At 38.3% G+C, this 64,306-nt stretch overlaps 1 protein-coding gene across 12 annotated transcripts; it reads left to right on the top strand.

The window, feature by feature from the left end:
* Positions 1-10,223: 10,223 nt before the first annotated feature.
* On the top strand, positions 10,224-38,311 carry ZNF510 (zinc finger protein 510). 12 transcript variants are annotated; one of them, XM_045086137.1, is made up of 6 exons: positions 10,226-10,320; positions 11,812-12,091; positions 12,907-12,965; positions 29,627-29,753; positions 30,245-30,340; positions 33,306-38,311. In XM_045086137.1, the coding sequence occupies exons 3-6, from the start codon at positions 12,951-12,953 to the stop codon at positions 35,003-35,005; spliced, it is 1,938 nt and encodes a 645-aa protein (XP_044942072.1). In that variant the 5' UTR covers positions 10,226-10,320; positions 11,812-12,091; positions 12,907-12,950; the 3' UTR covers positions 35,006-38,311. The 12 variants fall into 12 exon arrangements, with proteins under 12 accessions (XP_044942075.1, XP_044942071.1, XP_044942072.1 ...); XM_045086132.1 differs by having other exon boundaries at positions 29,600-29,753; XM_045086139.1 differs by having other exon boundaries at positions 11,812-12,094.
* The last annotated feature ends 25,995 nt before the right edge of the window (positions 38,312-64,306 follow it).

Genomic DNA, 64,306 nt, shown 5'->3' with positions numbered 1-64,306 from the left:
CCTGAACTAATAGAGTGCCCAAGTAGTGGTGCAGGAAAACTGGTTATGGTCAGCAAGCACAGGAGGGATCTTAGCTCCAAGAAGACACAACAATCTTTAATGTGTATGTGCCTAACAACAGCGAATTAAAATACGTGAGGCAAAAACTGATAGTTATAGTTGGAGCCCTCTATCAGAAATGGACAGATCCAGCAGGCAAAAAACAAGTGTAGAAATAGTTGAACACAACAGCACCATAAATTAACTGATATAATTAACAACTATAGACTCTTTCATCTAACAATAGCAGAATACACATTCTTCTCAAGCTCACATAGAACATTCAGTAAGATAGACCACATTCTATATCTAAAACACATATTAACAAATTTAAAAGAATAGGGCCCCCTCGGTGGCTCAGTGGGTTAAGCCTCTGCCTTCAGCTCAGGTCATGGTCTCAGTCCCGAGATCGGGCTCCCTGCTCAGCAGGTACCTGCTACCCCCACCATGTACCCCCCCACCCGCCTACCTCTCTGCTTACTTGTGATCTCTCTGTCAAATAAATAAAATTTTTTTAAAAATTTAAAAGAATAAAAAGTACAAAATATATGCTCTGAAACCACAATGGAATGAAACTAGAAATAAATATAGAAAGATAGCTGGGAAATTCCCAAATACTTGGAGATTAAGCAATACATTTCTAAATAACATGTGAATCAAAGAACTCTCAAATTTTAAAATATTTTGAACTAAAAAATTACAACTTATCCATTTTGGAGGATGCAGTGAAAACACTGTTTAGAGAGAACTTTGTAGCCTTGTAGAAGAAAGTTCCAAAATCAATCATCTAAGATTCCATGCTAGAAAACCAGAAAAGAAAGAACAAATCCAAAGTAAACAAAAGAAAAGTATTAACTAGGGCAGAAATCAATGAAACTGAAAACAGAAGCCAATAGAGAAAAACAATGAAACCAAAAGCTGGTTCTTTTAAAAGATAAAACTGATTAACCTCCACTCCATCCAAAGGAAAAAACAGAAAACAAGTTACTAATATCAGAAATAAAAGGACATCACTACAGATCTGTGGACATTAAAAAGATAATATAGGAGGGGTGCCTGGGTGGCTCAGTGGGTTAAAGCCTCTGCCTTCGGCTCGGGTTATGATCCCAGGGTCCTGGGATCAAGCCCCACATCGGGTTCTCTGCTCAGCAGGGAGCCTGCTTCCCTCTCTCTCTCTCTCTCTGCCTGCCTCTCTGCCTACTTGTGATCTCTGTCAAATAAATAAATAAAATCTTAAAAAAAAAAAGATAATAAAGGAATACTATAAACAACTCTATGGCCACAAATGTGATAACCTAGGTGAAATGAACTAATTCCTCAAAAGACAGAATGTACCAAAACTCACACAAAAGAAAATAGACAATATGAGGCACCTGGGTGACTCAGTTAAGCATCTGTCTCAGCTCAGGTTATGATCTCAAAGTCTGGGGATCAAGCCCCACATTGGGCTTCCTGCTCAGCAGGGAGTGCACATCTCTCTCTTTCTCTGCCCCTCTTCTTTGCACATTATCTCTTTTTCAAACAAATAAAATCTTTTTTAAAAAAGAAAAGAAAGGCTCCTGGGTGGCTCAGTGGGTTAAGCCTCTGTTTTCAGCTCGGATCATGATCCTAGGGTCCTGGGATCAAGGCCCACATCGGGCTCTCTGCTCAGCAGGGAGCCTGCTTCCTCCTTTCTCTCTGCCTGCCTCTCTGCCTACTTGTGATCTCTCTCTCCCTGTCAAATAAATAAAATCTCTTAAAAAAATAAAAATTTAAAAAAAAAAGATCTGAATACAGCTATGTCTATTAAAGAAATTCAATAAAGAAATTAAATCAACATAATACTAGAAGTCTTACTAATACAATAAGACAAGAAAAGGAAATAAAACTTACTGACTGGAAAAAAAAAAGAAGAAAGCCATCTTTGTTCACAAATAATGTGAATGCCTATGTAGAAAATATGAAAGAATGAGCAACAAAACTCCTGGAACTAATAAGCAATTACAACAACGTTGCAGGCTACAAGGATATATACAAATGTCAATCATTTTCCTATATGCCAGCAAAAAACAAATGGAATTTGAAATTAAAAACATAACACTATTTACATCAGCACTGCCCCAAAATGAAAAACTTCATAAATATTCTAACCAAAAAAAAATGTACAAGATCTATATTAGGAAAACTACAAAACTCCGATGAAAGAAATAAAAGAATAACTAGACAAATGGAGAGGTATTTCATGTTTATGAATAGGAAGACTCAGTATTGCCAGGATGTCAGTTCTTCCCAATTTGATGTATAAATTCAATGGATTAAATGTAATCCCAATCAAAATACCAGAAATATTTTATGGATACAAGCAAACTGACTCTAAACTTCAATATAGAGAGGAAAAAGACCCAGACTAGCCAACATAATATTGAAAGAGAAAAACAAAGTCAGAGGACTGACACTACCAACTTCAAGACTTACTATGAAGCTACAGTAATCAAGATAATATGACAGAAAGAATGGTGAAAGAGAAGGATAACAGATCAATGGAACAGAATAGAAAGCCCAGAAATAGACCCACACAAATATAGTCAGATCTTTGGAAAAAAAAAAAAGTAACACAATGGAGAATGACAGATTTTCCAATAAATGGTGTTAAAACAATTGGATATCCACATACAAAAAAGAAGTATCAGCCTTTACAAATATTAACTTGAAATGGATCATAAACCTAAATGTAAAGTGCAAAGATAACATAAGAGAAAATCTAGATGATCTTGGGTTTGGCAATGACTTTTTAGGTATAATACCAAAGACATCATGATTCAAGAAATAATCAATAAACTGGACTTCATTAAAATTAAAACTTCCTGCTTTGCGGGCGCCTGGGTGGCTCAGTTGGCTAAGCAACTGCCTTCAGCTCAGGTCACGGTCCTGGAGTCCCAAGATTGAGTCCTGCATCAGGCTCCCAGCTCCATGGGGAGTCTGCTTCTCCCTCTGACCTTCTTGCCTCTCATGCTCTCTCTCACTGTCTCTCTCTCAAATAAATAAATAAAATCTTAAAAAAAAAAAAAAACAAAACTTCCTGCTTTGCAAAAGACACTGTCAAAAGGATGAGACAACAAGTCATACTAGGAGAAAAAATTTACAAGAGACATATCTGATAAAGGACTGCTATCTAAAATATACAAAGCACCGCCAATTGCTAGGACTCACAGCAATTCAGGAATGTGACAGGACCCAAAATCAATGAACAGTAATCAGTTTCATTCCCATACACTAACGATGTAACTGAAGAGAGAAATTAAGGGATCAATTCCATTGACAATGGCACCAAAAACTCTAAGATACCTAGGAATAAACCTAGCCAGAGACGTAAAGGATCTGTACTCTAGAAACTACAGAACACTTATGAAAGAAACTGAGGAAGACCCATAGAGATGGAAAAACATTTCATGTCCTTGGACTGGAAGAACAAACATTGTGAAAATGTTCATGCTTCCCAGAGCAATCTACACATTCAATTCAATCTTTATCAAAATACCATAAACATTTTTCACAGAGCTGAAACAAACAATCCTAAAATTTGCATGGAACCAGAAAAGACCCTGAATTTCCAGGGGATTGTTGAAAAAGAAAACTAAAGCTGGGAGCATCACAATGCCTGACTTCAAGCTATATGACAAAGATGTGATCATCAAGGCAGCATGGTATGTAAAATAGACATAGAGATCAATGGAACAGAATAGAGACCCCAGAAGTGGACCCTCAACTCTATGGTTAACTTATCTTCAACAAAGCAGAAAAGAATATCCAATGGAAAAAAGACAGTCTCTTCAATAAATGATGCTGGGAAAAGTGAACAGCCACATACAGAAGAATAAGACTAGACCATTCTCTTACACCAGGCACAAAGATAAACTCAAAATGGATGAAAGACCTAAATGTGAGACAGGAATCCACCAAAATCCTGAGAACATAGGTCATAACCTCTTTGACATTGACTATAGCGACTTCTTTCAAGACATGTCTCTAAAGATAAGGGGAAACAAAGCAAAAATGAACTTTGGGGACTGCATCAAGATAAAAAGCTTCTGCACAGGAAAGAAAATAGTCAACAAAACGAAGAGGAAACCCACGAAATGGGAGAAGATATTTGCAAATGACTTACAGATAAAGGGCTGGTGTCCAAGATCTATAAAGAACTTCTCGGGTGCCTGGGTGGCTCAGTCGTTAAGAAGTGTTTGCTTTCAGCTCAGGTCATTATCCTGGGGTCCTGGGATCGAGCCCGCATCAGGCTCCCTGCTCAGCAGGAAGTTTGCTTCTCCCTCTCCCACTCTCCCTGCTTATGTTCCCTCCATACCTGTGTTTCTCTCTGTCAACTAAATAACAAAACAAAAACAAAAACAAAACAAAACTTCTCAAATGCAACACCCAAAAAACAAAGAATCCAGTCAAGAAATGGGCAGAAGACATAAACAGACATTTCTCCAAAGAAGACATAGAAATGGCTAACAGACACATGAATAAATGTTCAACATTACCAACCATTAGGGAAATACAAATCAAAACCACAATGAGATACCACCTTGCACCAGTTAGAATGGCAAAAATTAACAAGACAGGGAACAACAAGTGTTGGTGGGGATGTGGAGAAAGGGGAACCCTCTTACACTGTTGGTGGAAATGCAAGCTGGTAAAGACATTCTGGAAAACAGTATGGATGTTCCTCAAGACATTAAAAATACAGCTGCCCTATGACCCAGCAATTGCACTACTAGGTACTTACCCTGAAGATACAGATGTACTGAGAAGAGGGGCACCAGCACCCCGATGTTCATAGCAGCCGTGTCCATAATAACCAAATGGTGGAAGGAGACAAGATGTCCTTCAACACATGAAAGACACTGATCATTTATCTGTGGTTCATATATACAGTGGAATATTAGCCATTTGCATCAACATAAATGGAACTGGGGGGATTACGCCAAGTGAAAAAAGTCAGGCAGAGAAAGACAATTATCATATGTTTCCCTCATATGCGGAACATAAGGAATAGCATAGAGGACCACAGAGGAAGGGAGGGGAAACAGAGTGGGGAAAAAAATCAGAGAGGAAGACCAACCATGAGAGACTCTGGGCTCCAAGAACAAAACTGAGTGTTATAGAAAGGAGGGTTTGGGGGAAAGGGTAACGGGGTGGTGGGTATTAAGGGGGGCATGTGTGGTGATGAGCAGTGGGTGTTATATGCAACTAATAAATCATTGGACACTACATCAAATTCTAACAATGTACTAAATGTTGGCTAATTGAACATAATAATAAAATAAAATAAAATAAATATGTAAAAATTAAATATACAAACAACTGTTAAAATTTAACAGTAAGAAAACCAACAACTTGATGAAACAATGGGCAAAATATCTGAATAGACACCTCACAAAGAAAATATAGAGATGACAGGTATAAGAAAAGATACTCAAGAGATACCTGGATGGCTCAGTCAGTTAAGCGGCCAACTCTTCATTTTAGCTCAGGTCACAACCTCAGGGTCCTGGGGTTGAGCCCCATGTGGGTCTCAACAATCAGCAGGGAGTCTACTTAAAATTCTCTCTCCCTACCCCTCCCCCTGCTCACAGGCTCGTGCTCTCTCTCTCTCTCTCAAATAAATAAATAAATCTTAAAAAAACAAATATGCTCAACATCTTATGTTATTAGGGAGCTGCAAATTAAAACAACAATAAACACCACCCACATAACTATTAGAATGGCCTAATCCAAAACACTGACAACACCAAACTCTGGTGAGGATGTATAGCAACAGGAACTCTAATTGATTGCTGGTGAAATGCCAAATGGTTCAACCACTTTGGGAGATAATTTGGCAATTTCTTACAAACCATACACAATCATACCATTTGATCCAGCAATCATGCTCCTTGGTATTCACCCAAATGAGTTAAAAACTTAATTTCATGCAGAAGCTTGCACATGGTTGTTTATAACTGCTTTATTCACAATTTTCAATACTTGGAAATAAGCATGATGTCCTTCAGTAGGTGAATGAATAAATAAACTGTGCTATATTAAACAAGAGATTTGTTCAGTGGTAAAAAGAAATGAGCTGTCAAACCACGGAAAGACATGGAGGAACTTTAAATGGACCTTACTAAGTCAAAGAAGCCCATCTGAAAAAGCTTCATACTATAAGATTTCAAATACAATGACATTCTGAGAAAGGCAAAACTACAGAGACAGAAAAAAAATCATTGGTTACCACGACTTGGAAGGGAGGCAAGGATGAACAGAAAGAGCTCAGAGGATTTCTAAGGCAATGAAACTATTCTGTATGATGCTTTCATGGTGGATACATTTGTCAAAACCTATAGAATATATAATATCAAGAGTGAATTCTAATGTAACCAGTGAATTTGGGATGATAGTGATTTATCAGCATAGGTTCATCAAGTGTAATAAATGTACCACGCTCTGGTGCAGGATATTTCTAGTGGGGAAGGCTGTACATGTTTGGAGGCAGGAAGTATATAAGAACTCTATATTTTCCACAGAATTTTGCTGTGAACCTGTTTTACAAGATAAAGCCTATTTAAAGAAAAAAAAATAGAATACAGACCCAGTCTGAACGAGCTCCCAATGGCCAAAGATGGCACATATTCAGAAAATAAAAAATACAGTAATGGACTGTAGTGCAAAGAGTGAAATAAATCTCCACTTATAACATAATAATATAATAATTATATAATAATATAATCTTTTTATCCATATAGATAAAACAAATGATTGAATTAAAAAGTACATAGCAGAGAAGGGACAAATCTTCCTTGCAGAATTCCAATCAATAACTATAGAAGATATCATTGTAATTCAGCCAAATACTATCAGAACACACATGCAGGGACACCTGGGTGGCTCAGTCATTAAGCATCTGCCTTCAGCTCAGGTCCTGATTCCAGGGTCCTGGGATCCAGCCCTGTATCAGGCTCCCTGCTTGGCGGGAAGTCTGTTTCTGCCCCACCAAACCCCCCTGCTTGTGTTCCGTCTCTCTCTGTGTCTGACAAATAAATAAATAAAATCTTAAAAAAAAAAAAAGGACACACATGTAAATTGAAAATTAAGATTTTAATAGTCATTTTAAGAGATAGGCACAGATTACATGGAAATGATAAAGGGTTTCAGTAAAAGAATGTTAGAAATTATAGGATTTGAGCTTTAGTTAGTTCATTTTGCCTTGGTTCCAAAGCTGCTGAATTTGTTCAGGATTGGGTATTGTTTAAAAAAAAAAAAAGCAACAGTCACTTGTATCAGCTGAGAGGGGCATGTTTGGTATTTTGAGAGTCGCAGAGCTTTTGTCTTTACTCATGCAAAATAATGATCTTGTTTGTGTTACATCATAATGGTCACAAAATGACCTTGTCCGCTTGTGTTCAGTGAGATCATTTACATGCAGCAAGAAAACACCACTGTTTAGCTATGAGCACTAGGACAGCTTTTACTCACAGCCAAGCTCTAAGTGTCAGGCCAGCTCCCACACCTCACAGGCTGCTTTATGCTTTCTCAAACTAATGAGGGAAATTAAAAATCACCGTTAGAATACCAGAGTAATAACTGAATCAGGCAAAATCCACAGATGAATGCTAAACTGGTGAATGATACTTTAAAGAAAAACAGTATGTTTTATAGCCTCAAAGCACCCCTCTGCAAATATTTATTAGTAACTGTCGTGACGATGCATCTACATTGACAGCACTGGATTCAGGTGGGGTAGGGGAGGATGGATGTGTAGCCCATCTCAGCACACCAGGCCAGTATTTCTCAGGCGTGGAGCAAGGTTTCAGGCATGAGATAGGAGTGAAGAGGTAGGGTTTCCTAGAAAGGAGCGGAGAGGCCTTATATTTTTAAAACATTTGTATTCTTTAAGAATACAAATTCTTAAGTTTAAGAACTTAAGAACTTTAGAAATTTAAATTTTAAAACTCTAGAAATTGTCTTTTAATTGCATATACTTGAATAATGAAAGTTATTTTAATATTTTGTCTTTTAATTGCATATACTCGAATCACTATAAAAGTTATTGTAATATAAATTCCACGGATATGGCCGTGCTGTGTTCCAGCACCTACCTCACTGTTCTAACAAAATTATTCAATGTACTTCCACTGCTCAAACCCCAGCTCTAACACATACTACCTTCTCACTTTCTTTTCTTCTTGGACTTGAACTTTTCTTGCACCAGGATCAGTTTTTAAATATTTTAGCAATAGCATACATGTTAATATAGATACATTGCTATGCATTTTCAGTTTTCTTTTGACCATTACTAAAAGTTTTTATTGGCATAAAAGTTGGAATTGTTCATGTTTAACAAACAAAATATATAAATGTCAAAGAGAAAAAACATACATAGAAAACTTTTTTGGAATTCTGATTGGAACTTTAATTAATTATATTCTTTTCATCTAGAAAACTGGTATTTATTGAAGTTTCTTTTTTTTAATCGAAGTTTCTTAAGTGTCAACAGAATAAAGTTTTATACCTTGATTCACATAAGTTCCAATAATTTACTGGCAACATTAATCTTTCTTTTTTCTTGCTAATCAAAACTCTTTTTATCATTGCCATATAAAATAATTTATGTTACAAAATAACAACCAAGAAAAGTGTGTTTATATATGTATGTACATTTTGTATGTATAAACATATATACACAAAGACAGCCAAAATGTCTTAAGGTCCCCAATTTGGTTCCTAATTTCAGAAGTGTGCAAATGTAGGAGATGCGTAATTTGAATGATAATTGTTTTTTATTGAGTTGTGTGTACATTCAGGTATTACTTATGGAATATATAACAACTTACTTTTTCTTTCTTTTTTTCCCTTTTTCCTTTTTTTCTTTTTTTTCTTCTTTTCCCATTAGGTTAATGATAGGCTCGATTTCCTGGTCTTTGTTATACTTTACAGTTTTATTCACAAAAGCTGTTTACATGTTGTAAAATTAGTTGTATATTGGTACCCACAAAATGAGGGCCCAAGTCACAAATCTAAACCTAAGTCAGCCTGATCTAATGGTACCCTTCTCATTGTCAAAGACACCTAACATATGCCAATCACAATTCAGCTATAACTAGCTGACTGTACCTTTATAAGGAAACTTTTACTTAGCCTTGCAAGGAAATTTCTATTAATAAAATTTGCTCTTGTCCAAAATTCCTCAGAACTGAGAGTGCTCTACAGTTTCTTTTCTCTTGAGTAAAGGATATCAAACTTGTTACTGTTTTAGTTTTGTTATTTGACACATGTATTTTTTTCTTCTTTTGGCAGCTCTGAGTTAAAAGGCACACTTTTGGAAAAAAAAAAAAACAGTTCAAAATTTTCCCTTTATAAACTTTATATTACAAAACTTCCAAGTGATGGGGCACCTGGGTGGCTCAGCAGGTTAAAGCCTCTGCCTTTGGCCCAGGTCATGATCCCAGGGTCCTGGGATCAAGCTCCACATCGGGCTCTCTGCTCAGTGCAGAGCCTGCTTCTCTCTCTCTCTCTCTCTGCCTGCCTCTCTGCCTACTTGTGTTCTCTGTCAAATAAATAAATAAAATCTTAAAAAAAAAAAACAACTTCCAATTGCATAGAGAAGTAGAAACTAGTAAAAGGAGCATACGCATACACTAGAGCATATCCATATATACCCATATAGAGCATACCCATACCCATATACCCATATAGGTAGAAATCTTTAACATGTTGCTGTATTTGCTTTTTCTAGTTATTTTTTTTTCAATTACAAATACGTAATATAATGTTAAGTATTTTAATATACATCTCTAAAAGTAAGCTTCCCTGAATAACCCCAATGTTATTATCACAACTAACAAAACTAATAACTTCCCTTAATATTTCTAATATCCAATCCATACACAAATTTCCCCAGTTCCCAATTGTCTTCTGGTTTTCTCCTACCAGGATCTGATCCATGACCACCTACTGTATTTCACCTTACGCCAAAGTTTACCCCGTAACCTCTAGGGTTTGGTAGGACCTGGGCTCCAGCTATTAATACAGGCCGTTCATCTTATTACTCCCTCTTTACGGCCCCGTCCCCACCTCGGCCCCGACACACTCGAAATCCGCGAGGAGTCGCGGAGTTTCTCTGGGAAATGTAGTCCCCTATACCACCACTCCCCGAGCTGCATTCTAGGAACGGATATCCTGGACTTTCCCATGCGCATGTGCAACCAACCCCACTTCCCTGCTTCCGCCCTCTCAGGCCTTGAGGTGCGGCCGTTTTGCCCTCAGGTGAGAGAAGGTGGGCGCGGGTTCCTGGGCCTCCGCGCGCCCGGCGGGGGCGGGGTGGGTTTGTGGCCGGAGGAAGGGACTCGAACGTCTCGGGAACTCCCCGCTCTCCCCAAGGCCGGAGCCCCGCCTCTTATGCCGGAGCCAGAAGAGAACCTAGATCTGGCAAAGGCGGTTGAGGGCGGACCCCAGCCCCGCGGACTCCGGGGGCCCAGATGGGGCGAGTGCTGTAGGTGTTACCTGTGGACGGCCGGCCCTGGGAAGATCCCTTGCTGGCGGCGGGAGGGTAATGTGCTTTAAGGGTATTGGATATAGACCGTCCAACTGGCATACAGCGCGCACCGGTCTTGACCCTAAATTTAAGCCGGGAAGATCGGGTAATTTCCTCCTTAGTCACTTGGGCATAAGTCAAGTTCTCATCTGAAAATAAGAATATTAGTAAAAACTGCTTTGTGGCGTTGTTCAGAAAGAGATAAGTCATCGTCTATAAAGCATTGTAGCCAAGTGCTAGTGTGTAAGCTCTAATAGGTACAAGGTATAAGCCAACATGTAGTATTGGCTTACATCATATTTGGAAGACACTTTGTTTTTTTTATTTAGTATTTAACTTAATTTTTATAGCCACCCTACTTACAGGTATAACCATGTAATTTTATTTTTTTAATTTTATTTTAATTCAAATTAATTAACATATAGTGTATTGTTTTAGGGGTAGAGTTTAGTGATGCATTAATTGCATATTACACCCAGTGCTCATTACATCATGTGCACCCTTAATGTACACCACCAAGTTACCCCATGCCCCCATCCACCTCCCCTCTAGCAATACTTAGTTTTCCTATACTTAAGAGTCTCTTATGGTTTGTCTCTCTATTTTCCTCTTATGTTTACCTCCCTTCCCCTATGATCCTGTTTTGTTTCTTAAATTCTACATATGAGTGAAATCACGTGATAATTGTCTTTCTCTGACTTATTTCTCTTAACTATGATACTCTCTAGTTCCATCCATGTCGTTGCAAATGGCAAGATTTCATTCTTTTTGATGGCTGAGTAATTGATTGATTTTGTGTGTGTGTGTACACGACATGTTCTTTATCAATTCATCTGTTGATAGACATCTGGGCTCTTCCCTTAGTATCAACCATATAATTTTTTTAAAAATAGAAAAAAGCAAGAAGAAGGGAAGGAAGGAAGGAAGAAAGAAAGGACGGAGGGAAGGAAGGAGAGAAAGAGAGAAAAGAAAAGAAAGGAAAAGAAAGAGGAAGAGAAGGAGGGAGGAACTTTTGGAAATGGCTGGAGATGATTTGGATGGTCACAACCGAGGTGGAGTGCTACCAGTGTCTGGTGGGTAGAGACCAGAAATGCTGCTAGACATCCTACAATGCACAGCCCCCACGTGATAAAGAATTAATGCAGCCCAAAATGTCAGCACTGCTGAAGTTGAGAAACTTTGTTCTCCGTGAAAGTTTCAACTAAGAGGAATTTGTTTCCTAGGCCTAAATCTCCACGTCTGGAACAAAGTAACTCTTATGTGGCAGGCAGGAGAGGAGCTCTGGGGACAGGAATCCCACCTGGAAGAAGAGCTCATCCAACAGGAACCACCCTCACCAGAGCTTCAGAACATGCAGAAGAACCTAGAAAGGAGTGGGTCCTAATTTGCTCCACCAGAAACAGTTCTAATTTCCTTGTCCAGAAAGAGCCAGATTTGGTGATGTTACCACATACAGAAGCTATCACAGACTGTGTGAATGGAAACTGGACCAGCTTGCAGAAGGTGGTGAGCTGGGGTTGAAAGAGGTGAATGACTATCAGGCCCTACAGGAAAAGTCACAGCCAGAGCCAAGGAAATTCAGTCTCAGTCCTTCTTAAAGAGCCCCCCCCCATTTTCTTCATTTTTCCCTCTTTCTAGATTTCTAAGCCACTCTCATGTGTGTCCATCACAAGTGGCATCTAGAGATATGCTGAAGCTTCCTTTATCCTGAACATAAAGAATTATAAAATGACAGTATTGGAGGGGATGTCTATCTTTGACTCTTTTGAAATTAAAAAAAAAAAAGAAAAAAAGGAGCTTGAGATGTATGTCCCCTGGTCACCCAGGACAGAAGGAGGAGCAAAGCACAGTGCAGTTCATTCTGTCACACATAAGTCACTAGAAGTGTCTCATCAAAAGTCTTACCAAAAGAACAAAATGATTTTAAAATACTTTGTCAGTAAGCATCTTTTTTCCCCCCAGAGTTTTCTGTTGATTTTCTAACTCATAGTATAAATAATAGGATATTAATATTACCCTCTGTTTTAATTTTTTTGTGGATTAGTCAGAGGGAGATATACATTTTTTTAAATGAAAGAAATAATTTACAGTCACCAGTGAATTCAACAACAGAGTTACAATCACATGATCCTATCAGAGATGTATTATATATTCTGGGAGTGCTGTCTCTGTGTGGTGCTTCCTGCCCCTTCTCAAGGGTCAACAGAACATTTTTCCATAGGGTGGCCTTTACCCCAGTGGGTGTGGTGAGATTTTTTAGGAAACTGGCAAAAGCTCACCAGACCTCTCATAATTGCATTCTCTTTCCTTATCCCCAGCTTACCCATCACAGTTCTCTGTACTCTCCCAACAACAGCAGAAAATGAACACATCTCAGGTGAGTTATTTATATACACTTTTTTTATAATGGATTTTATAATTAACATAGTTAATTAACATAGAAATGGAAATGGATCAGAACTATTCAAGGAAGGTAGAGAAAAGCAGATGAGTAGTACAGCAGAGTTGACGTGGATAGATGGCAGTCCTAGGAAGTTACAGATTTTCCAAAGTGTAGTGTAGATTTCTTTCTGATAGCCATGGCAGAGAGTCGGGTATTTGTTTCAAGATTTGTGTTGATGAAAATCTTAAATCTTCCTCATGGAAAATGTCTTTGTTCATCTTCAGGTAGGTGATCGTGCAGATCTTTCTAAAAACAACCCAGAAATAATTGTAGAATGTTGTTCCCACTTTTCCCCCAGTGGAAGTAAGGGCACATAGCCAAAGCAGGGCTTTTGTTAATACAGTTGTCCATCTAAATAAAACAGAAGAAGTAGACCTTTTCCTGACTATTCTTGTAGTTCCAGAGATAGTATTTAAACTAAGTAGAGATCAGCATGAGTAGCTGGTACATTCATGTCCTGAAAATATCTCTATGTGAATATTTCTCTCAAATACATGTCTTGAACAAGTTCAACAGAGAACTTAAAGTTCTGTTCGGTAGCAAATGCTGCCAACAATTTACATTCACATTTCTGTCTACTGCTTGAGGCCTTGGTGTCTCTACTCATATGCCTGTGACCTGCATCACCAGTGACCTAACTACAGTCAAATCCAGTGGGTCTTGCCTCGTCCTTACCTCACAGATCTGTCTGCAGTGCCTGACTCTACGCCCACTCTGTCCATCTGGAAGGTTGCCTGTGTTGGTGTCTGTGATGGCTTCTGCTGCCATCCTTCCTGTTTGTTTCATGGAATCATCTCTCTTTTGCCCTTTTATGTGTCTCATCACAAGTTTCCCTTCCTTTTTTACTATTTTTCTAGCTGGTCTTTTTGACTCATTTCATCCCCACTCTGGTTTCAACAATGAAGTTTTTCCCAGTTTGCACAAATGTGGCTCTGCAGCCCACTGTGACCAGTAGCACTTTTTAAAATTTTTGTTAATTTTATCTTGTGTATTTTTTGAGAGAGAGAGCACATGAGCAGGGGTGGGAGGTAGAGTGAGAGGGAGAGAGAATCCCAAGCAGACTCCCAGCTGAGTGTGGGGCCCTATGCAGGGCTTCATCTCACAACCCCAAGATCATGACCTGAGGGCGCCTGGGTGGCTCAGTGGGTTAAGCCGCTGCCTTCTGCTCGGGTCATGATCTCAGGGTCCTGGGATCGAGGCCCACATTGGGCTCTCTGCTCAGCAGGGAGCCTGCTTCCTCCTCTCTCTCTGCCTGCCTGCCTCTCTGCCTGCTTGTGATCTCTCTCTCTGTCACATAAATAAATAAATAATCTTAAAAAAAAAAAAAAAGATCATGACCTGAGCCAAAATCAAGAGTTGGACACTTAGCCAACTGAGCCACTCAGGTGCTCAGTTTAGCACATTTTATGATGAGGGAAGCAATCTGTATCTGTGTTATCCCAAATGATGGCCACTACCCACATATGCCTGTTGAGAACTTGAAATGCAGCTAGTGTGACTGAGGACTGAATTTTTTAAAGATTTTATTTATTTATTTATTTGAGAGAGAGACAGTGAGAGAGAGCATGAGCAAGAAGAAGGTCAGAGGGAGAAGCAGACTCCCCATGAAGCTGAGAGCCCAATGCGGGACTCGATCCCAGGACTCCAGGATCATGACCTGAGCCAAAGGCAGTCGTCCAGCCAACTGAGCCACCCACGCATCCCAAGGACTGAATTTTTAATTTAAGTTTTAAATAGTTACAGGATGCTGGTGACTGCCATGTTGGACATAGTTGACTCAGCATCTCTATATAGGTATCTACAAGTTATCGCCAGCTCAACTGATTCAAAGTAAAAGTTAACATTTACAACCCCATTTACGGTCCTTCCCAAACTAATTGCCCTCATCTTTCTCTGTTAGATAATAATGTCCCAGTCAGCCAGACACCCAAGCCACAAAAGTGCAATACATCCCTGTCTCCTTATTCTCTACTCTCTCAACTTCTACCACATCTGGTGTGCAATCATGTCTTGCTACTTATTTGTTAAAGATAACAGCCATTTTATATGGTAAACCTAATGCACTTTAAATGCATTCCTCTACTTTATTTCTCCTACTGCTATCTCATGGTCTTGCACCAGAGCTATTGGAATATCTTCTTTACCAGCCTGCCCACTTCTCTCTTCACCTACTCAAGCATATCTTACACATGGGTAGTTCATCTACATCCTAGGGAAGTAATATCTCGAACATGTATAACTCATCTCAGTGGTTCCTCACCCCACACAATAAAATTCCCAGTTCCTCAGAATAACATTCAGGCTTTGGAGACATTACCCCTTCCTACTTATTTTATTTTTACCTTTATTGGTGCTCTGAGTTTTTTGGCAACTGTTTATTGAGCAGCCACGATGTCCCAAGTAAGTGACATGCACTTAACTTAAAAAAACTTGAAGTCTAAACAAGATAAGACATCTATACAAATAGTGGTCACAGTCCAGTGGGGAACATGACATTAAAAAATTTACTGTGTAACTTTATTGTACAGCAAAACCAAACCTCATTTAGTTTTTTAAAAATATCCTCCTATTCCTCACTACATCATATCATCTTCTCATTGTCTTCTAATTGACCTTTAGAACCACATCCTCATTCTATACACCTAATACTATGAATTGAATTATGTTCCCACCCACAAATTTATATGTTGAATCCCTCACCCCCAGTGTGAATATTTAGAAATACAATGTTTAAGAGGGAATAAAGTTAAGTGAAGTCATAAAGGTGGGATACTAATCTAATAGGGTTAATGGTCTTTTAAAAAAAGGAAGAGAGAGAGACAGAGATCAGATTCTCTGTCTCTCCATACACAAGCACCAGGCAAAGGCCATGTGAGGACACAGCAAGAAGTGGCCATCTATAAGCCAGGAAGAGAATGTCACCAGAACCCACTCATGCTGTTACTCTGATCGTGGCCTTTAGAACTATGAGGAAAAAAATGTCTACCATTTAAGCCACCCAGTCTATGGTATTTTGTTAAGGCAGCCTGTAAAACTAAACTAAAACTTCATTTATTTTTAATTGTGGTAAAATCCAGATAACATAAAGTTTATCATCTTAGCCATTTTTTTAACTGTACAGTTCAGTAATATTAAGTACATTCATATTGCTGTGCAGCCAATCTCCAGAACTCTTCATCTTACAGAACTAGAGCTCTATACCCATGAAACAACCATTCTTCATACCTCCCACCATTCAGTCTCTGGCAAATTCTACTTGCTATCTATTAATTTTCCTATTCATATATGTGGAACCATGTAGTATTTGTCTTTTTGTGACTGGCTTATTTCATTTAACATAAAGTCCTCAAAGTTCATGCATGTTGTAGCATGTATTGGAATTTCTTTCTTTTGTAAGGCTGAATAATAAGGCATTGTGTATATATACCACATTTTTTTTATCTCTTCATCAAGTGATAGACATTTTGGTTCCTTTCACCCTTTGGTGATAAAAAATACCTCTTCAAGACACTAGTAGTCTAAATGGATCTTTATACTCAGAAATGGAATTGCTAAGTCATGTGGTAATTCTATGTTTAATTTTTTGAGGAGCCACCATTCCATTCCATAGTAACTGCACCATTTTCCATTCCCACCAGCAGTGCACAGGGATTCTGGTCATTCCACATCCTCATCAACACTTGCTGTTTTCTGATAGTGACCGTTCTAATGAATGTGAGGTCTGGCTCTTTACTTTTTTTTTTTTTAAAGATTTTATTTATTTATTGGACAGTGAGAGAGGGAGCACAAGCAGGACGAGTGGGAGAGGGAGAAGCAGGCTTCCCGCTGAGCAGGGAGGCGAATATGGGTTCCATCCGGAACCCAGGGATCATAACCTGAGCCTGAAGGCAGACACTTAGCTACTGAGCCACCTAGGCGCTCCTGGCTTTTTTGCTTTTATGTGTCACGAGTTAGCTTTGGTTGCCTCTCTAGAAAACAATACTCTTTTCTTTCCCCTTGTCTCCCTCTGAGCTAATTTCCCTTTTCTGAATCTGTACAGCCCCAACTTTACTTCATACATTGCCAGAAGTCTCCTGATAATATATTTGTCTCTCCAGTTAGACCATTATCTTCAAGGTCAGGAACTGCCATAGGTTCATTTTCATAGGCTTCATTGTAAGCCGTCAGCTTCTGTAGTTGAGACTGCTCATTAAACTTTTAAAATAAAAGATTATTCCCTCTCTGTATGGAACTGGGCCACTGAAAGAATTGGGCTTTCTATTATCAGAAAAATACCTCATTTCTCACAAGGTAGAGCCCAAATGGTTACTATCTTTTGTCCTAGAAACCTGTGCATACTTGTTCTGCGCATGATAAAATGTCCTGTTCTTCTGAATGAAGGACTCTCCTAGAGGATGTTTTCCTGACACCCCTGTCTTGTGCTGTTTCTAAAATGTCAGTTAGCCTCCTCCTCTTTAAGACTGAGTCATCTCCATACTGTTTGTATGCTTGTAAGAAGGACTGAACTTCTTGTGGGCAAGTACAGTCCCTTTGGAGAAGATAATACATAGGAGGTGCTGGGAATGATGCGGAGATTTCTTCTTCATACTCTGGAAACAAGTTACAATTAAGGGAATTAGCTGATTAATTGATTGTTTGAGTTGAATCAGTATCAGGGTTTGTAATTCGTCACAGAAAGGGAAGATTGATGTTGTAGGCCTAGTTGGTCAAAGGTGGATAGTTGGGAAGGATTGTGTCAGTCCTGAAGAATAGGTGGGATTTTAACTGCTGTAGAGTAGAGGGAGGTTACTGCATTCTGAGGAAACAACATGAAGGCCTAAACAAAGCATCCAAGGTCCAATAAGAATCTTTGCATATTACACTTTGGAATTCCTCTTAGGGGATAATAAGAGAGATCAAGATAAATGTTGGAACCAGACTAGGTATATTAGTTTGCTAGAGCTGCCATAATAAAGTACCACAGACTGGGTTACTTACACAACAATTTATTTCCTCACAGTATGAAGGCTCAAAATCCAAAATCAGGGAATGGACAGGGTTGGTTCCTTCTGAGGGCTGTGAGGGAAGAATCTGTTCCAGGCCTCTTTTCTTTGCTTATGAAGGGCTTTTCCCCTGTGTCTTCACACCATCTTCCCTCTGTACATATCTGTGTCCAGATTTATTCTTAAAAGGACACTAATCAAATTGGGTTAGCGCCCACCCTAATAACCTTAATGTATGCATTTTGCATATAGCAAAAACTGTGTAACACTAGAAGTCCTTGGATGCCATAGTTAAGGGTTTGGTTTCATCTAAGTTCTGACATAGAACATGGGGAAGAAATTCATGGAATAAAAGGCATTTCATTTTTAATCTGGAAGTATGAACAGAATATGAAAAATATGAAAGGGGTAAAGTAAGAGTCAAGATGACTCTGGAGTTTTTTTTGGCACAAAGGCAGAATGATGATGATCCCTATTCCAGAAGTGTATGAGAGCTGAGATTGTGCACAATTTACTATAGTTCTGAGTCATCTGTGTGTGTTTGTTTGAGTAATCAACAACCTTCCTCCTTTTTGGTAATTTTAATAGCTTTTTAATTATTAAAGAGTTAATTGTTTTTCTGATTTATGACCTATATTTCCCTGTTTCATAATTTGTCTTTGGATAGAGTTTGTCTGCCAGACCGGGTTCTTTTCATTTTTACCGATGACATTTTGGGAAATTTTTAAGTTATGGAAAGATACAAAGGAGTAATGTAATAGATATTTCTTACCTTCCTAAATTATTAACTGTAAAATTTTGCTAATTTTCTCTTGTTTGCACTCTTTTTTTTTCTTTTTATTTATTTCTTTAACTGAGGTACAGTTTTAATACTAGTGAAGTGCATTCTTAAATATGAACTGGGTAGATTTTTTACATATATGCACATGTATTACCACTCAGATTAAGATGAAGAACATTTCGTCACCCTTGAAGTTTTCCTCCTTCCAATTTCCAGATAATAACTACTGCTCTGCCCTGCAGAGACAACTACTATTCTAACATCACATGTTAGGGAAAAAAAAAAAAGAATAACTTCATTTTTGAACATTATATAAATGGAATCATATAATCTGTATTCTTTTTCAGAGGAAAGGGAGGTCCAGTTTGTTTTTCTGTACATAACATTGTTGAGATCATTAGTCTTGCTATGTTTCACTACTTCCTTCTTTATATTGCTGAGCAGTATTTCATTATATGACGGTATGATGATTTATTTGTTTGTTCTCATGTTGGTGAGTTTTTCACTTGTATTTTCCCTTTTGGGGACTGCTATGAATAAAGCTGCTATGAACATTCCTGTGTGTCTCTTGGTATATCTTCATTTCTCTTGGTTATACCTTGAAGTAGAATGGCTGATTCATAGAATAAACAAATGTTCAGCTTTAATATATACAACAATTAGCTTGCTAAAGTGCTTGAACCAATTTATAATACTAGTGTTCTGGCTGTACTAAATTCTCACCAACACTTGCTACAGTCGGACTTTACATTCAGAGAGTGGTCTCTCTTTGAAACTGATAGTCTGCTTTCCTGTAATAAATACTAATTTCAGTACCATTATTTGTATTTTGGCCATGTAGATGTCCTTTTATGTAAAATACCTGCTCAGTTCTCTGTCTTTATTAGATTCCTTCCTTTTATATTATTGATTAGTCAGTTTTTTCTGTATTATCCATACAAGTTTTGGGGTTCTTTGGCTTGACTTTTTTTTTTAAGTAATGTCTTTTGATAAACCAGGTTCTTAAATTTAATAAAGGTCAATATCAGCATCTCTAATGACAGTTCTTTGTATGTCTCTTTGAAAGATTTTTCGTTCTTCAAGATCACACAGATATTCTCCTAATTCTTAGCAGATGCTTGATTATTTGAGCTTGATCCGCCTGAAAATGTTTTTGTGTGTGGTATAAGATAATTGTCGAGATTCTTATTTCCATGTGGATAATAAGTTGCACTAGCACTGTTTGTTGAAAAGACTGTCCTATGTCCACTAAATTGCAGCCGGGCCTCTGTTTTCAATCAAGTGACCATATATAAATGTAGGTCTACATTTAGACTGTATTCTCTTCCTTTGATCCAATTATTTGTCTTTTTCCTAGTACTTCACTGTCCTAATTACTATTGCATTACATTAAGTCATGAAATATGGAAGAGTAAGGTCTGAAAGTTTTACCTCTTTAAAAAATTTGACTAATTTAAATACTTTGTATTTTCATAGAAATTCCATCAGTTTCCACAGAAAATCTGGCTGGGTAGTTTTTCAGAGTAGAGGTGAAGTCTTTGACATGTTTCATTAGATTTATTCCTGTGTATTTGATTTATTTTTTTAAGTGTTTTTTAAGATTTTATTTATTGAGTGAGAGAGTGTGCATGCACGCGCACGCACACACACACATACATGCATGAGCTGGGGGAGGGGAAGAAGGAGAGGGAGAGAGAATCACAAGCAGACTCTGTGCTGAGCATGGAGCCTGACATGGGGCTCAATCTCACAACCCTGAGATCATGACCTGAGCCTAAATCAAGAGCTGGATGCCCAACCAACTGAGCCACCCAGGCCTCCCTATTTTGGTACTATTATAAATAATACTGTTTTTTACATTTGATTTTCTAATTTATTTTTACTTTATTAAAATACAGTGGATTTTTAATACTGATCTTATATCAAGCCATTTTGTTAAATTCACTTATTTGGGTAATTTATTTATAGATTCTTTTCAGTTTTGGGGGTTTTTTTTGTTTAAAAAAAAGATTTTTTAATTTATTTACTTATTTTAGAGGCAGAGAGAATGAGCAGGAGGAGCGGAGGAGGAGAGGGGGAGAGAGAGAATCTCAAGCAGACTCCATGCTGAGCCTGACTCAAGGCTCCATCTCACAACCATCAGTTGTGATCACAACCTGAGCCAAAACCAGCAGCCAAATACCACCCAGATGCCCCTGTAGATTCTTTTAGATTTTTTTAAATATGCACAATCATGTCTTTTGCAAATACAGACATTTTTACTTATTCCTTTCCAATCTTTATATCTTTAATTTGTTTTTAAGCCTTATTCTTGTCTTTCTAGTACAAAGTTGAATACAAGTGATGATAATAGAAATCCTTGTTTTATACCTCACCTGAAGAAGAAAATACTCTGTATTTCATCACTGAGTCTGGATTTAACTCTAGGATTTTTATACACATTGTTTATAGAATAAGGAAGTTCTATTTTTAGTTTCCTCAGAGCTGTTAATCATACATACATATTATACTTTGTGAAATGCTTTTTCTAAATCTAGTGAGATAATAATATAATTTTCTTCCTTAATTCTGTTAAAAGAATGAATTATATTGACTGATTTATCAGTGTTTAACTAATCTTGGAATCCTGAGAGAAGTCCCACCTGGCCATAAAATACTATCTTTTAATGTGTCTCTGGATGTAGTTTGTTAATATTTCAGTTAGTATTTTTAAATATGCATTAGTGGAGAGATAATTGGCCTTTCATGTAATGTCTTGGTCAGGTTTTAGCATCAATATTATGCTCTCATGAAATGAGTTGGGAAGTGAGTCCTCATTTTCTCTTCTCTGGAAAATCTTCCTCAAATGTTTGGGAAGATATACCAAGAAAGCAACCTGATCTTGGGATTTTCTTTGTAGCTGGTTTTTAATTATAAATTCAGCTTCTTTAATAGATATAAGAAAATCTGATTAATCCTGTTTTTAGTGTCCTTTTTTTAGTTTATGAAGATATAATTCATATGCCATACAATTCTTACATTTAAAGTATACAATTAAGTGTTGTATAGTCATCACCACACTCAATTTTTGAATATTTTTATCACCTAAAAAAACAAAACCCCCCAAAACTCTGTACCATTAGCTATCATCCCTCCCCCCACCCAATCCCAGCATACCCCACCAGGCCAGAAACAACCATTAACTTTGTCACTATAGATGTGCCTAGTCTGCACATTTCAAATAAATGAAACTGTATAATATGTGAGAAAATGAGGACTCATTTCCCAACTCATTTCATGAGAGCATAATATTGATGCCAAAACCTGACCAAGACATTACATGAAAAGTTCAGGCCAATTATCTCTCCACTAATGCATATTTAATGCATATTTGTGACTGTTTCTTTCACTTAGCATAGTTTTTTCAATGTTTCATTGTAAGGATATACCACATTATGTTTATCCATTCACCAACTGATGGACATTTTTGTTGTTTCTGTCTTTTAACTGTTATGAATAGTGCTTTATTAATGTTCAAGGCATATGTACACATATACAAAATACGTTTTTCCTCTCCAATTTTGATGTCTTTCTTTTTCTTGCCTATTTGCTTGGGCTAGAACTTCCAGTGTAATAAATAGAATTGGTTATAGCAGGCATCCTTGTCATTTTTTTTTAATTTTTGGAAGAAATCATCCTCTTAGCATTGTGTATGATATTAGCCATGGATTTATCATAAGTAATTATTTTTTCCAGAAAACTGGACCCCCAGCATGAGGTTCTTAAATTCACAACCCTCAGATAGGCTCATGCTCTACTGACTGAGTCAGCCAGGTGCCCCATAAGTGCTTTTTATTATGTTCAAGAAGTTCCCTTTTATTCCTAGTTTGTTGAGTGTTGTTGTTTTATCATGAAAGGGTATTAGATTTTGTCAGATGCTTTTTCTGTATCCACCAAGATGATCATATGGTTTATTTCCTTCATTCTATTACTGTAGTATGTTTCGTAGATTGATTTTTCATTTGGTGAGCCACCTTCACATTTCTGGGATAAATCCTACTTGGTCATGATGTATAAGCATTTTAAAAATGCTATTCTGTTCACTAGTATTTTGTTGAGTTTTGCATCTGTATTCATAAAGGATATTGATCATTAGTCCTCTTGTGATTTCTTTGGCTTTATTCAGAGTAACTCAGAATAAGTTGATAAGTGTTCCCTTTTATATTTTTCAGGAAGAGTTAGAGAAGGATTTGTAGTAATTCTTCTTAAACATTTGGTAGAATTTGTCAGTGTAGCCATCTGGTCCTAAGTTTTTCTTTATTGGGAGGTTTTTGATTACTAATTCAGTCCCCTTCTAGGGATCTGTTCAGATTTTCTATTTCTCTTTGAGTCAGCTTTAATAGTCTGAATGTTTCTAGGAATTTGTCCTTTTCCTCTAGGTTATCTAATTTGTTGGTGTACATAGTACTCAGTACATAGTACATATGTACATCGTACATAGTGCATAGTTGTTGTTTATAGTACTCTCTGATAGTCCTTTTTGTTTCTAAAATGTCAGTAGTAATGCCCCCCACCTTCATTTCTTATTTTAGTAAATTTGAGTGTTCTTTTTTCTTGGTCTACCTAAAGGTTCATCAATTCTTCTGATTGTTCAAAGAAACAGCTTTGTTTTATTGATCCTATTGTTTTTCTTTTCCTTATTTTGTTGTTTTCTGTTTGCTCTCATCTTTATTATTTCTTTTCTTCTGCTAGTTTTGGATTTAGTTCACACTTATTTTTTCTAGTTCCTTAAGGTGTACAATTAGATTATGGATTCGAGATTTTTTTTTAGTATTTTATTTGTTTATTTGACAGAGAGAGATCACATGTAGGCAGAGAGGCAGGCAGAGAGAGGGGGGAAGCAGGCTCCCTGCTGAGCAGAGAGCCCTGATACCAGGACCCTGAGACCATGACCTGAGCCGAAGGCAGAGGCTTAACCCACTGAGCCATGCAAGTGCCCCAATTCAAGATCTTTTTAAATGTAGGAGTTGCAGCTGTAAATTTCCCTATAGGCACTGCATTAGCTATATTTCATGAGTTTTGGTATATGTTGTGTTTTCACTTTTATTTGTCTCAAAATATTTTGTAATTCCCTTGTTAGTATTCTTTAATCTTTGAGGAGTTTCTTTAGAGTGTGGTGTTTGATGTTCACATATTTTTAAACTTCCAGTTTTCCTTCTCATTGATTCCTTGTTTCATTTTATTTTGCTCATAGGAGATACTTTATATTATTTTAACCTTTAATATGTATTGAGACTTGTTTTGTGACCTAATGTATAATCTAGACTGGAGAGTGTTCCATATGTACTTAAAGAATGTGTATGTTGCAAGTGTCGGCCTGAGTGTTTTTATAGATATCTTTGTATCTGTCTTGGTCTCCCATATTAGTCTTCTATTTAGTAGTCCTATCCATTTTGAAAGTGGGGCTTTGAAATCGCTAACTGTTATTATTGAATTGTTTGTCTTTTTAATTCTGTCAGTTTTTGCCTCATGTATTTGTATTTTAGGTATGTATGTTTGTCATTGTTATATCATCTTCATGTATTGGCACTTTTACCATTATAAAAGGTCCTTATTCTCTCCATTTTTGTCTTAAAATCTATTTTCTGTCCTACTATAGGCAGTGCAGGGCTTTGTTGGTAACTGCTTACATAATATATTTTTCACCATTCTTAATTTCAAGCCATTGTGTCTTTAAATGTAGTGTGTCTGGCAGACTGGATGCAATTGGATAATGTGATTTTGTTTGTTTGTTTTAATCCATTCTGCCAGTCTTTGCCTTTTAATTTAAGTTTTTAGCCACTAACATTTAGTGTGGCTCCTAATAAGTACCATATATGCCTTCCATTTAGACATTTCTTTTCAGTAGGTAGTAAGTCCATTTTGTTTTTCTATTTCAATATTACTTCTTTTTTGTTGAATTAATATCTCCTAGTTACCATTTTAATTACCATGTGCCTTTACTACATTTTTTTCTATTAGTGGTTACCTTATTGATTACCTTTAATGTCTTAACTATGATGGTCTTGTTCAGATGAATTATCAACTTAATTTCAAAAATATTCTAAAACTTTCCTCCTCTTAGTTCCAGCCACTTCTGCTTTGTGCTGTTATTATCAAAATTACATTTTATACATAGTGTGAGATTTCTAGTTACTGCTTAATACAGTTTTCTTGAAATCATATAGGAGAAAAATAAGTACAAAAAATACACTTATAGTGCCTTTTATATATTCGCCTGTATAGTAACTTTTGCCTACATAGTTGTTTTATTCTTGTGAATTTGAGTTATCATCTAATGTGTTCTCATTACAACTTGAATGGCTTCTCTATTAATATTTCTTATATGGTAGGTGTACTCTTTTTTTTAAACATATCTTTTATTTTTAAGATTTTATTTATTTATTTGACAGAGAGAGATTACAAGTACACAGAGAGGCAGGCAGAGAGAGAGAGAGAGAGAGGGAAGCAGGCTCCCCACTGAGCAGAGAGCCCAATGTGGGACTCGATCCCAGGACCCTGAGATCATGACCTGAGCCGAAGGCAGCAGCTTAACCCACTGAGCCACCCAGGCGCCCCTGGTAGGTGTACTCTTGAAAGATTTTTCCCAGCCCTTGTTTATTTGGGAATATCATGATTTCTTCACTGTTGCTGAATGTTGAAGTTTTGATTGATAGGTCTTCCTTTCAGCATTTTAAATATGTCCTAAATATGCCTTCTGATCTTCCTGGTTCCTGAAGACAAATCAACTGTTAGCTTTATTTGGGAGCCTTTAGAAGTGATAAGTCACTTACCTTTTGCTGCTGTCAAGATTCACTCTTTTTTCTGCCCCTTCTGCTCTCTATTCCCCCTACTCCTCTCCTGTGGATGTTGCTATATTTGGATGTTTGATTGTGTCCCATAGGTCACTGAGGCTGTTTGTTCATTTTCCCTGTTTTTACTTTCTGTCTTCATATTATATGATCTTACTAGGTCTGTATTCAAAACTGGCTGATTCCCCTGCATGTTCAGATCTGCTATTGAGACCTCTAGGGAACTTTTGACTTTAATTATTGTACTTTCCTATTTTAAATTTCAAATTATTGAAGTCTTTAATTTCAGAATTTCAGTTGCTTTTTCATCAGATATGTATTATTTTTGTCTGTTTCTTTTTTTTTTTAAGATTTTATTTAGTTATTTGACAGACAGAGATGACAAGTAGACAGAGAGGCAGGCAGAGAGAGAGGAGGAAGCAGGTTCTCTGCTGAGCAGAGAGCCTGATGTAGGGCTTGATCCCAAGACCCTGAGATCATGACCTGAGCTGAAGGCAGAGGCTTTAACCCACTGAGCCATCCAGGTGCCCCCCTGTTTATATTCTTTATTCAGTGAGAAGGTATCCCATACTTTATTTTGGTTCTTTAGATATGGTTTTCTTTAGTTATATTTAAAACAGTTTTTGAAAGTCTTTGTCTAGAGGTGTGCATGGATGGCTTAGTTTGTTAAGCCTCTGCCTTCAGCTCAGGTCATGATCCCAGGGTCCTGGGATGGAATCCTTCATTAGGCTCCCTGCTCTGTGGGGAGTCTGCTTCTCTCTCTCCCTCTGCCCCTCTCCACTTGTGCTCTCGCTCTCAAATAAATAAATAAAATCTTCAAAAAAAGTCTTTGTTTAGTAAGTCCAATGTCTGGACTTCCTCAGAGATAGTTTCTACACTGTTTCATACATAGTTTGGGGTTTGTTTTTCCTATGTATGAGCCATACTTTTTCACTTGTTTGTATGTCTTAAATTTTCATTGCAAACTTGACAGTTAAAATATAAGGTGCCTGGGTGGCTCAGTTGGTTGGGCGACTGCCTTCGGCTTGGGTCTTGATCCTGTAGTCCCAGGATTGAGTTCCGCATAGGGCTCCCAGCTCCACAGGGAGTCTGCTTCTCCGTCTAACCTTCTCCTTGCTCATGCTCTCTCTCACTATCTCTCTCTCAAATAAATAAATAAAATCTTAAAAAAAATAATAAGGTGTCAATTTATCACCCAAATACCACTCCACCGCAGCTGTCATTTGTTTAGTGACTCTGTTGAATGGATTCTGTACAACGTATATTCTTTGTCATGTGTACTCTCTGCCAAAGTCTCTGCTCCATTAGCTAAATAGTCAGCTAATAATTGGACAAGAATTTCCTTAAGTACATGTAACCAGTAAGGCTTTAATCTTTGCCAAGATGCTCTCGGCCTTTAGCAGGTTGTTAAAGTTTTTCTAGCTTTATCTTTCTATCATCTTATATGAATTTTGGTAGTATATGGTCCAGTAAGCAAACATGTGGGTCCTGATTCTCCCTAGATACTGTCTTTTTCCTGATTTCAAATTGCTTATTTGTTAAGCAATTTCATTTCCCTGATGGATTAAAAAAAAAAAAAGACCTTTATTTTCAATCTGCCTACCTTTGTTCTTGTTAGTATTGTTCTCTCCAGCTCTCTGCATCTCTGAGCTAAAATCCAAAGCCACACTGTATGTTTGTAATCTTTTCTAATTTGGTGAGACTTACTCTCTTTATTTTTTAAAAGATTTTATTTATTTATTTGACACAGAGAGAGAGATCACAAGTAGGCAAAGAGGCAGGCAGAGAGAGAGGGAGGAAGCAGGCTCTTTGCTGAGCAGAGAGCCCAATGTTGGCCTTGATCCCAGGACCCTGAGATCATGACCTGAGCTGAAGGCAGCGGCTTAACCCACTGAGCCACCAGGTACCCTCTCTTTATTTTTAATATGCAAAATAGACTAGAAAATAATTTGCTATGATTATGTTATCCTATGTTTCAGTTACTCAAATTGGTTATTGATGTCATTTAAACCTTCCATGTCAGTGGTCAGCAAACTTCATCTGTCAATGTCAGGTACTAGGCTTTGTGGGAGATGTGGTCTCTTTGAAAATACTGAACTCTTCAGTTGTAGTGCTGTAGCAGTCATAGGCAGTACAAAAGCAAATGAACGTGACCGTGTTCCAATAAAAGCTTACTTACAAAACAAAACAAACAAACAAAAAAAGCAGCAGGCCAGATTTTCCCTCTTGGTTATTGCTGACCCCTTTCTAAATTTCTATTGGTGTTTTCAGTCTGCTTGCCCTGTGCGTTGAGAGTTGTGTTAAAATTTCTTATAATTTTATAAAACTAATATTATTATGGATCCATCTATCTCATTTCCTGTCAACTTTTGTTATATATAGTTGATTCTCACTATTCACATGGTTATTTTCTATAAAATCTCCATGAATACTAAATTAGTAAATACTGAATCATTGCTTCTAGGGGAGCAAGTTCCTTTGAGTTTCTAATCAAAACATTTTAGTCAACCATTCAATATACAACTTTGTTTTATGTGTGTTTAAAAATACCTTATTTAATATAATGTTTCTTGAACAAGAACTAAAGGGCAACAGCACCATAATTAATGCTCAAAGTTTATGTAACACACTTGATCTTCCTAAGGGACATAACAACCTTCTTGTACTCAAGAACACTATACAGCATTTCTGCATTACACAGGTGGGGAAATACAAGAAAAAAGTCACAAAAATGGAAAGAATGTGCTAAGTAGTCTGCAAAAAGAGCATTTGGCAAGGCATTATCTTGCATTATCCAGCATTATCCAGCTGGGAAAATGTGTTGGACACTCAAATCTTTTACCTTTCTGTGAGTGTCCATAAATATTGCAAAACAATGAGTATTTAGGTTAGAAGTATATTTTAGTGAGGTGAATTTGCAGGTACAGAATCTGTGAATAAAGAGAATTGACTATATTTGGAAGCTAGGTTTTCAAATACATACAAATTTATGTTTTTTATATTTTCTATTAAAAGGATCATAAATAGTTACTATATTATCATACTTTCTTACCTTTATTGTTTTTATGTTAATATAAACAACTTTCTTTGGCTCATAATTATGTATATTTTTTTCTGTCCTGTTATTTTCTTTTTTTTTTTTCAAGATTTTTTTTTTTTAATTTATTTATTTGTCAGAGAGAGAGTGAGCGAGAGCGAGCATAGGCAGACAGAGTGGAAGGCAGAGTCAGAGGGAGAAGCAGGCTCCCTGCGGAGCAAGGAGCCCGATGTGGGACTCGATCCCAGGACGCTGGGATCATGACCTGAGCCGAAGGCAGCCGCTTAACCAACTGAGCCACCCAGGCGTCCCTGTCCTGTTATTTTCAATCTGCATATATCCCTCTGTTAATTGTATTGTCTTTGTTGTTTTTATGCTGTTATTCTATTTTTTAATTGATTGTTTAGTCCAGAAGTTGGCCAATTTTGTCCATAATGGATCAGATAGTTAATGTTTTCAGCTCTTGATAGTTATAATGTCTCTGATAGAATTACTAAGCTCTGGTGTTATAGCACAAAAGCTACCATGAACAATACAGAATAACTGGGTGTCTGTGGTTATGTTGCAGGAAAACTTTATTTCTTAAAAAGATGGCAAGCTAGATTTGGCCACAGGTAATAATTTGCTGACCCCTACCCTAGAATATGCCCAGGGTAGTGGATTGGGGTGTTGAGTAAAAATTGTAGGAAATTTAATCATTTTTGCTTAAAAAAAATTTTTAAACAAAGTTTAGTATACTTACAATATGTGGATAGAACTCACAAATATATAAAAATTAAATTACAAATATTTTTACTCATTGAATAGCTCCAAAATGTAAGTTAAAGTTAGATTCAAAATATGCTTCCTTTGTATTCATTTGTTTTAAACTCTTTAGAGTGAGCATAAGAATTGTTTTTAGGGATATTTTCTCTGTCAACTAATTCTGAACCCTTCAGATTGAGCAGAAAAGTGTCCTGTTGCAGACATCTGTGTCATTCAAGGATGTGACTGTGGAATTCACCCAAGAGGAATGGCAGCAAATGGGTCCTATTCAGAGGACTCTGTATAGAGATGTGATGCTGGAGAACTACAACAACCTCGTCTCAGTGGGTGAGCATTTAAGTGTAACTTACCCTCATCATAGCAAATAAAAGGCATTTCCTTTTTATACATCAATACATGAATATTTTATTTAGATTTTAATGTTATTGAGACATTTCATTCAGAGTATAAAATTAAGCCCTTTTAAGGAATAAAAGAAGTGTTTTTTGTTTTTTTTTTAAGATTTTATTTATTTATTTGACAGAGATCACAAGTAGGCAGAGAGGCAGGCAGAGAGAGAGGAGGAAGCAGGCTCCCTGCTGAGCAGAGAGCCCGATGCGGGACTCAATCCCAGGACCCTGAGATCATGACCTGAGCCAAAGGCAGCGGCTTAACCCACTGAGCCACCCAGGCGCCCCAAAGAAGTGTTTTGATGACTCGCCATAATAAGTTCAAATCAGGGTCTTCAGGGTGCTGCTTCTGAAGCTGTATCTTTTAACACTCTGGAAACTCAAAAGCTCATCATCCATCCTAAATACACCATTGTTCCCTGTTTACAGGGAACTGCATTTTCAAACCAGCAGTAATCTTCAAGTTGGAGCAAGGAGAGGAGCCTTGGTTCTTAGAGGAAGAATTCTCAAACCAGAGCCACCGAGGTGAGTTCCTGAGCACTAGCAGACAGAATTCTCTTGGGGTATTTAAGACTCCAGAAGGTCAGTTTGGCGTTAAACACCTTTGTATTTCAAGACTTTTCTATTAGGCTCAAAGGCAAAAAAAAGCACCAATCAAAAGAAAATGATTAATAAACTTGACTACATTAAAATTGAGAACTTTGTTTATAAAATATACTGTTAAAAGGATGAGAAGACAAGCCATAAAAAGCAGAATATGTGTATAGTACAAGTAACCTGGAAAGGGTAAGTATTGTAAACATGTAAAAACTTCCATAAGTCAACGTAAGAAAAGGTGACATCCCAATTGAAAAATAAGCAAAAGACTGAACAGGAACTTTTTAAATGGCCATTAAATCCTTGAAAATGTGTTCAGTCTCTCTTTAGCTTTCATGGAATGCAAAGTTAAATACAAAATGAGATGAGAGACACATGGTATGATGTGACATTAACAAATTTGGCAAAGTCCTGATGCGGATGTAAACTATTAAAGGATCTTACCGATAGAAAAAGTTATCAGATCAGGTTAAAGTTTTACATAATTTGTAACTAAGGAATTCCTTTCCTAACTATAGACCCTACAGAAAGGCATGATTATATTCCCTAGGATGAATAAAACAATATTTACTTATGGCAGTATTGTTTGTTTGTGTTAAAAATTGGGCTCATCAGCAGTAGAATAAAGAAAGAGTTGTATTACTTAAGGGATAATAATCTTAAGCAAAAGAAAGCAAAAGAAACCAAACAATATAAATATGCATGTCTGGTTGCATCTATTAAATGTCGGAAATTCAAAACTCAGTTATATCTTTAGAAATTCATATGTTGATGGTAAAACCACACAAAGAAAATCAAAGAAACAATTATATAAATATTAAAAGAGTAGTGAATTCTTAAGCGTGAAGGAGTTGTAACTGGGCAGAGATAAGTAGGGATTTTTGCAGAGTCATTTCTGTTTTCTGTTTCTTGACATGGTTTCTTTTCTTTCTTTTTTTTTTTTTAATTTATGTTAGTTAACATACAGCATAGTATTGGTTTCAGATTGACATGGTTTCTAATTATACTAGTGTTCACTCTGTACTGTTAAATGGTATATATAAGTTTTATGCGGATATAAATTATGTATCATACTTAAGAGAGTGAAGAGGTGAACCAAAGATAGAGGATGGTATTTACAACTCATAAAACCTTCAAAGGATAGCCATCTAGAATGCATAAATGATTTGGACCTTTTTTGAATGCCATCTTTGCAGCAAGGCCTTCCGTGATACCCCCATTTAAAATCACACCCCTTGGGGCACCTCACTGGCTCAGTAAGTAGAGCATGCAGCTCTTGATCTCAAGGTCATGAGTTCAAGTCCCACATTGGGCATAGAGCTTACATACATACATGCATATATAAAATACATACACCCCCTCATGTCAAATTGAAATGTGGAAGTTTAAGATGAAGTGATCAAGTCACTTACCATTCAATTTTTTGTACTAACATATAATGTATTAATGTGTTTCAGGGGTACAGGTATGTGATTCATCAGTCTTACACAATTCACATACCCTCCCCAATGGCCATCACCCAGCCACTTCATCCCTCCCACCTTCCCCCCGCCTCCAGCAACCCTCAGTTTGTTTCCTGAGATTAAGAGTCTTTTATGGTTTGTCTCCCTCTGGTTTCATCTTGTTTCATTTTTTCCCTCCCTTCTTGTATAATCCTCTGTATTATTTCTTAAATTCCTCATATCAGTGAGATCATAATGATAATTGTCTTTTTCTGATTGACGTATTTGACTTAGCATAATATCCTCTAGTTCCATCCACATTGTTGCAAATGGCAAGATTTCAGGGTTTTTTGATGGCCGCATGGTATCCCATTGTGTGTGTGTGTGTGTGTGTGTGTGTACACACCACATCTTCTTTGTCCATTCATCTGTTGATTGACATCTAGCTTCTTTCCATAGTTTGGCTATTGTGGACATTGCTGCTATAAATATTAGGGTGCACGTGCCCCTTTGGATCACTACTTGTATCTTTGGGGTAAATACCCAGTAGTGCAATTGCTGGGCTATAGGGTAGATCTATTTTCAACTTTTTGAGGAAAAAATACTGTTTTCCAGAGTGGCTGCAGCAGCTTGCGTTCCCACCAACTATGTAGGAGGGTTCCTTTTCTCCATATCTTTACCAACACCTGTTGTTTCCTGACTTGTTAATTTTAGCCATTCAGTTTTGATAAAATAAAGGTTCCACATCAGGAATTGAGCAGTGAATCTAATTTAGTTGCAAGAATAGATTTCCTTTTATCAGTTTTACACTTCTTTGTATTTCTGTGACTTATGGCTATAAGATGGGTTAGATTCTGAACTATAAACTTCTTCATTTAATTGTGAGGAAGGTTGTACTATCAATTTTGATTTGATGTTGAAGAATTGAATGGAAATAAGGAATAGCAAATTGAGTATTCTATCAGTATAGCCTAGGTGTGTAGGACTGTAATAAATTTCCTCAAAGCAAACTTTTCCCCTGTTGGGCCTAGTCTATCAGTGTTCATTATCTCCTAATTCTTTTGTTACTGTACTTAAGTTTATATAGTCCCATTGTGTTCATCCCATTATCTGGTTTTCCTGTTCCCTAAATTAACCACTCCTGTAAAAGTCTTATTTCTATTCCTTCTCCACCCCAATAGGAAATGCAATTTATCATAATCAAGATACAGATATGTATGTATTACCAGTTTTCTCTCTCATTTTCACTATATCAATATTGTTTTTTTAAAGGAGAGTGAGAAAGGGGTACCTGGGTGGCTCAGTTGGTTAAAGGAGGGTGAGGATACACACACACATAAATTATTTGATCTTTGAAAACCAATAAATGAAATGCAATGTATAGGCTATATATTTCCCACCCATAACAAATGTAAGGTTTATAAGGTGTCTTCAATTTATCTCTGTTTTAGAAGATTACAGAGATGATGACCTGATGAAGAAGAACAAGAAAATCCAAGATAAACACTTGCAGGAAATAATATTCATCAATAATAAACCATTGACTATAAAGGAAGAGGAAGTTTTGGGAAAACAGTTTAATCTGTGCATAGCTCCTGTTTCAACAAAGATATCCTGTAAATATGACTCATGGGGAGTAAATATGCAGAATATTTCCCAATTTATCATCAAGAATAGAATCTATCCAACAAAAAAACCAAATTGCTCTAGTATATGTGATCATTTGTCTTTCAAAATTAAGTTTGAGAGAACTCATACTGGAAAGGAGTTTCATGAATATAATAAAAATGGAAAAGCTCTCAGCTATAAGGAAAATCTTCCTGAGAACCAAAAGTGTCAAACTTTGGAACAAGCTTTTAAATATGATGGAACTGGAAAGGCCATCTATGATGAGGCTGCTTGTGTTACATGTAAGAGTATTCACCCAAGAGAAAAATCCTATAAAGATGATGAATTTAGGGGGAAAAGTGAAAAAACAACTGTCTTTGACTATAAAAGAACTGGGATTGGGGAGAAATACTCTCCTCTTAACCAGTGTGGGAAATCCTTCTGTGGGAAATCAGCTGTCAAGGAATACAGTAAGTTTAACATGCCTGTGAAACACAATGAATGTAATGCAAATGAAAATAATTTCAACAGGAAGTCACATGTCACTCAACTTCAGAGAATTGTCACGGAAGAGAACCCATTGGTATGTAATGACAGAACACAAACTGGGGATACATCCTTTGACTATCATGAAAATAGGAAATCCTACCAGGTGTCAGCCCACCAAGTACGCCGGAGAACTCACTCTGAGACAAAACCCTATAAATGTAATGAATGTGGTAAATCCTTCTTTCAAAAAGGACATCTCATTCAGCATCAAAGAACTCACACAGGAGAGAAACCATTTGAATGTAATGAATGTGGAAAAACTTTCTCCCAGAAGTCACACCTTAGTACACATCGGAGAATTCACACAGCAGAGAAACCCTATAAGTGTAATGAATGTGGGAAAACATTTGTCCAGAAATCAACCCTTAGGGGACATCAGAGAATTCATACAGGAGAGAAACCCTATAAATGTAGTGAATGTGGGAAAACTTTTGTTCAAAAGTCAACCCTCAGAGATCATCATAGAATTCACACAGGGGAGAAATCCTTTCAGTGTAATGAATGTGGGAAGACTTTTGGTCAGAAGTCAAACCTCAGGATACATCAGAGAACTCACGGTGGTGAGAAAACATATCAATGTAATGAATGTGAAAAATCCTTCTGGCGAAAAGACCATCTCATTCAACATCAGAAAACACACACAGGAGAGAAACCATTTAAATGTAATGAGTGTGGGAAAACTTTTGCCCGGACATCAACCCTTAGAGTTCATCAGAGGATTCATACTGGGGAGAAACCATTTAAGTGTAATGAATGTGGGAAAAAATTTGTCCGGAAGGCAATACTTAGTGATCATCAGAGAGTTCATACAGGGGAGAAACCTTTTCAGTGTAACAAATGTGGGAAAAGTTTTGGCCAGAAATCAAACCTCAGAATACATCAGAGAATTCACAGTGGGGAAAAATCTTACGAATGTAATGAACTTGGAAAATTGTATAAGACGTCAACTCTAAATGTTTGCCAGAGAATTCAGGGAGAGGGAAAACCCTATTGATAATAATAACTATGGAAAATCCTTCTGTCTGGAAGACCAAGCCATTTGACTCCAGAAAACCCACACATATAAATATGAATGTAGGAAGAATTTTATCCTAAAAGCAACCCTGAAAGTCTATCAGAGAATAGACATAGGCTGATATTTCAAAGCCCTTTTGAAAGAAGCCATGCCCTTTAGATAACTCAGAAAATTTCCTAGTCTCCCTTTCCTCCATGTAGGTCTTTGGGCTATGGATGCTCATGTTTTACACCACAATCATTTGTGACAGAAGACCTCACTGACTCTACTAAGATGCTGTCAGAATAGCCTTGAAGTTGTAAAGTATCATGCTTTAACATGGCACAGCTTTTACACAGTAACACCCAGGGTGCCTGAAATACGTGGAACAAAATTCTCATTCACATCTTTACCTTTTGAACATTTTGTGATCGAGCAGTAAGCTTGATTCTATTGAGCTCTTACATGTTTAAGTCCGTTTCCTTTTGAACATAATTTAGCCATTCCTCTGCTGGGGAGGTAGAAAGTTATTATTTAAGCCAAGCTTACATCAGTCAGTGGGTACAACACTTACTAAAGGGTTGGTGTTGTGAGGAATTCCTAAAAGATCATCAGAGAATTCAGTTTTTAAAAAATCTCCTTTCAATGTAAATAGATGATACCACCTGTTACAGGGCTTTCAATGAACTTAAATTATTGGAAGATTTTTGGCTAAAATGTGAGCACACCTCATGCAAGTAAAGTAAATGTTTCTTTAATGTCATGAAGCCACTCATACCTCCATATACCCCAACATCAGCTGCTTTAAGGGAAAGCTTCCTGTCTCCAATGGGGACCCATGGCCATTGGCACCCACCCAAGTATTTGGGGGAACTTTGAGAGAGGAAAGGGCTCAAACTTACGGCTTTATGGGATACAGCTGCCCAAATCAAAAATCTTACCACTTCACATGGAGGTAGGAAGTATCTAGATTTTTAAAAATGTTATTAGGGCAGGGGTTACAGTAGGCAAGGGAAATGAATGTGAGCCTGTGAACTGGCCTTTTGACAAGTGCAGTATACTGTGGTTCCTTCTAAATCTGAAAGTGTAGGAATGTGTTATATGTTATACTTCCTACTTCCCATAATTCAGAAGGGATTCTTCCAGTCAGAAAGAATTGTGTGTAAAGAAGATAACTTTGAGGTCCCACAGCCTTTAATGACCACTTTGTGCTTCAGTCTCTGTAACTAGTCATTCTGTTGATTGGAATTTCTGGCAAAAGGAGATGCCCTTGTGGTCAGGAAGAAGGGTGGTTTGACTTGATACCCTAACAAGGCTACCAAGTATACACCTTTTGTAAAGCAGCTATTAGGTTACTCTTGGGCTCAACTACCTAACAAGATAAAAAGGACACAAACCTCAGGTGTAAAATGTACACAGTATACTCAAGAATACAGCTGCCCTGGTCCCAGCAGTATCTCAGCTGTATATCACATTGCAGCAGCTGCCCCTTACAAGAAAATGTATCCCCCCACTCTTGCCTGAAGCAAAGCTGCTGGCTTAGTAGGGCCCTCAATTCATAGAAGTTACTCTAATTGGGCCTGGTTCACTGACAGGCTAGTGGGAATCACTGAACACTGACTCTTCAACTTTGAAGACCCCAGAATTGATTATGCAGACCCCAAAAATTATGTGGCTGCTCCTTTCAATTGGCAGGACACAAGGATGTTCTCAACACTGGCAAATAGTCCATTTGAAACTTGTGGCATTTTTATTGATTCTGGTTCTTACTGTGCCTAACTGTTTGATACACTGGTAGTAAAACTACAGGTTGACAAAAGCACTCCTCTTTGGTGCTGCGAACTGTGAGGGGTAGGCGGAGTCAGCTGCTAATAAGCACATCTGAGTTGTTAAACTAGATGCCCTTGTTAAGTGACTATTCTATGATAATGATGACTGGAATCAAGCTGTTGAGCAAGCCTCCGCTATCGTGATTGTCAACATTGCTACCTGGATCCATCATTATACTGACAGAGCAAAGTAACCACCATCTTAACTGCATACAAAGTAAAAGTATATATCCAGTGCTTCCTTTGATGTCATTTGACCTAGAATCTACATCTTTTGCCTTCTGTATTAATATCCAATTCCACATGCCATTTGATAATTCACCCTTTCCTACTGATTTTAAATATGTTCATATGCTAAATCGTCTTTTGTAAAGCTATCACACAAGACTGTTCATGACCCATTCCCTAGATTCTGTTAGCAGCATATCCTCTTTTGGAGAACAGAGCTAACATAGAACTCATATGAGCCAAAATATTCTGATAGTGAATTTTTCACTGAAGAGTGTTTCAATCAGGAAAAGGAGAATACCTCCTAGGACTTTGGAAATGGAACATCACACACTAGAGCTGCCAATGCCCTTGCCAAGATGCATCTGTAAAAAAGAAGATAATAACTAGTTAGTGCTGTTCCCTGAAAATAATCAAGAGGTTCTGTTTGCTCTGTTTTTATAACAGGTGCTAATACAAAGAAAGTCTTTCATTCTTTCTTAAAACTTTTTCTCAGTTTCTTAATATATTTAGAATCCTCTCCCTCATAACCCTTTTTGTATGTAATCTTTAGAATTATGATTGGATTTGCTATTAAGTTCAAGATCATCTACCCACTAGAATGAAATGAATTCACCTAGGTAGTCAGTCATTCATTGAAATTCCAGGAGACAAAATCCCATGATTGTGTATTTAGGCTTAATCTGTCGCCCGTAGAACACCTCTCTGTGTAATAGTACATTATCAGCTAGATCTGTGCTATAGCCATGAATGCTCCCTTCTCCCTTCTTGGCTGATCTCCTTTCCAGGTAATGGCTTTTATCCCAACAGATGGAGGCCACATCTAGAGACACTGGAAGAGTCCATTTTCTGTCTGCCTGCCTACTGAGGGCCTATATGCTAATTTTTCAAAGCTTCCATTGAGGGCAGGAATTTTTATGTTTTGTTCCTAATAAACCCCAACCACCTGAAACAGACCCTCTACATTTTAGGCACTCAGAAATATTTGCTGGAGGTGGAATAGACATAGTGAAATATGAACATATTTTCTTTTGATACTTCAAATGATCTTTTATGATTATTCATATTTATGAAAATAGTTAAGGAAAATTGTTGCTGTGAGCTCCACTCGACTCATGTTTTGGATATTTTCAGAAGTTGCTAAAAGAAACTTGTTCTTAATATTCAGAAGTATACCGTACTGTTCTTCGAATATTTTGTCACCCAAAATAAAATTTATTTTCAATAAACTAGAATTCCTAATCCAAAATTAGGCCTACATATCAGTTCTTATTAAGACTGTAGAGTGTGGGCATTTTTCTTTTTCCTTTCTCTCTCTCTCTCCTTCTCTTTCTCTCTTAATTTTGCCTTCACACAAATACTTTATAACCACTAATCCAAGCAATTTCTTTCTTAAAGAAAGTTTCCACATAACAATAGTAATTATAAATCAGATTTTCAAGACCAATGAAATGAGAAAGCAGAAGAATGGGTTCTTGGGATCATCCTTTTGCTCCATTGTACCAGTAGTTCCACTCATTTTTATTTCCAAATCATCCTCTTGGCATCTCTAAAGAGAATATTCTATTTCCTTAGGTTCAAGAATCCACTGGGAGAGATGTCTGATGCCAAAAGAAGAGGCATAACACTTGTTTTGAGCTGCCTCCATATTTGTCTTTCCTTTTCAGGTGCATGATACTTCTATATATTTCTTTATATTTTCCTCACATTAAAGGTGTCCCTGGAAGCCTAGCAGAAATGATATACCATGCCCTTTTACCCAGGCAGCTTCACACTGAAATGAGGGAGAACCAAACTTATTTCCTTAGTGGAGACAATACAGTCTCCAAGTACAATTAGCTATTTAACAATCTTTCAGTATTCTAGAGAACTGACTGCCAGGGGCACCTGGCAGGCTCAGTTGGTAGAGCATGCAACTCTTGATCTCAGGGTCATGAGGTCAAGCCCCACACTGGGCAGCGAGCCTACTTAAAAAAAAAAAAAAAAAAAGCCAAATCCCAGAATAGTATAATTAGCTTAACTATCAGATTATTGACACTTGATATGTAATTAATAAGCTAAGAAACTACTTGGCCTGACTTATGGTAATTAAATTTCTGTATATATGTCCCCCAAATTTAAAAAAATACTCAAATAAAACTTGAGTACAAATGTCCTAACAGCAATATTCACAATAGCCAAAAGATGGAAACAACCTAGATGTCCATAAGAGAAGAATGGATAAATAAAATGATATATTTGTAAAATATAATATAATTTAGCCATAAAAAGGAACAAGGTACTGATACATAACTACAATAGCCATAAACCTTGAAACATGCTAAACTGAAAAAGCCAACCACTAAGGATACACTTCAAAGAATATTTCCAAGGTAGAACATGACATTACAGGATAAAAGGTTCTAACCACTAAGAATACTGTGTGCAGAGAGAAGAGTTAAGATGGTGAAGAGGACCCTAAGTCTGGTCCCTGGAATTCAGCTAGATAGTTATCAAATCATTCTGAAAACCTGTCAAATCAATGGGAGATCTGAGAAAAGAAATGATGCAATTCTACACGTGGAAAAGCAAACACTTTTTGGAATGTAGGAGGTGTGGAGAGTTGAAACCAAGGCAACATCCGATAGGAGGATACAGCAGTGCAAGGGAGCTAGAATAAGGAGGCTACCACAAGTATAAGCAGCAGAGCAAAAAATCAAAATGTTTAGAAGTCTACTACAGTGGGGGACATCCCTGGCTTAAGGTGCTCAGTTGACAGAGCAGGATGGAACCCCAGGTGAGACAGCATGGTCTTGATATCCCCAGGTTCACAAGAACAGAGTGTGGCAGACTTCCCAGGCAACAGAGCAGGGAAGCTGGCTGAAAACAAGTCTAGGCACAAGCTTTCTACTTGGTGTTGCCAAAAACTGCAAACTACTTCATGGTCACAGGACTGCTCTCTGCACAGGGGTCCAGCAAAAGCCAGAACCATAGTGAGACTCCCCCTTCTTCCCTCAGGAGTAAGGGCGTGGGTCTACACCACAGGAGTCCCTAAAACTTAGAGACTTAAAACTCAATCACATGACTGAGACAAAAATGCTCAAGCACAAGCTGAGTGAATGCAGAGTTGAGATGGAAACCTGGGAGAAAAAAAGTGATTGCTTTTCTGTGAGAGCTCACTGAAGAGTGGGGAAGGGAAAGTTTGTGAACTTTCATCTCTGGGTCTAGAGAGTGGGGTGCCACCATTTTCTTCCCCTGCATCAGTCCTGAAAGCCTTCAGAGAGCAAAATAGCACCACATAAGGTAATCTGGAGCCCAGCCCTCTGAAAAAGGAGGCACAATTCCACCAGGCAAGAGCATCTGTGAATCAGCATAACAGCCCCCTACCCAAGAAGATCAGCAGGAACAACCAGCTACCACTAAGTTTACTGATCATAGAGAACTGCAAAACTTCAGCTCTTGGGGAAAACAGTATATAGTATTCATGATTTGTTATTATTCTCTTCAGTTAGTTTTGTTTTTTTAGCTATTTTTCAACTCTTATTTTTTCCTAATTTGTATTATATGTATATATACATATATACATAATACACAAATATATGTATATATATGTTATGTATGTATTTTTTTATTTTTGGTATACATTTATTGAATTTTACTTTGAATTTTACTTTATTTTCATATGTATAGGTTTGCCTTTCTTTTCTATTTGGGAATCTGGTTTCTTTTAACAAACAGACCAAAATACACACAGCATCTAGTATTTTGATTTCTCTGTTTTGTTTCTGGTTTGATTTTTTTTTCTTGTTTTGTTTTTATTTTCTTCTGATTCATTTTATTTTTGGTTTTGTTGTTTTATTTCTTTCTTCTATCATTTCTGGATATAATGATGAGATAGAGAAATTCACCACTAAAGACAGAGAAGGTTATTACTCATTGCCAGGGGTTAAAGCAATATGGATATAAGTAAGATGTCTGAATTAGAATTTAAAACAAATGATTAGGGACATCTGGGTGGCTCAGTGGGTTAAACCTCTGCCTTCAGTTCAGGTCATGATCCCATGGTTCTGGAATCGAGCCCTGCATTGGGCTCTCTACTCAGCAGGAAGCCTGCTTCCCCCTCTCTGTCTCTGCCTGCCTCTCTGCCTATTTGTGATCTCTCTCCCTGTCAAATAAATAAATAAAATCATGTTTAAAAAATAAAAATAAAACTATGATTATAAAGATACTAGCTGTGCTTGAAAAAAGCATAGAAGACACCAAGAATCCTCTAATGAAGAAATTAAAAAATTAAAATTTAGTCAGGCTGAAATTAAAAATGCTATTACTGAAATGCAGTAAAAAATGGAAGCTTTAACAGCAAGGGTAAATGAAGCAAAAGAGAGTGTCACTGATATAGAAGATAAAATGTTCAAAAACAAAGAAGCTGGAAAGAAGAGAGAAAGACAAATAGTCGACCATGAAGAGAGACTTTGAGAAGTCAGCAATTCCATAAAGTGAAATCATATGTGGATAAAGGTTCCAGAAGATGACGGGGAGGGGCAGAAGGTTTATTTGAACAAATTATAGTTGAGAACTTACCTAATCTGGAGAAGGAAACAGGCATTCAAATCCAAGAAGCACAGAGAATCCCTCCCTTAAAATCAATTAAAATAGGTCAACACCTCAACGTATAATAATGAAGCTTGCAAGTTTCAGAGATAAAGAGAAAATCCTGAAAGCAGCTAGGGACGAGAGGTCTTTAACATACAAGAGTAGAAACATAAGACTGGCAACAGACCTGACCCAGAGACCTGGCAGACCAGAAAGGACTGGCTTGATATATTCAATGGAAAAAAATATGCACCCAAGAATACTTTAGCCAGCAAGACTGTCATTTAGAATAGAAGGAAAGATGGAGTTTCCAAGGTAAACAAAAAACTAAAGGAATTTGTGAATAGTACACCAGACCTGCAAAAAACTAAAGGGTGAAGAGAAAGGCCACAAGTAACAAAGACCAGAAAGGAGCACACAGTCTACAAGAACAGTGACTTTACAGGTAATAAAATGGCACTAAATTCATATCACTTAATAGATACCCTGAATATAATGGACTTAATGCTCTAATCAGAAGACATAGAGTAAAAATGATTGGATTAAAAAAATAAGACCCATTGACATGCTGTCCACAAGAGACTCAGTTTAGACCCAAAGACACCTGCAGATTGAGAGTGAGGGGGTGGAAAACAATTTATCATACTAATGTACAGCTAGAGTAGCCATTCATATATCAGACAAACTAGATTTTAAACCAAAGACTGTAATAAGAGATGAAGAAACACACTGTGTTATAATAAAAGCATCTATCCAACAAGAATACCAACAACAATTATAAATATTTATGCCCCTAAATTGAATTCAGCCAAATATATAATTCAATTAGTAACAAAATTAAAGAAACACAATGATAATAATACAATAATAGTAACACCCCAGTCACAGGAATGGACAGATCATCTACCCAGAAGATCAACAAGGAAACTAGGACCTTGAATGACACACTGGACCAGAAAGATTTAACAGATATACTCGGAGCATTTCATCCTAAAGCAACAGAATACACGTTCTTCTCAAATGCACATGAAACATACTCTAGAATAGGTCACATACTGGGTTACAAATCAGGTCTCAACCCATACCAAAAGATTGAGAGCATTGCCTGCATATTTTTGGACCACAGGGGTTTGAAACTAGAACTCAGTCACAAGAGGAAATGTGGAAAGAACTCAAACACATGAAGGCTAAAGAGCATCCTACTAAAGAATGAATGGGTCAACCAGAAATTAAAGAAGAATTAAAAAATACATGGAAACAAAATGAAAACAGAGCACTTCAGAATCTTTGGGATGCAGCAAAGGTGTTTCTCAAAGTGTGTATATAGTGAAACAGGCCTTTCTCAAGAAACAAGAAAAGTCTCAAATGCACATGCTAATTACACCTAAAGAAGCTGGAAAAAGAAAATAAAGCCTAAACCTAGCAGGAGAAGAGAAATAATGAAGATTAGAGTAGAAACCAATGAAATAGAAACCAAAAGAACAGTGGAATAGCTCAATGAAGCGGGAACTGATTTTTTGAAAGAATAAGATCAATAAACCCCTAGCCAGACTTATCAAAAAAAATGAAAAAAAGACCTAAATAAATAAAATTATGAATGAAAGAAGTGGAATCGCAGCTAACATCAAAGAAATTCAAACAATTGAAAGAACATACTATGAGCAATTACAAGCCAACAAATTAAGTAATCTGGAAGAAATGGATGCATTCCTAAAACATAAACTACCAACCTGAAACAGAAGGAAATAGAAGACCTGAACATCTATAACAGCAAAGAAATTGAAGCAGTAATAAAAATCTCCCAACAAATAGGAGTCCAGGACCAGAAAGCCTCTCAAGGGAATTCTACTAAACATTTAAAGAATTAAACCTATTCTTCTGAAGGAAACCTGAAGAATTAAACTACTTTTCTGAAGGAAAACTTCCAGACTCACTCTATGAAGCTAGTGTTACCTTGATTCCAAAACCAGACAATGACTCCTCCAAAAAGGAGAACTTTAGAAACTATCCCTGATGAGCATGGATGCAAAAATTCTCACCAAGATACAAGCTAATAAGCTCCAAAAGTACATTAAAAGTATTCTTCACCATGACCAAGTGGGATTTATTCCTGGGCTGCATATATGATTCAACATCTGCAAATCAATCAATGTGATATACCACATTAAATTAAAGAAAGGACAAGAACCATATGATCCTCTAAGTAGATGCAGAAAAAGCATTTGACAAAATACAGCAACCTTTCTTGAGTAAAACTCCCCACAGTGTAGGGATAGAAGGAACATACCTCAATATCATAAAAGCCATGCATGAAAAACCCACAGTGAATATTATCCTAAATAGGGGAAAACCAAGAGCTTTTCCCCTAAGGTCAGGAACACGACAGGGTTGTTCCCTCTCACCACTCTTGTTCAACATAGCACTAGAAGCCCTAGCCTCAGTCATCAGACAACAGAAAGAAATAAAGGACACCCAACTCTTCAAGAAAGAAGTGAAACTGTCACTCTTCACAGATCACATGGTACCCTGTTGAAAACCCAAAAGATTCTACCCAAAAATTACTAGACCTCATACAGGAATTCAGCAAAGTGGCAGGATATAAAAGTCAGCACAGAAATCAGTTGCATTTCTATAGAATAATAAGGAAGCCAAAGAAAGAAAATAAGGAATCAATCCCATTTACAATTGCACCAAAACCAAGATACCTAAGAATAAACCTAACCAAAGTCGTAAAAGATCTGTACTATCAAAACTATAGAATGCTTATGAAAGAAATTGAGGAAGACACAAAGAAATGGAAAAACATTCTATGCTTATGGATTGGCAGAACAAGTATTGTTAAAATGTCTATGCTACCCAAAGCAATCTATGCATTCAATGCAATTCCTATCAAAATACCATCAACAGGGTGCCTGGGTGGTTCAGTCAGTTAAGTGTCTGCCTTCTGCTCAGGTCCTGGTTGTGTAGTCCTGAGATCGAACCCTGCATCAGGTTCCCTACTCAGTAGGGAGCCTGCTTCTCCCTCTTCTCCTGCCCCCCATACTCTTTCTCTCATGCACACCGTGTGTCTCTCTCTCTCATATTTATTTATTAATAAATAAATAAAATCTTTTTTTTTTTTTTAATGTTCTCAGGGGCACCTGGGTGGCTCAGTTGGTTAAGCGACCACCTTCAACTCAGGTCATGATCCCAGGGTCCTGGGATCGAGTCCCGCATCAGGATCCCTGCTCAGCAGAGAGCCTGCTTCTCCCTCTCCCTCTACCTGTTGCTCTGCCTACTTGTGTGCTCTCTATCTCTCTGTCAAATAAATAAATAAAATCTTTGAAAAAAATGCCATCAACATTTTTCACAGCAGAGGAACAAGTAATCTTAAAATTTGTATGGAACCAGAGAAGACCCTGAATAGTCAAAGGAATGTTAAAAAAGCAAACCAAAACTTGTGGCATCACAATTCCAGACTTCAAGCTCTATATCATCAAGACAGACATAGGCACAGGTACTGGCACAAAAACAGACACATGGATCAATAGAACAGAATGGAGAACTCAGAAAGGGACCCTTAACTGTATGGTCAACTAATCTTTGACAAAGCAGGAAATAATATCCAATAGAAAAAAGACAGTCCCTTCAACAAATGGTGTTGGGAAAACTGGAAATCCACATGGAAAAGAATGAAACTGGACCACTTTCTTACACCATACACAAAAATAAACTCAAAATGGGTGAAAGACCTAAATGTGAGACAGGAATCCATCAAAATCCTAGAGGAGAACACAGGCAGCAATCTCTTCTATCTCAGCCACAGAAACTTCTTGCTAGACATCTCCAAGGCAAGGGAAATAAAAGCAAAAATGAACTCTTGGGATTTCATCAGGATAAAACCTTTTGCACAGCAAAGAAACAGCCAACAAAATTAAAAGACAACTACAGAATGGGAGAAGGTATTTGCAAATGTCTAGTAAAGGGCTAGTATCCAAAATCTATGAAGAACTTATCAAATTCAACACTCAAAAAGCAAGTAATCCAGTCAAGAAATGGACGGAAGACATGAACAGACATTTCTCCAAAGAACACATACAAATGGCCAACAGACACATGCAAAAATGCTCAACATCACTTGGTATCAGGAAAATATAAATCAAAACCACAATGAGATACCACCTTACACCAGTCAGAATGGCTAAAATTAACCATTCAGGAAACAACAGATGTTGATGAGGATGAAGAAAAAGGGGAACCCTCTTACACTGTTTGTGGGAATGCAAGCTGGTGTAAGTACGCAGGAAAACAGTATGGAGGTTCCTCAAAATGTTAAAAATAGAAATACCTTACAACCCAGCAATTGCACTACTAGGTATTTACCCAAAGGATACAAACATAGTGATTGGAAGGGGCACATGCACCCAAATGTTTATAGCAGCAATGTCAAAAATAGCCGGAGTATGGAAAGAGGCCAGATGTCCATCCACAGAAGAATGGATAAAGTAGATGTGGTGTATGTATGCACAATGGAATATCACTCAGCCTTCCAAAAAAATGAAATCTTACCATTTGCAACAAGGTGGACAGAACTAGAGGGTATTATCCCAAGTGAAATAAGTCAGAGTAAGATAATTATCATATGATTTCACGCAATATGTGGAATTTAAGAAAGAAAACAGGTGAAGATAGGGTAGGGATGGAAAAATAAGAGGAAATCATAGAAGGAGATAAACCACGAGACTTTTAACTACAGGAAACAAACTGAGGGTTGCTGGAGAGGAAGCAGGTGAGGGGATGCGGGTAACTGGGTGATGGGCATTAAGGAGGGCACTTCATGTAATGAACACTGGGCATTATATGCAACTGCTAAATCACTAAATTCTACCCCTGAAACTAATAATATACCATATGTTAGTTAATTGAATTTAAAAAAACAAAAAGGAAAAGAAAAAAAAAAAAGGGAGGGCGCCTGGGTGGCTCAGTGGGTTGAGCCACTGCCTTCGGCTCAGGTCATGATCTCAGGGTCCTGGGATCGAATCCTGCATCGGGCTCTCTGCTCAGCAGGGAGCCTGCTTCCCTCTCTCTCTCTGCTTGCCTCTCCATCTACTTGTGATTTCTCTCTGTCAAATAAATACATAAAATCTTTAAAAAAATAAAAAAACAAAAAGGGAAAAAGACTATACCATGAAGTTTTCATTTCAGATATTTTTCTTTTCATTTCCTGGGTTTCCATTTTGGTTCTTAATTCTTTCCAATTCTCTGCTTAACCTTGCATCTTTTTACTTGTAGGCTTTTTCTTATGTCCTTGATCATATTAGTAGTTTCACTACCCCTTATCTGCTAATTCTAACATCTAGTTTACTTTGACTGATTTTTTTCTTAATTGTGGGTTATGCAATGTCTTTTACATGTCTCGTGTTTTATCCCATGCTGGACATTTTGTGTGATATGTCACAAGGAGTCTGGATTATGTTGTCATCCTTTAAAGGATGTTGTTCTGGCCTGCTGTTAAATGACTGATAAATCCTTTTGATCTCTTCAGGTTTGGTTTTATTCTTGATTAAGACGAGCTTATTTCTCTTTTGTGTTTCATCCCAGTACAACGTGACCTCTCCTCATTGTGGTCTATATTGCTAAGGTGTGGCCTTTCTGGACCTCAGCTAAATGCCTCAGACACTCAGGGAGGTCTCTCTTCTTTACCTGAAGTGGATCTTAGCTTCCACAGCATGACCCTTAATAGCTAAGGTTAGCTCTCAGCACTATAGCAGGCATTCCCTACTAGACACCGTGTTTTGAAAGAAAAGTTGAAACATTTTCTTTGGTAGCATTTGTTTATACAGTCTCTTTGAGAATATTTCTCCCTTTGGGAGACTGTATTAAGTACAGCAAATTACCCTAGATAAGAATGTTTGGTTTCTAGTTAGTTGCAAGCAATAGACATTAGTTTTGAACGTGAATGATATTAACAAAACTGGAGGGTACAAGATGAGGCTTTTCTGTAAGGCTGTTTAAGATACCACAGAAAATCACTGAATATTTTGGAGTAGTGGAAAAGCTTGGCTCAAACTCAGTTTAGTTTAGGTTTTTCGAGTTTTTTAAAATCCTATATGAGATAGTTGAATTGTGATTCAGTAACTTTTTCTTTTCTTTTTTTTTTTTGTTTTTTGGTTTGTCATTGTTTTTGTTTGTTTATTGTTTTGTGTTTTTTGTTTTTGTTTTTGTTACAGGAAAACTGTTTAAAACAGTGATAATTGATAGTTAAGACTGAGGATGGGGCACCTGGCTGGCTCAGTAAGTACAGCCTGCAACTCTTGATCTCGGGGTTGTGAGTTTGAGATCCACAACTGGGTTCAAGACTCAATCTTAAAAAAAGAGAGAGAGGGAGAGAGAGACTTGGAGGCTTGGGTGTCTCAGTAGGTTAAAGTTTACTTTCACTCAGGCCCTGAATCCCAGGGTCCTAAGACCAAGCCCCATATCTGCCTCCCCACTGAGCAGGGAGTCTGCCTCTCCCTCTTATTTTGCCCCTACCCCTGCTTGTGCATGTGCACCCTCTCTCTCTCCCCCTCTCTCTCAAATAAATAAATAAAATCTTTAAAAAAAAAAAAAAACTGAGGTTAAGAGCCTTATATAGACAGTTTAGGCTTTATATAGCTTATTCATTTAGTTCAATACAAGAAAGGTAATAGTACTCATTAGATAAATATATAGATTTAATACAATTATATTTAAAAGATTAGAATAAGGGACACCCAGCTGGCTCAGTCGATTAAGTGACTGCCTTCGGCCCAGGTCATGATTTCAGGGTCCTGGGATGAGTCCCACATCGGGCTCCTTGCTCAGTGGGGAGCCTGCTTCTCCCTTTGCCTGCTCTGCTTGCCTCTCCCCCTGCTTGTGCTCTATCTTTTTTTTTTTTTTTAAGATTTTGTTTATTTATTTGACAGAGACACAAGTAGGCAGAGAGGCAGGCAGAGAGAGAGAGGGAAGCAAGCTCCCTGCTGAGCAGAGAGCCTGACATGGGGCTCCATCCCAGGACCCTGAGATCATGACCTGGGCTGAAGGCAGAGGCTTAACCCACTGAGCCACCCACATGCCCCTCTCTCTCTCTCTTTGACAAGTAAATAAATAAAATCTCTTTTTTAGAAAGTTTAAATAAATAAATAAAAATATTAGAATAAGATTTGCTAAAACACTACAATGTAATATCACAACTGAAAGACAAGATTATTAAGAATTATTTTGAGGGGAGCTCCAGCGGTAGGAGGAGCAGCAGTGGCCAGGCAGCCCTGCTTCAGAAAGGCTCTGGGTGGCCCATGGGTCTGCACCCACCCGCACCCAGCCTGCACGTGCCCCACTGCCAAGAGGAAGGGCAGCCTGGCAGAGGGGCAGCTAAGGAGCAGCCCAAGAGGAGATCAGCATGGTTGTCAGCCAAACCTGCTCCTGTAAGAGTGGAAAGGCAGCCAGAAAGGATAAATCTTTAGTCAAAAAAGTGCAGAGTGGCTAACCAAGAAACAAAAGACTTAACTGTCAGAAAAAGGAGAAATTAAAAATGAGGGGAATCCAGCCTCTGGTGAAGAAAGAAAGAAACCCAGTCTGATTAACATCATACACCCTGTCTTTCAGTGGTCCCTGTCTCCCTTCTTGTACAATCCAGGAGAATATTTTTATCAACTATTTTGTAAAACACAATTTTTTAGTAGCTCTAGAAACAGTTAAGGAGGAGGAAATCTCACCTCATCCATTTTTTTTTTTTTAGTGTAAATGCTTTTTTTTAAGAGGTGAAATCATTTGCTGGTTGTTCATTTTTGGGGACAACAAGAAAATAGTGGGATATTGATTATGGGAGGCTTTTATTGTCTTGGGTGTCAGCTTAACATTCCATAGATGGCATTGTTTTTATAGCCTATGGAAATTTGGAGTCAGTCATGCATTTAATATGTCTTGAATATTTTATATCACTCTTATTCCTGTGTTGTTTTTGGTAGAATTGTTTTCTAAAGAAAACCATTCCTTGATGTTGGCTCTCCCTGTCAGAATTTTGTGCACTGTGTAACATCTGGGTCATGGCAGTCCAGTTTTTCTAGTAACTTTGTTAATGTACTGTGCAAGATTGAAAAATTTGAGTCTGTACTGTGTATAATATTAAAATGTGAACCAGTGGGACTTAACAGTGCAACAGCATATCAACATTTGAAGATAATGGTATTTGATATACTGTTAAGGAAAATTTACTTCCAAATTTTAAGCTGGAAGGTCACCTGAATACTTTTAGAAAAGCATCAACAACTACATGATTTTTTAGATTTTTTGATAGGTACATTAAGAATTGTGTACATGGGGCACCTGGGTGGCTCAGTGGGTTAAGCGTCTGCATTTGGCTCAGGTCATGATCCTGGGGTCCTGGGATGGAGCCCTGTATCAGGCTCCCTGCTCAGCAGGAGTCTGCTTCTCTCTCTCCTCCCTGCTCAATCTCTCCCTTGCTATCTCTGTCTCTGTCTCTCTCAAATAAATAAATAAAATCTTGAAAGAAAAGAATGGAAGGGAGGGAGGAAGGAAGGAAGGAGAAGGGCCAGAAGGAGGAAGGAAGGAAGGATGCATGCACCTGGGTGGTGCAGTCAGTTGAGTGTTCAACTCTTGGTTTCAGCTCAGATCGTGATCTCAGGGTGGTGTGATTGAGCCCCGGTTGGGCTCTATGTTCAGCTCAGAGTCTGCTTGAAATTCTTTCTCCCTCTCCCTCTCCACCCCTCACCCCAGTTTCACTCTCTCTCTCAAATAAATAATAAAGTAAATCTTTTTTAAAATAGTCTGTTAAACAAAAGAATTGTGTACAAATTTAAAAATGTATACTGATCCTCAGAACAAGTAGTAAAAACTCAATTGTGAAAAAAAATTATTTTGAAGGATGCCTGGCTGGTTCAGTAGAGCATACAACTCTTGATCTTGGGGTTATAAGGTTGAGCCCCATATTGGGCCTAGAGTTTACTTTTAAAAAACCTTTTTTTAAAGAATTATTTTGAGTAAAATAATGGCTTTTATTTTTTTATTTATTTACTTATTTGAGAGAGAAAGAGAACATGAGAGGGGAAAGGTCAGAGGGAAAAGCAGCCTCCCTGCTGAATATGGAGCCCGATGTGGGACTCGATCCTGGGACTCCAGGATCATAACCTGAGCCAAAGGCAGTTGTTTAACAAACTGAGCCACCCAGGAGCCCCATTTTGAGCAAAATAATAGATTTTTTAACTCCTCCTGCCACACACACAAAAATTAAGCTACAGTAGTTTCCTAACTAATATACTTTTATCAAATGTAGACCACCCCACCTTCACCTCTACAGATCCATCTTTTACACTGCAGCAAATGTACATTTTGTGAGGCATAGCCGTGACTTCCCATTGCTAATAAGGTAAAACAGAGCTTTTTATCAGGGATTATAAAGACCCTACACTGTCTGACCCCTACCTACCTACCTACACTACCTACCCCTCCAGATTCATCTCCCATGACCTTATGCCTCACTCTTTCAGCTCTGACCCAGTAAACTTTTTGTAATCCCCTTTTCCTGTCTTGCTCTTTTTCACCCACAGGCTTTGTCTTTCTGTTCTCTTTCCCTGGAAAGCTCTTCCTTCCTCAACTTCACCTAGATAACTCTAGTCCTATATATATTACATACTGTTTCCTTAGGAAAGCTGTCTCTGGCCTCCTGGTCTAGCCACATCCTAACCTTTTAGGTATTCATAGTTATCTGAACTCCCTCAAAGTTTATATATACCAGTTGTAGTCCACAAGTTGGTATCAGGCATTTTAAGTTTGATAATTAATAGTATCTTAGTCTCTTCCAGGTAAATGGTCTTTTTTGGATTACTGTCTTGAGAAGGAAAATATCTTTCAGACTTCCTTCCTTTCTCTAAGATGACATCTGGGTATTTAGAGTAGCTTAACACATCTTACTGCCTTTGCTCTGAGGGAGCGGGAAGCAAACAGGGGGCATCTGGGAGACAGTGGATCAAAAAGGTCAAAGCAAAAGGTGGGAGCTTCTATTCCTGAGGAGGGGGAGAGTCTGACATCTGTAGAGAATGCATTAGGAGTGGCCCTAAAGGAATAGGCCCAGTGTTTCAACAACCTCTTAGGCAACTTGTTTTTTCATCACTGGTCATCAGCCTTGCTCATCTTGGCTTCATCATTTTCTAACAGGTTTGTTTTTGTTTTTGTTTTTTTAAAGCCCTAGATCAGGCTCAGATGGTGCCATAGGAAACATTATCTCCCAGAAGTCTAGGTTCCTGTCTCCACTGGGACCTCCTGTCTTCACTGAATCCACACAAGGACTCTCAGTAGTTCAGGAGTAAAGTATCTCCCTAAGATTTCCACCTAATGGTGAAACTACATGCCAGTGTTTGTGGTAAAAATTTCTATAAACTCGTATTTATCCTGTTCCTCACACATATAATGGTAATGTGTTACATTTTTCACTGCTTTGTATACTTTTATATTTTAAATATTCTTTTCTATAAGTGAAAAATATGGTCTAAATATATATATAGTTTGGCTTCGTGTTTGAAAATGTATTAAACTGGGAAGAAATGTTGTCTGAGATTCAGAGGAGAGGACTGGCACAGAAGCTGGAGGAGTTGTTGCTAGAGGGAGGTGGTTATGTTGGGATTATGTTGGGATTATGGTAAAGAAGAGGAAAGAGGGCAGAGCTCTCAGATTGGAGCTATTGTGTGAACAACCAAAGTGAAAGGTGCCAGACTTTTCCTGGACTCATAACCTGATTTTTTAGGAAGGAGGAAGTCAATGAGGCAGAAAAAAAGAGTGTCACAATTTTAGCGGGAGGAGGCAGATAATCCCACTAATCATCTTCAATTACTATAACCTCCAGTTTTACCCACAGGAGTTTAGGGTAGAGCACAGCTTTATAAAGAATATATCTGGTACTTTCTTATCATGGAGAGAGGAGGTCATCCCATTTCTAGGGTGATGGCCTCTAAGTTACCTGTCCAAGATGTGGAATCAGTTAATTGGTGAATGAACAAATAAATGCCATTGAGTAATTCAAGAGGTGATACAAATATAGTTTGAGCAGGAAAGGCAAAAGAAAAAAATAATAAAGCAGATGTATTCCTCTAGCCCTGTTGGGAAAAAAGTCCTGCCAGAGTTTTCCTTCATCATGGGATTCTTCAGTGGTGAAAAGGGGAGGGAAAATGTTGAGCTTTTGTGGTTGTTGTTGCCATTCATTTATTCAACACAGTGATTATCCATCATGTGCCAGATTCTGTTCTTGGAACTGGGGTGTGAAACAATGACTAAAGCAGATTTAAAAGATAATAAACATGGATCTTAGATTCTAGCAGAGAAGACAGAAATAAATTAATAAAACGCCTGTTATGTGAGACAGTAACAGGTGCTAAGGGGACACTGAAAGCAGAGGTTGTGATTGTGATGGTGTTGTGTGAGTAATCTACTACTGCTAGGCAAATTACCCCCATATTCAGGACGCTTAAACAACATTACATTTTATTACCATTCACAGCTGCTGTGAAAGCAGGTGAGCCAGGTGTTTGTGACACAGTCTATCACAAGGTTGCTGTCAAGATGTCATCCAGGGCTACCAGCCTAAGAGACCTAGGCAGAAGCTAGTTCTTCTTATGACTTATCCTGTGAAGTCACATAGCACCACTTATATATTACTTATCTCTTACTGCTTAACAAACCACCCTAAAACTTAGTGGCTTAAAACAAAACAAACATTTAGTAGGTTTATCTCGGAGTCAAAAACTGAGACAGAACAGAGTGGGAATGGTTTGTCTCTTCTCAGGCCCATCCTCAGCTGGGACACTTAAAGCTTAAGCCTCTGAGCTCATCTGAGCTTGATTGAGGCTAAAGGAATCCACTTCTGGGGAGCTCACTCCAATGCCTCTAGTTGCTTCCTCTCTGACTGCGCTGCTTGGCACATGGGCCCTTCCCCAGGCTGTTTGAATGTCTTTAACATGGCAGCTGAATTCCCCAGAGCAAGCAATCTGAGAAAAAAAGAGGAGAGAGGAGAGAGGTGTAAAAGTCAACCCTTTCAACCAGTTATGACCTGGCCTCAGAAGTCACATAGTCTCACTTTTTTTGTTGTTGTTTTTAAAGATTTTATTTATTTATTTGACAGACAGAGATCACAAGTAGGCAGAGAGGCAGGGAGAGAAAGAGAGGGAAGCAGGCCCCCCGCCAAGCAGAGAGCCTGATGCGGGGCTCAATCCCAGGACCCTGAGATTATGACCTGAGCTGAAGGCAGAGGCTTAACCCACTGAGCCACCCAGGCGCCCCTCGTCTCACTTTTTGTATAGAGAATGGGAGAGGTACCTGAATGGTTCAGTTCGTTAAGCATGCAACTCTTGATTTAGGCTCAGGTCATGATCTCAGGGTAGTGAGATTGAGCCCTCTGTCGAGCTCCATGCTGGGCCTGGAGTCGGCTCAGGATTCTCTTTCTTTCTCCCTCTGCCCCTCCCTACTCATGCTCTCTTTCTCTCTCTCTCTCTCTCAAAATAAAAAATTAAAATAATAATAATAATAACAAAATAAACTTTTTTGAATAAAGAATGGGAGAGGGAAATGTGTTTGTTTTACCATTTATTCAGCAAAAAATTATAATTGTGTGATTATATGCCAGATTATATTTTAGGTGTACTTGGGGGTAGAATGGTGATTGAAACAGATCCAAAAGTATCACTTGTTAGTGAAGAAGACAAAAAATAAATTAGTAAATGTTTGGGGTGTGTGTGTGTGTGTGTGTGTGTGTGTGTGATGAGCACCTGGCTGGCTCAGTCAGAAGAGCAAAAAGAGCATGCTACTCTTGATCTTGGGTTTGTGAGTTTGAACCCGATGTTGGGTGTAGAGATTACTTAAAAATAAAATCTTTAGAGGCACCTTGGTGGCTCAGTCAGTTAAGCATCTGCTTTTGGCTCACGTCATGATCCCAGGGTCCTGGGTTTGAGCCCCCATATTGGGCTCCCTGCTCAACAAGAAGCCTGCTTCTCCTTCTCCTTCTGTCCCTCCCTGACTCACAAGCTCCCTTGTGCACTCTCAAAATAAATAAATAAAACCTTTTAAAAAATAAATAAAATTAAATCTTTAAAATATAATAAAAAATAAATAAAATTAAATCTTTAAAATATATATGTTTTTAAACATATATGTGTGTATGTGTGTGTGTGTTTGATAGTGATGTGTGCTAAGAAGACACCTAAGGAGACTGCAGTATTTGATAGGGTGATATCCAATCCCAAATTTCTTTTGCCTTCTCGAGAATAATTTCTACAGGTAAAGCTCATACCCTCTCTTCCCTCCCGAAGGTCCTCACCTGTCCTACATTTACCTGATTTTTGTTTCCTTCCCTAAATTCTATCACTGTAACAAAGTCTTTCAGCTGCCCTGGCTCTGGGAAGCCAGTTTACATTGGAGCACACCTAATTTTTCTCACCCACAGGTACAGAAGTGGGCCCTGACACTGAGGGTCACTGGAATTCCAGTGGATTCCGTGATGAGCCCCAACCCCTCCACCAAGATCCCAGCACACCAGGAGGATTCCACAGCCCTATTCACAAACTTCTGCTCCTGTACAGCTCAACAGGGCAATGATACCTCCATAAATGAATACATACAGACGGACAGACATGCTGTTATTTTTGTGCTAACCACAAGAGGGTGCTGTTCCCCAACTCATGCACCTAAAGGACCCTGTTTCTTCTCAAACCCAGGGACAGTTTAAGGTGAGCTGGGACCCTCAAACTGGGATGTACTAAAAGTCTTTGAGAAAAAGAAAGGAAAACAAATGTGCAAAGTGTTGTAAACCAGTTAATCTGATGTATATGTTTTCTCATCTTCAGCTCACACTTTACCAAAGGGAGACCTCTAGTGCTAGTTCTGGGGCTGCCCTCACAAAAGGGATCATATTTAGCTCCCATCGCCTAGAAATGTTTTGCTGGACACTTTTACCCCTAATGTTCAGGCCCAAGAAAAGGGGCAAAGATGGGTTGATGTCCCTTCTCTGATCTATTGCTAGGAAGAAAGTCTTTCCAAGGCTGTAAGACTCTGGTTCACTCTCAGTAAAAATAATACTAGCAGTCACCCTTCCAGAAGGCTCAGCCATACCTGACAAGATCTCCCTACAACTGGCATTTTTTAGAACATCTAATCTAGTACTCTCCTCTCTCTCTTTTTCTTTTAGAAGTATTACTCTTGTGGCCATGAAATACATAAATATACACAAGAACATACCAAAATCCTCAAAACTCTTCTGTGATTTCCAAAGTCTCCATAGTCTCCAAAATTCCAGGAAACAACCCCACAGTCATAGAATGTAATAAGTAGGCAGAGGCCAACTCTCATATACTGTCCCTGGGGCCCAGCACTTCCTATTTCTAACTTCATACCTCTCGTTGTTAGGAGGGTTTCCAGTCAGGATCGTACCCATCCTGGGAAGTCAACCCCAAGCATGCCTCCCCAGCAGCATCTCCCATAGTATATGAGAAGAACCACTGGTGGTTCAACATGGTGAGCCACACTATTCTGAGCAAATATGGTTTCCAAGAGGTGTGCAAGTCTATCAGTAAGGTTTAAAACTAGAATCTGGCCTGGAGTGGATGAGGCATACATGAAAGTGTCCAAATCATGATGTCCAGGAATGTCCACAGACTGTTAGGCACTCTCAAATATGGGGGAAAACCAGTAACAGATTGGACTGCTTGGCAGCCTTAGTAGGTAGAGCATGCAACTCTTGATCACCCTGTGATCACCTCTTGATCACCCTGTGATCAAGAGTTTGAGCCCCACATTCGGTATAGAGATTACTTTTTAAAAAAATCATTTTGCTACCAGGTCTGAGTGGAGATTTAGACAACAGTGTACATTTTCCAAGATGGGAATAATTAACAGAACTAAGGAAGTACATCACCTCAAGAGTCCACTTTTGAATATCCTTCTACCAAAAATGAAATGCAAATTGATCCTGAATTCTTTCTGTTTATAACATATATAAGCAAACAGTGCCACCTAGGCATACTCCTCTTGTGACTTAATCCAATAAAATTCTCTACAAAATATTTGCCAGTTCTAGTAGATCAAAGTTAATTTTTTAGCACATTTACTTTATCTTCTTGTTTTATGAACCAATCAGATATGTGGAACATAAAAATTTTAATTCATGTTTCCTAATCTGACAGAATAATTCAAATAAATTCACCCTCAGATAAATTCACCAAAACTTAGGTTTTTACTTTTGAGCTATTTCCATTCTGTTTTCAACAACAAGCAAAAGGGATAGTGAGTTGTAACTTCACTTTGTCCTAGCAAATGTCAGGTATCTACAAAAAGAAAAATTCAGTTCTAGGTGCCGGGATTACAGAGAACATACATGAACTACTATCTTCTTGAGAATTAATTCTTGGCAACCAAAATCACCATCAACCATAGAATCAGTATAATTTCTACAGTTAGTTAAAATGGTTTTTGTTATAAGTAGAAAAACAGCATAGAAACAAGCTTAAGTCACATAGATATTTGTTATCAGGATTCAAAGGTAACTCACAGAACCTAGGGGCTGAAAGACAGCCCAAACTTAGTAATGGACCTGAAACCAAAGATTCATTTGTGCCAGGAAATCTTTATCCTCCATGCACTCTGTCTGCATGTGTTGTTCTCTTTCTCAGCTTACTGAACTTCTATACAACTCAGGCAACAGAGCAGAATGTGTCTTCTCAAAGGTATGCATTCACATCTGCCTTGTTTAAGAGACCAACTAGACCGAGAGTGGAAAAAAGGAGTGGGAAGACTGGGAGACCAGTCCATGAGTTCAGGTTTCCTACAACTGGCATTTTATAGAACATCTAGTCTAGTACTACTCTCTCCTCTCTGCACCCTCCCCCCACCCAGTTTATAAGTATTACATGGACATACTCTTGTAGCCATGCAATACATAAATGTACACAGGAACACAGCAAAATCTCATAACTCCAATTCTCCTTTCTACATCAAGGATAATCACCATTAACAGTTATATATGCTTCCAGTTTTCTTCCTACGTACCCATATCTGTGCCTATATGCATATCTCTATCTATCTATCTATATCAGTACACTTGGAATAAAGCAAATTACCCTCCATAGTGTGATATGCCTCATAAAATCAATTGAGGCTCTTAAGAACAATGTCAGGTTTCTTGAAGAAGAAGCTATTCTGTTTCAAGATTGCAACCTAGAATCCCTGTTTGAGTTTTCAGCCGGCATATCTCGGACTCAAACTGCAACACCAAATTATCCCTGAATTTCCAGCCTTCTGGCATGCCCAATACATTTCAAATTTGCCAACCCCCATATCCTATTGGTTTAAATTTTCTAGAGAACACTGACTATACAAATTTTGGTACTGAGAATGCTTCTAAAGGAACACAGTCTCAACGCTGAGTTTCTTGAATTGGCTCTGGGGTTTCTGGAATTGGTTCTCTAATCTGGTTACATTTAAAGGCACTAATAATTATTTTCAGTAGGAAAGAGAACACTGATAGTTCATAGCATGAAGTGACGATAGAGATAAATATTACAACTGAATAGCCCTAATCAATATTGATAAGAGGCATGGTCCTGGGTGACCATGTATTTGATACCTTAGAACATTTTGTCAAACTAACAAGTATAATGAGACTGCCTGGTTACTCCTAATTGCACTGGACAGAGTGAGGAAGGAAAAGGAAGAGCTCAGGGATTTGAAATCTCAGCTTGATGCTGAACAAATTACTGAAGTTTTCCCCTGTAGCTGCAGAGCTAAGATGGCTGCAAAACAAGAGTTTCGTCCTGAAATACAACACAAATAGAATTCCCAATCTCGCAAGGTGTCTAATGTTAAAATGAAGCATTGGTAGGAAAGGAATGGGATCCTGAAAATTGGAATGGAGACATATGGGAAGATCCTGATAAGATGGAACATAACCCCTAAATTTTGATGAGTCTTCTTGCCAGTGGAAGCACCATTCCATCCATATCTGAGATTAATACTGCTTTGCCTGAGGAACTCGTAATGGCTTTCTTTGAGGTAGTTGCCTTGCAAGACAATGCTGATTCTCCTCAGGACCACCTGTCTTTGCTTCTAGACTCAAGTTCCACCAAGCCCCTAAAGGTGAGCTATGAAGTGTGACTCATGAGGAGATGTGTTACCTCCAAAAGAATTACATTATTTTTCCAATGTATACAGCCGGAAATCCAGAGAATCTTAAGAGATATCAAGAGTATGAGATAATGGTGGAAGATTGGATCAGCTAAATTGATTGATATGGGCCCACTAAGAAAAGATCCCAGATTTAATATTGCTCTTAAGGGGTTCAAAATACCTCTAATAGTATGTTTGGTTGTTTGGACCAAAAATATGACAAAAAATACCTCCAATAGTAATTTGGTTGTTTGGACCAAAAATGCTAAATGAGATAAAAATACCAGAACTTCCTTGGTATACTTAGAGAAAGAAATCCAAAGCCTAAGGCAATTGGGGTGTTAGAGTACATTTATTATTTAAATCCAGCTCACCTAACTTGGGATCATACAGAAGATACATTTTTCACTATGAGAAATAAAATTTATGAGAAGGAGCTCCAGCTCTTCTCTGTAGGTTAGAAATTACAGTAAGGAACTGCTAACACTAATTTGGGAAACCCAAAAACAATTGGACTATTGGATTCCGAGGGGGCAAGGATCAAATGGTGGCACTGAATCACCAAAGGCAAGGTAGGCATGGTTGCTGTAATGGACAACAGAGTCAAAGTAGCAATTGAAATACCCTGATCCTCAGAGACTCTGATCTGCAGAGACTTAATGGCATTAACGAGTTGACCATGGTGTCACTATACATGAAATAGATGGGCAATCTATTAAACTCTTACTTAGGCTGTATAAGTGAAAGTGTTCCAGGTCAAACGAAAAACAGCCTAATGTGAGTAGTCGTGGTTCTTCAACCAATTCCCCAGACTTGAGCCAGTTTACTCAGAGCCCCTTGAATGAAAAAGAGGCCAGGTTCCCTTCAGGAAGGACCTTAGTATACTGATAAAAATTTATACTGTTCATCTCTTTTCTGGCTTTTCCCAAAGAGGCCAGTGGCCTGTCTTCAGAGTGACTGCACTGGGAGAAAGGAAATAATCAGACTTTTTGTGGATTATTGGATACCAGCTCTAAACTTAAAATGATTCCAAGGGACCCAAAATGTCTCTGTGGTCTACTACCTGGAGGTCAGGTGATTTTTTAAAGTTTTTATTTTAATACCAGTTAGTTAACATACAGTGGTATATTAGTTTCAGATGTACGATATAGTGATTCAACATCTCCATACAGCACCTGGTGCTCATCACGACAACAGCAGTCCTTAACCCCCATCACATATTGCTTTTTTTTTAAGACTTTTAAAAATTTATTTATTTGAAAGACAGAGATCACAAGTAGGCAGAAAAACAGGCAGACAGAGAGAGGGGGAAGCAGGCTCCCTGCTGCTCCCTGCAGGGCTCCATCCCAGGACCCTAGGATCATGACCTGAGCCAAAAGCAGAGGCTTTAACCCACGGAGTCACCCAGGTGCCCTATATATTACTTTCTTTTTTTTTTTTTTAAGATTTTATTTATTTATTAGAGAGACAGCAAGAGAGAGAACACAGCAGGGGGTAGAAGAGGGGAAAAGCAGGCTTCCCGCTGAGCAGGCAGCTTGATGCAGGACTCCTGGGATCATGACCTGAGCGGAAGGCAGCCCCTTAATGACTGAGCCACCCAGATGCTCCCCTTCCCCATCACATATTTCATCCATCTACCCAACCACCTCCCCTGGTAATGATCAGTTTGTTCTTTATAGTTAAGGGTCTGTCTCTTGGTTTGTCTAGATCTCTTTGCTTGTTTGTTTTGTTTCTAAAACTCCAGATATAAGTGAAATCATATGGTATTTGTCTTCTCTGATCAGCTTATTTTACTTAGCATTATACTCCCTAGCTCCGTCCATGTTGTTAAAAGTGGCAAGATTTCATTCTTTTTATGATTGAATAATATTCCATGGTATAAATATACCTACCACATCTTCTTTACCTATTCATTAACCAATGGACACTTGGGCTGCTTCCATATCTTGACCATCATAAATAATGCTGCTATAAATATAAGGATGCATTTATCCCTTTGAATTAGTGTATTGTATTCTATTGAATAGGGTATTGTATTCTTTGGGTAAATATCCAGGAGTTCAATTGCTGGATCTTAGGGTAGTTCTATTTTTAACATTTTGTGGAACCTCCATACTATTTTCCACAGTGGCTGTACTGGTTTGCATTTCCAGCAACATTGCAAGGCAGAAGCAGTTTGCTTTCATTTGGGTTCCTTTTTTTTTCTTTTAAGTGTATGTATGTATGTATGTATGTATGTATTTACTTATGAGAGAGAGAGAGCACAAGCAGGGGAAAGGGGCAGAAGGAGAGGGAGAAGGGAAAGCAGATTCCCAATTGAGCAGTGAGCTTGATCCCAGAACCCTGGGATCGTGACCTGAATCAAAGGCAGATGCATAACCGAGTGAGCCACCCAGGTGCCCCAAAAGGATTCCTTCTTCTCCACATCCTCATCAATACCTGCTGTTTCTTGTGGGAGATGATTAATGATGTTTTAGTTCAGGTTTGTCTAACTGTGTGGGTCATCAAAACCATGTTGTGGTTATTTTCCCATGTCCAGAATTTCTAATTGGAACAGACACACTTAGGGACTGGCAGAATTCCCACTTTGGTTCCCAGACCTGTGGAATGAGGTCCATTATGGTGGGAAAGGCAAGTGGAAACCACAAGAACTGTCTCTACTTAGCAAAACGAAAACCCAAAGCAATGCTGCTTTTCTGAAGGTTATCACAGAGATTAATGCCAACATCACGGACGTGGAGCATGCAAGGATGGCGATTCTTACCACTTTCTCATTTGACTCACATATTTGGCCTATGCAGAAAATATATGGATCATGAAGAATGACAGTGAATTATCATGAACTTAACCAAAAGTGACTCCAGATGCAACTGCTGTATGAGTTATGATTTCATGGCTTCAGCAAATTAATAAGTATACCCCTGTTACCTGTTATGCAGCTATTGATCTGGTAAATGCCTTTTTTCTCAGTACCTATTAGAAAAGACCACCAGAAGCAGTTTGCCTTCATTTGGCAAAGCCAACAATTTAACTTCAGTGCTTCAATGTCTTACCTCAGGGATCTGATCATTATCCAGCCCTGTGTCATGGTAGTCCTCATGGGTCATGATTGCCTTGCCTTGCCATAAGACATCCCAGTGGTCCATCACACTGACATAAGGCTGGTTGGACCCAGGGAGTGAGAAGTGGTAACTATCCTAGACTTATTGGTAGGACATTTGCATGTCAGTGCGGGGCGCAAAAAATCCAAAATTTACAGACGTTCTACCTCCTTGAAGTTCTAGGGGGTCAGTGATGTGGGGCACGTCATGATATCTCTTCCAAAATGGAGAATAAATTGTTGCATCTGGCCTCTCTTACAACCTAAAAAGAGGAACAACACCTGTGGGACTCTTTGGATTTCAGACAAAACATGTTCATCATTTGAGTGTGCTTTTCTGGACCCATTTACCAAGTAACTTGAAATCTACTGTTTTGAGTGGGGACTAGACAAGAGAAGGCTTTGCAATAGACCCAGGCTGCTATGTAAGTTGCTCTGCCACTTAGCCATATGATCCAGGAGATCCAATGGTGCTTGAAGTGGTGGTGGCTAGTAGAGATGCTGTTGGGAGCCCTTAGCAGTTCTTTATAGGCAATCACAGTGCAGAACCTTAGGACTTTGAAACAAAGCCATACCCTCCACTGTGGATAATTTTTCATTTTGAGAAACAGCGTTTGGCCTTTTGGTACCATGCGTTAGTGGAGACTGAACACTTAATCAGAGACCACCAAGTTACCATGCACCTGAGCTGCCCATCATGAACTTGATATTATCTGACCCACAAAGCCATAAAATTGGACACTCCAACAGCAAATGGAAGCAGCATATATGAGACTGGGCTTGCCCAGGCTCTGAAGGTACAAAAGTTACAAAAAGAAGTAGCCCAAATGTCCATGGACCCCATTCCTGTTAGATAGTCTTCTTCTATCTCCCAACCTGCGCTAATGGACTCATGGGGAGTTCCCTACAATCAGTTGACAAAGGAAAAGAAAACTCAGGCCTGGTTTATGGTTGGTTTTGCCCAGTGTGTAGGCATCACCCAAGGAGTGGACAGCTGCAAGTGGACACAGCCCCTTTCTGGAATATTCCTGAAAGACACTGCTGAAGGGAAATCCTCCAGGGGCAGAACTTTGAGCATCAGGTTGTTCATTTGCTTGTAAGGAAAAATGACAAGATGTGCAATTATATGAATGAATTATGCATGAATTATGCAATTCATGAACTCTGGCCAATGGTTTGACTAGATGGCCAGTCTTGGAAGGCACATGATTAGAAAATTGGTGTCAGGGGTGCCTGGGTGGCTAGGTGGGTTAAGCCTCTGCCTTTGGCTCAGGTAATGATGGAGCCCCACATCAGGCTCTCTGCTCGGGAGCCTGTTTCCCCCTCTTTCTCTGCCTGCCTCTCTGCCTATTTGTGATCTCTCTCTCTGTCAAAGAAAGAAAGAAAAGAAGGAAGGGAAGGGAAGGCAAGGGAAGGAAGGAAGGAAGGAAGGAAGATAAATGGTGTCAAGAAGGTCTAAGTGACACCTGGGTGGCTCGGTTGGTTAAGCTTCCAATTTTGGCTCAGGTCTTGATCTCAGGATCATGAGATTGAGCCCCATATCAGGCTCCACGCTGGGCATGGAGCCTGCTTAAGACTCTCTCTCTCCCTCTCTCTCTGCCTCTCCCTGCTACCCTCTCTCTTTCTTAAAAAAAAAAAAAAAATCTAAGGAAGAGTAAGTGGACTCACCTCTCTGGATGATTAACAAAGATATTTGTGTCCCATGCAAATGCTCACCAAAGGGTGTCCTCAACAGAGGACAATTTTAACATTCAAGCAAATATAATGACCTCTTTTGTGGACCACTCTGCCTCTTTTCCCAGCCACACCTGTTATTGCTCAATGAGCTCATGAAAAAAGTGGCTATGGTGACAGAGTGGAAGATCATGCATGAGCTCAGCAATAGTCACCAAGGCTGACCTGCTTACAGCCACCACTGGAGTGCCCAATTTGCCAGCAGCAGACACCAATGCTGAGCCCCCAATATGTCACCACTTTCCACTTTGATCAGCTAGCTTCATAGTGGCAGGTTGATTACATTGCACCACTTCTATTGTGGAAACAAAAGCACTTTGTTCTAACTAAAATAAACTCCTATTCTGGATATAGATTTCCTTTCCTTGCATGCAGTGCTTCTGCCAAAATTATCATCCACGGACTTACAGACTACTTTATTTACCATATGGTATTCCACACAGTATTGTTTCTGATCAGGGAGCGTAGTTTACAGAAAATGAAGTGTGCTAATGGGCTGATGCTCATGGACTTGCCTTGTTCCACCCTACCTTTAAAGCCGCTGGTTTCACAGAATAGTAGAATGACCTTTTGAAAATCTAATTACAAGAAGAAGAAGAAGAAGAAAAGGAAGGAGGAGGAGAAGAGGAAGAAAGCAGAGGGGGAGGAGGAAAGGAAATCTAATTACAATGCAAGTTAGAG

The sequence above is a fragment of the Mustela putorius genome, unplaced genomic scaffold, assembly GCF_011764305.1.
Source record: "Mustela putorius furo isolate JIRA1106 unplaced genomic scaffold, ASM1176430v1.1 tig00000876_pilon_pilon_pilon, whole genome shotgun sequence".
In the NCBI taxonomy this organism is placed as follows: Eukaryota; Metazoa; Chordata; class Mammalia; order Carnivora; family Mustelidae; genus Mustela; species Mustela putorius.
The sequence above is the reverse complement of the archived record's forward strand: the minus strand, read 5'-3'. Positions and strand labels throughout refer to the sequence as shown.

Coding starts and splice junctions, on each gene's coding strand:
- ZNF510 (XM_045086129.1), top strand. CDS start 10,453: ATGCCGGAGCCAGAAGAGAACCTAGATCTGGCAAAGGCGGTTGAGGGC. Junction 12,966..29,599: donor AGAAAATGAACACATCTCAG/GTGAGTTATTTA, acceptor TGAACCCTTCAG/ATTGAGCAGAAAAGTGTCCT. Junction 30,341..33,305: donor CTCAAACCAGAGCCACCGAG/GTGAGTTCCTGA, acceptor TCTCTGTTTTAG/AAGATTACAGAGATGATGAC.